The sequence below is a fragment of the Pseudorasbora parva genome, chromosome 2 (assembly GCF_024679245.1).
Source record: "Pseudorasbora parva isolate DD20220531a chromosome 2, ASM2467924v1, whole genome shotgun sequence".
Classification (NCBI taxonomy): domain Eukaryota; kingdom Metazoa; phylum Chordata; class Actinopteri; order Cypriniformes; family Gobionidae; genus Pseudorasbora; species Pseudorasbora parva.
The window spans coordinates 4,940,037-5,000,984 of record NC_090173.1 but is presented as its reverse complement, the minus strand read 5'-3'; the positions used below and the strand labels follow the sequence as shown (position 1 = coordinate 5,000,984).

At 40.7% G+C, this 60,948-nt stretch overlaps 2 protein-coding genes and 1 pseudogene across 2 annotated transcripts; 1 reads left to right on the top strand and 2 right to left on the bottom strand.

Moving 5' to 3' along the window:
• Nucleotides 1-4,734: 4,734 nt before the first annotated feature.
• LOC137048177 (zinc-alpha-2-glycoprotein-like) lies at nucleotides 4,735-9,281 on the bottom strand. Its single transcript, XM_067426215.1, has 7 exons — nucleotides 8,981-9,281; nucleotides 8,598-8,885; nucleotides 8,228-8,512; nucleotides 7,978-8,091; nucleotides 5,496-5,552; nucleotides 5,325-5,391; nucleotides 4,735-4,774 (listed from the first exon to the last, which is right to left on the bottom strand). The coding sequence occupies exons 1-7, from the start codon at nucleotides 9,279-9,281 to the stop codon at nucleotides 4,735-4,737; spliced, it is 1,152 nt and encodes a 383-aa protein (XP_067282316.1).
• Nucleotides 9,282-12,108: 2,827 nt separating this feature from the next.
• Nucleotides 12,109-16,551, top strand: LOC137048170 (alpha-1-inhibitor 3-like; annotated as a pseudogene).
• Nucleotides 16,552-55,688: 39,137 nt separating this feature from the next.
• On the bottom strand, nucleotides 55,689-56,949 carry LOC137049850 (endonuclease domain-containing 1 protein-like). Its single transcript, XM_067428574.1, has 2 exons — nucleotides 56,588-56,949; nucleotides 55,689-56,431 (listed from the first exon to the last, which is right to left on the bottom strand). Exons 1-2 carry the CDS (start codon nucleotides 56,894-56,896, stop codon nucleotides 55,910-55,912), a joined length of 831 nt encoding a protein of 276 aa, XP_067284675.1. The 5' UTR covers nucleotides 56,897-56,949; the 3' UTR covers nucleotides 55,689-55,909.
• Between the last annotated feature and the right edge of the window lie 3,999 nt (nucleotides 56,950-60,948).

Sequence of the window (60,948 nt, the reverse complement as noted above, 5' to 3'; positions counted from 1 at the left end):
AGGAACAATGAGATGTGCTGCGCTGGTGGAAACAACACGAGACCATAATAGCTAACGCACAGTGTTCAGAGCATAGGGTCAGAGTCCGCAGCAGCAGCAGCAGCAGCGCGCGTTTCTTCAGCAGCTGCTAGAGTTATGACCTTTTTACAACTGGTTCCTTCATTCGTTTTCTCAGACCAGGTATTTATCTGATTGCGAAATGACCAGTAGTAGTCCCGAGATTCTTTCGAGACGTAGCCTATTTAATTCCGATCACTAAACAAACCAATTCAGAAGGATGAAAGCATTTTAGATGAAACCGGACAAATGTAAATGTAGCCTATCTGGTTGTTTAAACCACATGTGTAAATTTTACTCCTGGCAAACGGTTAAAAAATAAACGTGAGAGCGTGTGATGGGCTATATTTTGTAGTGAGATACTATAGATGTGAAGGTGCTGCAACACGTATAGCCACCAATGAGTAAAGCAAGCCAACGCAAATGGCTGTAAATGAAACTTAAAATAAGTCTTAGATGCTCAAAAACACAATCATCTTCAATAAAAATGAATGAGACTAAATGATCTTACCAGTGCTTAGGTCTCGCTCTCATATTGTGGTCTTTGAATTTGAAATGAGCTGCTGAATAAAATACATCTAATCTTATGCTTTCGTTGCTGTAAACTCTGTTAAATGAGCATTGTAATAAAAATGACTATGAGTTTAATGTCTCGGGGAATAATTAACTCAAAAGGGATTTATTATTCAATATTCATGAATTTATGAATATAATTTGCTAGTCGTTCATTACGTATTAAAATTTTCCGATAGGGAAAAATGTTTAATTAAATACAAGTAACCCTTTACGGAATTGCTTGAAATTATCCTACTAAGTTTGTCCTGCAAATTAGTTATAGACTTTTCAAATCAATTCTCAATAAAGGGATTACTGCTTTACGAGCGCATAAGAAACATTAACTTTACTGATCAGGATAAGTTCAATATTTCAAATGGTCATACAGTTTACTTTACTAAAATAGTAGCATAAGCAGTTAGGTAACGTTAGATCGCAAGTTTCATTGACTTTGTGTATGTGGCAGAATAACAGATTCAACTCATTAAATGTCTTTTGGAGGTTTAATAAACACAGACTAAAAATAACACTACAATTCACACAGAAAGTACACACTAAATATGCATCAAGAGAGTAGAAATATAGATAGTAAACGAAAGAATATGGTACATAAACGAAAAGAATGAATAGACCAAAATAGAGGGAGAGAGGGAGAGAGGGAGAGAGAGAGAGAGAGAGAGAGAGAGAGAGAGAGAGAGAGAGAGAGAGAGAGAGAGAGAGACAGCGTCGAGCGACGCCCATTTCCTAGATGGTCCAATCAATCAGAGAGTTTTTGGTGCGAAACAAAGTTCTTTGTTCAGCTTGGTCCCTCCTTTTGGTCCTTATCCGGTGGAGATATGCTTAATGCGTTTTTCTTTCCAACGCTGGTAATTTTGTAATAATGCATGATCTGTAAATTCTTTTACAAGATTCGGTACAATCGCATTTTTCTGATTACGAGGATACCAGGGATCATAAGTCTGAGATCTGGGACTACACAAATACAGGCTTTCCACTGTCTGGTGGTCTACACAGCTTGAGTTATTCATATAATTTCTCCTAATTATTTCAGACACATATAAAAACACTTTAAGCAGAAAAGCATACATTTAATACGTTTTTGGGGTGACTTTTAATCATAAATTCCTTTGATACTTGGTGGACCCTCTATGTGTGTGTGTGTGTGTGTGTGTGTGAGGTGTCGGGTATCGTGCAGGCAATAAAAGTCACTACATGGCCTGCTTGTTATCTCCCAAGGGAGATCAAAGGGTGGTCTCCAGACATCGTGGTGCCTTTGTCCGGCCATCAATCGTATTCACATGATCTGATAAGCACCTCAGGAGAAGCGAGAGGCATCGGGCTGTTTGCCAAATGCACAGACAGGTATTGTGGCTACAGCATATACCACGGGAATTGAAGATCGGATTTATATTCATTTGCGTAGGTGTAAGGTAGAAGACAACCTGCATGTTCTTTTTATTTTTTATTTGTTTTTAGATTGTTTAGCTCCGTTTGTGAGAGCCGCGAGCAGAATCCGCCTGCCTCAGCTCGTCAAAAATGCCTTTTACTGTGGTGGTAATATTAGGCGAAATTAACTAACATTGTGATGCTTGAAGTGTTTTATATCTGTGGATTTTATTATAGGCAAGACAAGTCAAGAGTTGATTTGAGAGGCTAAATCGATTAAATATGCGGTTAACTCACTGTAATGTCATTAAAATAGTTCAGCTTTGTTTCTAATGTCCAAGTAGTTATATTTCGTTTAGTTTCTTTATTAAAGTTAATTTAGAAAAATGTTTGGATAATTTGTTTGTTTGTTAATTTTTTTTAAAGTGACAACCAAGCAGTCGGCGGCCGACAGTGGGTATGAGGTTAGGGGTGTAATAAAGCGTCGACCCAATCTGGCAACACTGATCACACGTCGCCTACATTTACATTCCAATAAAGGTTATTGATAGCATTACTTATAGGCAACTAGTCATCATATCTTCCGCTTCAGGAAACATGTTAATGCTCAGCAGTACACATAATGGTATATTTCCATTGTACTAAAATGCATTAATTTTCAATGGGTATATATGCGACTGAAACAGGTAGTCAGTGCCTCCCAAATTTTTCAACATTAACATTTTAATATAACATTATAGTCAGTATGGTCTTTATAAAAGTGTTTTTCTTGAGGAGGTGGGGTAGTGCACTATAGGCCCCTGTGGTGTGGCCTAAGCTTTTGTCTTTAATGGCATTTTTTTCCTTACATTACTGGTTTCAAAACTACTTAAAGTATAAAAGTAAAAGTACTTTTACACTTTTACTTAAGTAAAAAGCTTGAGTTGATACTTCAACTTCTACAGAAGTATCTTTAAACCCTAGTATCTATACTTCCACTTGAGTAATGAATGCGAGTACTTTTGACACCTCTGGTTACGACAGAAGTTAAACGAGCGACAGAAACATTCAGTTTGCAAAGACTGTATCAACCAAAGCTCAGCTTTGAGAAGGAGAAGATGATGGAGATGAGAAGAAGCTATTGTGATATTTAACACAGATGTACACTACCGTCAAAAGTTGGAGAACGGGAAGATTTGTAAAATGTTTTTGTAAGAAGTATCTTCTGCTCACCAAGGCTGCATTTATTTGATCCAAAATACAGCAAAAACAGTATTAATGTGTCATATTTTCATGATGTAAAATATAAAGCTTTTGCAACATTATAAATGTATATGCTGTCACTTGAACAATTTAATGCATCCTTGCTGAATAAATTATGTTTTACTTTAAGAAATAAAATAAATTAAAATAAAACTTTCTATTCATCAAAGAATCCTAAAAGAATTTTTACACAACTGCTTTCAACATTGATAATAATCATGAATGCTTCTTGAGCAGTGAATCCTCATATGTGAATGATTAGTGAAGGATCATGTGACTCTGAAGACTGATGATAAATTCAGCTTTGATCACAGGAATAAATCACACTTTACTATATATTCACATAGAGAAGTTATTTTACATTTTAATAATATTTCACAATATTACAGCTTTTTGTATTTTGATAACATAAATGCAGCATTGGTGAGCAGAAGAGACTTCTTTAAAAACATTTAAAAAATCATCCCATTGTCAAACCGTTGTTAGAGTAGTGTATTTATAATTCAATGGCTGACAATGATTTTGGATCGCTATAGGTTGGCCTGTATGTCTGGTACGATAGTAATGGCTAGCGACGGCCCTGCCAGGGATAATGCCATGATAACCACAATATTATATTACCAACAACACCAAAATAAGAGTGCACGGCTTATTCTTCTATCAGAAATATCTTCATTTGTATTCTTTAGAGGAATGACGGTCTTCCAGGTTTAGAATGACATGAGGGAAAGGAATTATTGACAGAAATTTCATTTTTGGGTGAACTAACCCTTTAAAGTCACCCTGTTCATTGAGCATTCATTAGAATTGGCCTATTGAAACTATGGCCTATGGGTTTTTTTCTCCTGTGAAAATAATTTCTTTATTCCTTAAAATAGGCCTTCATTAAAATGACTCCATTCACTCACATCAGTTCGGCCAGTGGAGAAAGCCCCGCCCACAAGGCGACAGGATTGGTTCCATGTTTGTGACACGAGGAAATGGGCGGGTTTTTGAGATGAGCTTTGGTTCACTGCAGTTTAAATGGTGTTGACTTGTGCATTTGCACATGGTTTGTCTTAAAGCACACTGTTGTAAGTGTAAATCACTGACATCTGGAGGAAAACCAGGGTTATTACACATTGGGGTATACAATTTGCCTTCAACAAAGTTAAGGAAGAGGGCACTAAGTTGGCCCTTTCTAATATCTGTTGTCCCCTCATAAAATAATTCAACCATCTGTTTAAGTCTAGTTTCTGCAAGAAAATATCTGAATTATAATCTTTTCAAAAGAGCAACGCACGCCAAGAGACGGGAGGAGTATTCAATTATAGATGAAGTTTAATACAATTAAAAAGAGGAGTAAACTTAACACATTATAATTGATCAACTGTTTCATAAAGTAGGATGATGATAATTTCATGCAATAGTTCATTGATTAACACGACCATTTGTCAAAGCTTCCATCTTGGATCCAAATACTGATAGTGTCGATATTGACCAATATCTCCACTCTCAGGGCTTGAACTGTTGTTTTAATACTAGTCTGGGACTCCTGAAAAACAGACATAAACAGTGACGTTATTTAAATCATGTTCTCAATGAAATCACGTAAAACAAGACCACTGACATTATTCCCCAGGTGAGTAATGCATGTAAAACTTGGGCCTGAGTATTTGAACTTTGTTACACCATCCCCACTGAAATCAATGCACCCTTAGCAAAATAACTACCGACTTTCCCATACGACAATACGTTTCTGTGCACTTGATATATGTGATATCACACTATTTAATTTAATAGTAAATAACACATGCTTCAGATTTAGAATCAAGCATTCAACAGACTTGTGGTATAAAATATTTAAACTAATATAACCAATGGTCAAGAGTCCAACTAAAGCAAACTAAAAGCACACTGATCACCATAATGGCGACTCTTTCCTTCACTGATTCTGCTTGTTAACATCAGGTGTCACCACTAATGCTCACTCATCATTAATTAATCACTTAATTATCTCAACTTTAACACTGCTACAGAGTTACTTTAACAATATTAAGTATGAAGGCAAATAAACGTTATTGCTGTGTATAAAATATAGTTACCTCATCAGTTCATAATTTGTAATCATCAAACTTTCTTTCTGGTCCATATTTGGTGGGTTTTTGAGAACTATAAAATAAGAATGCACAAAAAAAATTAACACATATGCATTTACGATGAAGCTATGCACGTTCTTGCTGTGTGTTGTGAGATTCACAATGAGAGACAGTTACCATTCTCTATCTCTTGATCCAGAGAGTCAGTCGCACTGCTGCCTCTAGAAGGTGGACCTGTTGGAGAAACAGTGAAATGTTCATTTACAGTGCTGTGGTTATAAGTGTACTTAATATTTGCCTGCCTAAAAAACAAAACAATTCCCTGAGAAAGCATTTAGTAGTTTGATTTAGCTGTTGGTGTAATAAATATCGCCCCTTTTTCACCAAGAGCCAGAGATTCAAATCGGTTCTGTCTTTCCGAAGCCAAGGCACCAGCTCCGAGCAAGGAAAAGTGGTTCTTAAGAAGCACCAATCATTGCTGATCTAGAAGTAAGAACCGCTTGTGTCAGGGGTTGGGTTACTGTGACCAACAAGATGAACACAAACTTAAGATAGAAATTTACGATTTTTGAAATAGCAGCTAATCGAGCTAACAGCTACGTACTGGACGGTGGATTGTTATGGCAATGTCATTCATACCGATCTCTGATTAATTTATAATACGTATGCACTAGTCTTAATGTATGATCATTATTGTATATGCACTAGTGATAGATGTAGGGGTTACAAAGGCAAACCGGTTCTTCAGTCGAACCAACTCAGAACTGGCACTAGCACTGGCTCTGAACTTGAACTGGTTCATTCTGGTGGAAAGGGGTATTAGACTGCAGTCACACCTTTACCAGTAAGGGACAATATTTGCCCCCTTAAATCTTGTCATCTTGTCATTCAGCTCCTTGCACTAGTGATAAATGAGATATGACTCCTGCTGATCTGTGCTGTGACTCATTCGGCTCATGCTGTATTGAGCAGACATGTCCAGGTTTTAATTGTAGTGTCTGTTCTCTAACTGAGCTAAATTATTTTGTCACTATAAAGAGAAATTAAAATCATGCTGGGGCAGTGTTTCGAGTTTCAAATTCAGTGAAGGCATTTATGAACTGGGAGTGTTCAAAATTCGGATTAAAATCAAAATCGTAATATTGGTCAAAGAAATCGTGAGAAGCTTTTATTAGTTAATATCGCACAGCTCTAAAAGCAAGTGGCTGTAGTTATGAACAGGTCATTGAATCATTGACTTACACAATGACTGGGTTTAGATGTGCACCAATAATGCAACTATTACTAATCAGAGTAAGGTCTTAATCACCATATGATGTTTACATGACATGAGAAGAACTCTTCAATCCAATTTACATGCAATTTTCATTATTCGGATTCACTAATAAATATGGTTATACCACACTCAGAACGGCATACAGTATGCATTTTACGACCCATTGTTTTAATCAACTTGCATCAAATTCATTTTTCTGGACGTAGCTTAATGGATATTATTTGGAGCCATGATGAACATCGCAAAGGAGGGTTTGCCAGCTGCCGTTATGTTTTCCGCACTGTCTGATGAAGATACGGAGCGTAACGTTCATGAAGTTCATTAATGAAGTTGTGTGAACAACACACGGCATCCGTGTACATGCTCACTTTGGTCAGAATGGTTATGGTGTTAAGGTGCCTGTTTATTGTGATTAAAATCAGCCTATGTCACCTAGTTTAATGCCACTTTAGTGACCACGATTATGAGCGTAATCGCATTAGTTTGATCTAAATATTGTGTTTACATGAGGTAAAGTTTAATCAAAATATTTCCAAAATCCTATTATAATCACATTATGAGGGAGCATGTAGTCAACGTGTTCAAGTTCTACTGTGGCGTTCGTTGATCAAACTGTTATTTCAGTGAAAAACTATCCGACAAAAACATTATGACCACCGACAAGTGACGTGAATAACACAGATGATCTCTTCAGCACCTGTTAGTGGGTGGGATATATTAGGCAGCAAGTGAACATCGTGTCCACAAATTGTAGCACAATTTGCACTCAATCTGTCATATGTGTAGTTGCATTCAGTTCTGACAGTGAAAGATGAAGTGATTTGATAGGATGTCATATATTTACGGCATTTCACATTTTGCTAGAAATATGTGCTTGGTTTTAATGTAATTTTAAAGTGGGTAAGATTAAATGAACGGCGAAACTTGTATGTGTACCCCAGTTTGATACCCACTATAGCAAAGCAATCTTGTCGATATTAGGTTTTGGTGGGTTTGTGCAAAAGAAAGATAAACAGAATGACAGATAAAGTCTTTTTTAATATATTCTTTGCACTCTTTCGCACTAATAAGTTATCGAAATTGATTCCATATCTTTTGTCCAACCTCATTTTAGTTAAATATTATGAAATGCCCATGAGAAGGACACAACACTATAGACATTTCAGAATTAAAGCATGACTATCAGAGAATTAAATGCTTATTTGGTCAACAGGGTCACGTTAGTTTTAATATTTCTGAGTCGCATCCTTCTCATGGGCATTTCATAATTTTGACTTTTCAGTGTCAGTTAAATCTATTTTACCTGAAGAAAAGAAACTGAATTATTATTCCTTTTCAAAACACAAAATCAAAAACAAGAATGTGTGGATCATCACTACTCACCAATAAAATTTTTCTTCACTAAGATGTAAACCACTAAAGCATCAAGAGCCAGTATAAGCACAACTCCAATCACTAATCCAATCATAAATGCATCCCAGTCCCAGTATTGTCCATCTAATAAAATCCAAAAAGATGAAAAATAGCATGGATTAATTAAGCATAACATAAACAAAAAAGGGGAAAAATTAACGTTTACTCTTTTTTTATTCCAATAGTTATGTTTGTGTTTCTGTGTAACTGCTTTAATTACCCAATTTGGTGATAATTGTTTCTTTGAAGGTTCTGTGGGTCATTAAACAATTATATTCATCTTTTCCATCCTCCTTGATCTCCACACTCTTCCTCATCTGGAAGGATCCATCATGGTTTGGTCTGATTCCTGAGAATTCAATCTCATCTTCAGGTAGAGATGTGCCATATTTCCTAATGGTCATTATCACGTCTTTGGGGAAGAAGCCAGTGGCCAGACAGGTGAAGTTCAGCTTGGATTTGTTCCTGATAGACTTCTTTGCAAACACATGAACATCTGGAGGAGCTGAAACACAGGAATCAGTTGATCAATCAGTTTCTATCTCTATAACAGCTGCAGATCCTCTACAAATACACACACATTTACTCACAGCCGTTTCTGAGCTCCTTGTCTGCATATTCTCTGAATTTGTTGAGCCAGTCCACACACTCTTTCTCCAGGTAGCCTTTGGTGTATTGGTTTAGGATCGGCACATTGTCCCATTTAATTTTGGTTGGTCGAGCTGCTTCAACTGGAGCAACCCATAGAGACTCTTTATCATCAAAAGACAAGAAGTTTTCTCCATCATATCCATACTCAGAAACGCCTTTGAGAAACGTCACTTTATCTCCCCATTGCTCAACTTGACAACCGACTCTCCACTGAAGAACATGAAGATCTGACACGGACACAGGTTGAAATATTTGTTGTGAGATGATAACACTAATAAAATGACAATGTATATGCAGGATAAACTGTATGAATGTTCCTCACCTGAATTATCTTGTCCCATGCGGTTCATCAGATTTTTGAGACTGTGGTGAAACCACTGTTCTTTGCTCTTTCTCAACTGAGTGCCTTTTTCCCAGTAATCTTCCTGCATTTTCTCTTTCATCCAGGTCTGTTTGGGAATATTTATCTTGTCCTTGCTGTTGTAATAGTCGATCTGTCTGTCGTCTAGCAGACCCATAGCAGTGAATTCATAGATGCCCGGCAGATCCACAGGTTTAGACAAGGCCGTGTAAATGTAATACAGCGAGTGTTTCTCTGCAATCAAGAGGAATAAAACATGCATGAAATAACCTTTCACTGAAATGTTAATGTTCTAAACGTGGTACATTTCAAAGAAGTAATAAGTTAAAGAAGTAAAAACATCAAAACAATACTCTCAAAATTTTTTTAGTTATAGAAGTCACAAATAGAATAAATATATTCTATTGCTTTTTTATGCATTCTGAGCTTTTTACACGGTTAAATACTGGGAACTGACTTGCTTTAAGACTTGCTAAACATGGCCAAAGTTTAAAAAGTTTTAATGTTTAAAAAATAAAAAAACTTTCCGAAACTTGGGAGAAACCGGAAGGAGTATTTTTGGCACAGGTTTTTTTTTTTTTTTTTAATATGGTTCTATGTGACATCAACAAAGGCGGAATGTACTTGTAAGGGCACTTCTCAAAGAAGGCCCTTCCAGCATCCTGCTTGAGCGCACTGGACCGACTAGTATGGTACGGAAGTCAGGGCACCAAGCAGGGAGGTCAGTCACTGCTGTTTCTGCGAGACCCACTCAGAGTGACTACTGAACGCTGTGAAAGCTTGCCAGTCTCGGGAGAAGGTAAGCTGCGGGACCACATCCTTCAGAGAAGGCCTGGTGGCGGAATACACATAAGGACTAACCTGGCAGGGTAGTGCAACATATGGCAGTCTCTGGGGTGGTTCCAACCTGATTGTAGGGGGGAAAGAACACGCCCAGAGACGACAGAGTGGGAAAGACATGGAGCTAGCCGTTAGAGTAGCTGGTACTGTGGAGAATACACATATGGGGTTGCCGTGAGGGAACCACTGCATATGGAACCCAGCCTACAGCCACGTTTCACAAGCATACGGGTGCCGGCCTAGCGTCAGACAGTCCGCAACGTCTGACACCGCAGGGGGTGACGGAGGAACTCGACAATGTTAGCAGGCTTCCCGGGGAACACAACTGGAGACAATAGACGCACATATCCGGCCCAGAGGGCGGGAGTGGCGTTGCAAGCCGACACTTAGAACTGGCACTTAGCGGAACCTTGGGCGCGTATCCGGGCCGGGGTCTCAGGATAACGTGAGAGTTACCAGGCACGAATTCTAGGCACGATTCGTTGACCGAAAGTGCATGCTGTACAAAACGGCCCTCAATGAATCATGTATAAAGATACTTTGGAAGCATTACTTATAATGTCCAGTAGATGGCAGCCTACCTTCACTCAAGCTCAATACAAGTATTGCATCAGCGGTAGCGCCAGTTGCGTTAAGAGAGATTGCCGGAAGCTTCGTTCAGGTGTGGACGGTTAGTGCAGCGTTCCTGAGACATTTAGCCTGTTCTAATGATTCCTGAGTGGTTTTAGTTGGTGTGCGTCAATGACGATATGTAAGTCCACTGTTCACTATTGAAGTCACTTTGAGATCGTTTCTAGACACTGCTTAATATCGTGATATGTGAATATTCAACCAGATGCTAAGCTAATTATGGCTTGCAGTGGAAGACATCATATGTATAACGTTTGTCTGGTGACTATTAATGCTTTAATCAGTTAATTATTGCAGCTGATTACTTTATAAAGAGAATTGTTGTTCTATTTCTAATATATTATACTAATGTTATAATATCCTAGGGTGTGAGCATAATGCTGTACTATTTGTGATAATATTGCAGTTTAGTAATTATTTCCTCTCTGTTTATTGTAGAACCACACACACATACCCACACATCTTGTACCCAATGCAAACTGTGTAGATTAGAACCAAAGAAAGGAATGTATGCCATACCGTGCTGTTGCTGATTCTGAATCTTAATCATTCAAGTAAACTATATCAACCTGATTATGTCTTCCTGAGTCGTGACTGACATCCTGTAGTGAATGCAACATATTATCAGCTAACAGAGTCATTCCTACCTCTTCATACCACATGCAGGTCCCCTACCCTCTTGATAGAGGCCAATGCAGTCAGGAGCACCGTCTTCATTGACAAAATTTTAAGCTCAATTGACTCCAAAGGCTCGAAGGGAGGGCTATGAAGTGCTTTGAGCACTAGAGCTAAGTCCCAAGAGGGTATCGAGTTCGGGCGAGGAGGATTTAGTCTTCTTGCACCTCTGAGGAACCTGACAATTAGGTCGTGCTTCCCTACGGACTTACCTTTAACTGCGTCGTGGTACGCCGCTATTGCGGCGACGTACACTTTGAGGGTGGAGGGAGACAGCCTTCGCTCCAACCCATCTTGCAGGAAGGAAAGCACAACACTAATCGAACACCTTCGGGGGTCTTCCCGGCGGGAAGCACATCACTCAACGAACAGGTCCCACTTCGGAAATAGAGGTCTCGTAGAGGGGGCTCTAGCTGAAGAGATGGTATCTACGACTGCTTGTGGTAGTCCATCTAGAACCTCCACGTCCCGTCCAGGGACCAGACATGAAGATTTCAGAGGTCTGGACGCGGGTGCCATAGAGTGCCCCGTCCCTGAGAAAGAAGGTCCTTCCTCAGGGGAATGGGCCAAGGAGGGGCTGTCGCGAGGAGAGTTAGTTCTGGGAACCAGGTCTGGTTGGGCCAGTAAGGCGCAACTAACAAGACCTGCTCCTCGTCCTCCCTGACTTTGCACAAAGTCTGTGCAAGAAGGCTCACTGGGGGAAACGCATACTTGCGTAGGCCCTGGGGCCAGCTGTGCGCCAGTGCATCTGTGCCGAGGGTACGCCCGGTCAGGGAATAGTACCACTGGCAATGGGTCGATTCCAGAGAGGCAAACAGGTCTACCTGTGCGGCCCTGAACTGGTCCCATATCAGCTGGACCGCCTGGGGGTGGAGTCACCACTCTCCCGAAGGTGCTGGCTGCCGAGAGAGCTCGTCAGCTGTCTGGTTGAGCGCACCTGGGACATGAATGGCCCGAAGCGACCTCAGCTGCTTCGGACTCCACAGGAGCAGGTGGCGGGCGAGTTGGAACATGCAACGGGAGCGTAGACCACCCTGACGGTTGATGTTGAGACCACCCAGAGGTGAAGCATCGATTGACCGATAGACAACTACACTGTAAGTGTTTGTAACTTTTCTAATTTGATTGTTTGTTCATTTGTTGTTGGATAAGTGTGTCTGTGTAGTGCAGCGGTGTGGTGTGTATTATTAGTTTTGGTGTATTCTCGTGGTGTGTGTGTGGAGGAGTTAGCATTTGTTTGGTCATTAGACAGTTTTTGCCCCCTTTCATCCAGACCATCTCGCCCCACCCCATCTGCCCCCTGGCTGTCTGATGTTCTCCGTGAACATCGCTCTGGACTCAGGGCGGCAGAGAGGAAATGGCAGAAATCTAAAAACTATTCTGACCTTACCTTGTATCAGTCTCTTCTTTCTCTACAAATGTCTCCACTGTTAAAACAACATACTACTACAACAAAATCAACAATTGCTCTGGCTCTCGCACACTCTTTAAAACATTCTCCTCTCTCCTTTGTCCTCCTCCTCCCCCTCCTTCATCAACTCTTACAGCTGATGACTTTGCATCATTTTTCACAAACAAAACATCTCTCATCAGCAACCAGTTCTCCTCACCACAAAGTGACATGCACATCTCAACAGCTAACACGAACACGCTTCCATCCTTCTCTCCGCTCTCCGAGGCAGATATTTCAAAACTCATCCTTTCCAATCACCCTTCTACCTGTCCACTTGATCCTATACCCACTTACCTCGTTTAGGCCATTTCTTCTTCAATCACTCCTGCACTCACTCACATTGTCAACACTTCTCTTCACATGGGAACCTTCCCAACAGCATTTAAGCAGGCTCGGGTAACCCCAATGCTTAAGAAACCCTCTCTGATTCCAGCACTTTTAGAAAACTAAAGACCGGTATTCCTTCTGCCTTTCATTGCAAAAACACTTGAGCGAGTTGTGTTCAATCAACTCTCTGTGTTTCTTGAACAGAACAACCCCCTGGACAACAACCAATCCGGCTTCAAAAGCGGCCATTTGACTGAGACTGCCTTGCTCTCGGTAACTGAGGCACTAAGACTGGCAAAAGCAGCTCCCAAATCCTCAGTGCTCATCCTGCTGGATCTGTCTGTTGCTTTTGACACAGTTAACCACCAGATCCTCCTGTCAACACTTAAGAGGACGGTGATCTCAGGATCTGCTCTCCAGTGGTTCAGGTCTTACCTCTCTGGTAGGTCCTACAGGGTGTCATGGAGAGGTGAAGTGCCTAAGTCACATCATCTAGCTACTGGGGTTCCCCAGGGCTCAGTGCTTGGACCACTTCTCTTCTCCATCTACATGTCATCATTAGGCTCTGTCATTCAGAAACACGGCTTCTCCTATCACTGCTATGCTGATGAAACTCAACTCTACTTCTCATTTCAACCAGATGATCCTACAGTCAGTGTTCGTATCGCTGCCTGTCTGACAGACATTTCTGCCTGGTTGAAGGAGCATCACCTTCAACTCAATCTTGCAAAGACAGAATTACTTGTTTTCTCAACCAACCCAGCACTTCATCAAAATTTCTCCATTCAGCTTTGTTCATCAACCATAACTCCATCCAGGACAGCCAGGAACCTTGGAGTTGTGATTGATGACCAGTTAAACTTCACTGACCACATTACTGCAACAGATCAGGATACCAACGAGAACTGAACTACAGACACAGGGATGGTTCATACAGCACCTTTGGTTATGATGAATCCAATACATGGTGAGTTTCATGCTGTGTATGCTGTGTATGTCAACAGCAGGTTGTAAGTGCAGTTTGACTCCACATGTTATCTCCATTGCCAGGTTGACTTCCTTTGTTCTGAGGTCTTTTGGTCTAGTGAGGGAATTCATTTTCATTGATCCAAATGTCCTGCAGACTGCAAAGGATTGGTTGATCCGCCAGCAGTGTTCAGATGGCTGTTTCATGCAGCAGGGAACTCTGCACCACAATGACATGAAGGTACATCACAAGTTTCTTAATGTGTTCTAACTAGAGCTGCACGATTGAACATTAAAAGATCTCAATTTAAACACCTGTGCAATCTCATTTCTAAGTGACACATTTTGGTGTTTCAGGTCACAAGCGTCAGAAGCCTTAATGGCGTGTATTGTCAAGGCCCATGTTAAAGAATGAGTCAGTGGTCACACTCCTAATGTGAATGCTCTCATTCATTGATAAGGGCACCAAAAAAACAGGCTGCTCATGCTCCGCTGACACTTGTGACGCAAAATTGGCTTTAAACTGAAGACTTTAAAGTCCGATCACCAGACTGCAACATTCTAATCTGCATTCGCTCTGCCGCTGATCCAGAGAGAGCAGCTGCCATGTGAATGTACAGAAAGTAGTTTCAACCACATTTGTTACTTGGACGTTTGCTGGGATAACTAAAAAGTGATTATCAGTTTATCCAGAGTCGTGCAGCTCAAACCAATAGACTTGGTGTGAGACTGTTCTTCTAAATCAAATGTGCTGCTGTTTTAGGGTGGAGTTGGTGATGATGTGACCACGACTGCCTACATTGTTGCATCGCTGCTTGAACTAGGCGTCCCTGTCACAGTAAAAACATCTCCAGTGTTGCAAAGGACTCCTTGCAAATGATCTTGCTGTTCTGGTTGTTGTCTGATATCTGCTTCACTTTCAGGATGCCGTCATTACCAAAGCACTGTCCTGCTTGAGGCCTGTCATTGGGAACCTGGGAAACACTTATGCCACGGCTCTGCTGGCCTACACCTTCAGTCTCGCTGGAGAGAATACCACTCGAGCTCAGCTTTTAAGTGCCTTGGACAACCTTGCCATTTCTGAAGGTGAAATTTACACCAGCCTCTTGATATTGTTTATTTTCTTTTGGCATCAACTTTCTCCCCTCCATCATCCTTAGGCACTAAGCTCCACTGGTCTCAGATGCCATCTGGTGATACTCTGGCGGTGGAGATTAGCGCTTACGTGCTGCTAGCAGTTCTCACTGTTCAGCCTCTCACGACAGCTAATTTGGGCTACCCTAACCACATTGTCAACTGGCTGGTGATCCAGCAGAATCCCTATGGAGGCTTCTCCTCCACCCAGGTGCCTCTGACTACCAATATGAGCACAATCATTGAGTGGAGTGTTTAATCTGGGGCTTGTTTTCAAGACACGGTGGTGGCTCTTCATGCTCTGTCTGTGTACGCTGCTCAAGTCTTCAGCTTGGACGGCTCCAGCACCGTTGCCATACAGTCCTCAATGGAAGGAGGAGACTCTTATAGCTTCACTGTGAATTGGGACAACAGGCTGCTGTATCAGGAGAAGCAGCTGAAGAACTTTCCTGGCAAATATATTGTTAAAGCTTAAGGAGCCGCTTGTGTGTCTGTGCAGGTCAGTGTTTTATCCCCTCTCTTTGTTGTGCACAAATTACTTTGCTTTTTGTTTTACTCTGCACTCATTGTAAGTTGCATGTTTCTACATCCCAACACCCATTGAAGATACCAAAACACTGAGCGTGAGGCTCTGAGGATGAGGTTTTAGGCTGCGCTGCCCCCTTCGGGTGTGACAGCGTTGCCCGAGTCGGACCCAGAGCTTACGGCTATGCTTTCTCGTGCTACGTGGGAATCCCCCCAGTCAAGCGGTCGGTGGCAATGCACCTGTGTCCCAAGACCACTGCGGACTTGGGGGATGCCCCGCGTCTCCCCTCCCGGGCGTGTAAGTTCTCGTCCGGGCTAACCAGCAAGGCTTACACAGGCTGTGGAGAAGCCTCATTGGCATTGCATGCCATGGCGCTTCTGCAGGTCTACCAGGCCAAGGCGCTCATGGAATTGCATGAGGACAGTTCCGACCAGGGCGTTATGCAGGAACTACTGGCGAAGGAAGGCCCGATAGCTTCTTGCAACAGGCCTCTGAACAAACATGTTTATCCAGTTCATAATGCATTACAAATTTCATATTTAATAAAAATTAACATTTAAAATTCAGCTGTTGCTCTCAGGCAACATTGTACCATCATGGAACACAAGTATTACCGAACCATTACATCAATTTATCACATCAAATCATCATATCCATCTTTGATCTCATCCTCACTCTCCCTGCCGGACTGTCACTATGACCTCTGCTAGCAACTCGAGGCAATTGATATGCCAATGCAGTTGGGGTTCCGTCCACAGATCCGCAACTGCATGCCCGTTGTACGTGGCCCCCCAGCCCGTGGTAGAGGCATCCGTGAATAGCACAGCATGCCTGTACAGTTGCTCTAAGTGCACCCCGGCCCAGAGAAACGTCGTGTCTGACCAAGGACTGAAAGTTTGGCGGCAGTACGGAGTCACTGGGACCTGGTACTGGCCGCTCTGCCACGCCCACCTCGGGACTCGGCCATGGAGCCAGTGTTGAAGCGGTCTCATATGAAGCAATCGGAGCGGCGTTACCGCGGCTACAGATGCCATATGCCCCAGGAGCCTCTGAAAAAGTTTCAGTGGGACCGCTGTCCTGCCCTTGAATTAAGGAAGGCCCGAAGGCCCAACAGGCTGATGTGACTGAGCACCATGTCCCTGTGTTCGCACAACTGCTCCCGAGACTGGGCGAGAATGAGCCAATTGTCGAGATAGCTGAGGATGCGAACGCCACATTCTCGGAGTGGAACAATGGCTGCCTCCGCGATCTTCGTGAAGACGCGAGGCGACGGACAGCCCGAAGGCAGGGCCTTGTACTGGTATGCCTTTCCCTCGAACGCAAAGAGTAGGAACGGTCTGTGTTGAGGAATGATAGAGACATGAAAGTACGCGTCCTTCAGGTTGATCGCTGTGAACCAATCCTGGGGACGGATGCATTGAAAAATGCATTTCTGCGTCAACATCCCGAACGGGAGCTTGTGCAGGGCCCGATTCAGGACACGCAGGTCCAAGATTGGTCGTAGCCCACCCCCTTTCTTGGGCACGATGAAGTAGGGGCTGTAGAACCCTGTCTTCATCTCGGCTGGAGGAACCGGCTCGAACGCGTCCTTCGCCAGTAGGACCTCGATCTCTGACGGCAAGACTTGGGCGTCGCTGCTTCGCACCGAGGTGAAGAGGACGCCTTTGTACTTGGGTGGCCGGCGGGCGAACTGAATCGCATAGCAGAGTCTGATGGTACGGATGAGCCAACGGGACGGTCAAGGGAGCTGTAGCCACGCTCCCAGGGACCGTACCAGCGTACCGCCCGGTGCAGGCTGCTGCTTTGGCTTGGCAGGGGCGGAGGCGGACGCCGGGGGACGCCCTCGGCGACGAGCAGGCGGCAGAGCTGCGGCTGGTGACTGGATGGAGGCTGCTGGGCAAAGTCCTCGATGGCGTCGCCGAAGAGGCCGGCCTGGCAGATTGGGGCGTTAAGGAATCGCACCTTGTCCGCATCACGCATATCTGCCAGGTTCAGCCACAGGTGGCGTTCCTGGACCACCAGCGTGGCCATTGCCCGACCCAGGGAGTGTGTAGTGACTTTCGTCGCTCTACGAGCGAGGTCTGTCGCCGCACGCAGTTCCTGCATAACGCCCTGGTCGGAACTGCCCTTGTGCAATTCCATGAGCGCCTTGGCCTGGTAGACCTGCAGAAGCGCCATGGCATGCAATACCAATTGCCGGTTAGCCCGGACGAGAAATTACACGCCTGGGAGGGGAGACGCGGGACATCTTCCAAGTCTGCAGCCGTCTTGGGACACAGGTGCATTGCCACCGACCATTTGACTGGGGGGATTCCCACGTAGCACGAGAAAGCATAGCCGTAAGCTCTGGGTCCGACTCGGGCAACGCTGTCACACCCGAAGGGGGCAGCGCAGCCGAATCCTCATCCTCAGAGCCCATTAGCTCGTCCCCCGATGCTGCGACTGACATCCTGTCTTCCGCCGGAGCCCAGAAAGAGACGGCTGGCACTCCGCGCGAAAGGTCAGCACGCCCTTCCGGGAACTCCACCGGCACAGTGGAGGGGGGAGGGGCCCGAGGAGCCATCTGACCCGTCGGGTTAGCCCTGACCGTCACCCTCAGGTCCCCACCCAAGTCATCAGCCAGAGTAGCAGCCCTCTGCTTAGGCGCAGAAGGACCGCTAGATCGGGGGATGCGTGAGGATGCTCCACCTGCCTGGAGGTATTGGAGTCTGGACCTCAACAATGCGATGGTCATGTTCCCGCAGTGGGAACATGACTCATTCACGAATGCAGCCTCAGCGTACTGAACGCCCAACTGTCGATCACTCGCTGAAGCGCCGTTTCACCCGCACTGGCAGTTCTCCTTCTCTCACGAGACTCAATTTACACACTCTTCGTAGACACAGTATAGTACTGCTCGGCTCCAAAGTAGAAAGCATTGATCTGCCATGCCACTTCCTATTTATACCTGCGCCGCGGGGCGGAGCGTGGAATGTGCGGATCACATGCCAATCTCCGATTGGCTTGTTTTTATACACTCAAAGTGGATAGGTCTCTGAGGTCAGATCCCAATTCGTCGGTCTAAGTCCGACGTAGGTCGAGCGTGACCGACTGAAAGGGAACTATATTAATTATATAACACACATCTGAATACCTCTTAAGCAAACTAACCCTGTATCATGAGCTGCTCTGGGTCAGGTTATGTTTAGAGAGTGAGTTGCTATGGTTATCTACATACCCTGAAAGTTACCTCTGTTTTTGAAAGCGAAGGTTGAGGTTATCAGCTTACTCTTAAAGATTCCCGGGTATGTCACATAACCGGCTTTTTGGAATACACGCCTGGTGACATAGCTTTTATCATCCTAAATCTGTGGATGTGGCAAGGGCTGCGAGAGAACAGGGCGATCTCACAGATGAGCCTCAGGGGCATAAAAAGAGAAGCGACGACGGTAAAGGACGAGAGAGGACAAGGGGCCGGCGGGAAGGCGGGGATTGCAGCCTAGAAATCTAGACGCACCCTAGCGGCAGCAAATCTAATCTGCCGCGAGTATCGTCTAGCAACTCTCAATACAGTTCTGAGCTGTAAAAAACAAACTCTGGTCGGGCCAATCACATCGTGTATAGAGTCAGTGGGCGGGGCTTAACATAGTCACGGCAGAGTTGCGCTTGCGTGCCACTAGTAAACACAGAAGCTAGCGAACGGCGGTCTTTTGAATCAGCTTTGACCGCATCTTTCTGGAAGACTTGGAGTTAAGCTTTTCTCTGAGAAAAGAACAAAGAACGGCACTGAAGTCATTCTTAAAAAGGGAAGATGTGTTCGGAGTTTTGCCGCCCGGATACAGTGAATGTTTAATATATCAACGAGCCCCGCTTCACGTTGCTCTGGTTGGTGTAGCGCTATCCTATTGCGTGCAGGGGGAGTTTGAAAGACAGCTGTTTATCCGCCCCTCAGATTGAGCCCTGTCAATGGTGAGTTTCCAGACCAAACATCTTGATGTGGGTCTGGCTTGTCAGGCTACGGGTATTGCTCTCTGAATGAAAAACACCTCAAAGCCAGTCTTTTTGTGCTGCTTGCAGATTACCGTAGATATCATAATAATTGTGCAGACTATTTTGTCGTGACTGGCTTGATGGGAGTAAATCACTCGTCTCAGCGTCGTGTTTTCAATGTGTCGTTAAAAGCGTTATTTTGAAAGTGCTTGTCTCAAAATGCAACAGTCTTTCTTGCGCTCTCTAGAGTCCGGTATCTGTGTGTGTGTGTGTGTGTGTGTGTGTGTGTGTGTGTGTGTGTGTGTGTGTGTGTTTTGTGATTCCTCGCTAGTTCTAGTTTGAGTGAGCACATCATATACGCATAAATTATCTATCCATGTCACTTCAGAGTACTCATCCATATTCATGGTAATACTATTAGTAATATACAGTGAAATTATTCAGACCCCCTTAAAATTTTCACTCTTTGTTATATTACAGCCATTTGCTAAAATAATATACGTTTTTTTTCTCTTTAAATGTACACACAGCACCCCATATTGACAGAAAAACACAGAATTGTTGGCATTTATGCAGATTTATTAAAAAAAGTAAAATTTAAATATCACAATGGTCCTAAGTATTCAGACCCTTTGCTGTGACACTCATATATTTAACTCAGCTGCTGTCCATTTCTTCTGATGTTACTTCCTGCTTCGCTACTGTTCGGACGCTCTTGCTTACTGCTCCGCGCTTTGCTCTATCGCTTCTATATTTTATCTCATAATTTTAACTTCAGCAAATCAACACAGCGCTCAAACAACAAAGCTTGACTTCAACGATAAAACTAGAAACTCTGTTGACTGGATTACTACAAAAAAGTGGAACATTTCATCTGACCAGCCTCTCGCTGCCATCAGCTTACATTCCGGAAGGGAAAACACAGCTGCCTACTATCGAAAGGATAAGAAAATGCCTCCTCTAGCTAAGGAATCTTCTTGCTGCACAAACTGCCACAGACTTTTACAAAGGATTGCAGTTCTTGAAACAAAGTTATTTGCGGAACCACCGAACCGGACGAATCACACAGCAGAGCTTCATCACGAACGTCCTCTGCACACAGCTGGTGAGTCCCATAAATTTAGTGCTACTCAACAGATAGAGAAACAAGAAACTGATCGACACACTAATCGATGGCACAAACAGGGGGCAAGACCCAAACGCACTCGAGACATCAGATTGTCACGAGCTTCATATATTGCTGCCGTTGCATGCTCTACCCCAGACACAAGGATTGCAAACTCTAGTTTCCGACCACCATCGATACATCTCGAAAACAGATTTGAAGTATTAATGAATGTGGGTGAGGAATCCCCAAACGTGATGAATATGAACGAACACAGATTGCATCAGCCCGCAGCTAACACTAATGCTAACAGGCACTCAAGGTCGAGCAGACAGCGGCCCTCAGCTCAGAGCACAGCCGAGCCAAGGACTCTGATAGTGGGTGACTCTACAGTCAGAAACATTAGCAGCAGAGATACAACTACATGCTGCCTTCCACAAGCAACCATTTCTGATGTAAACAGGGAAATTGAGAACATTTTGATGAAACATAAGACTGCAAATCAACTAATCATTCATGTGGGGAAGAACGATATTCAGAGAGAGCAGTCAGAACTCATGAAGTCGGACTTCAATGAACTTTTTGAAACACTTAGAAAACTGAAAGTTCAGCCGTTCATCAGTGGACCACTGCCAGCACGAGGAACAAATAGATTCTCACGGTTGCTTGGGCTTAATACATGGCTGCAAAAAACCTGTAACATGAATGGAGTGAATTTCATTGATAACTTCAATCTCTTCTGGAGTCAGAGACAACTGTTTACATCAAATGGCCACCACCCAAACAATCTTGGTGCAAGAGTGCTAAAGGACAATATTTATTTTTCCCTTCATCATCCTTCAGCTGTGTGTTTTAACCCACTCAACCTGATACAGAGTATGGATGACCACAGGAATTCATTTCAGCTCCTGAATGGACACTCGGCTGACACATCCCACAAGGACAATGAGAACTCCACACAGCCACAACAATTGCTCATGGACACACTCCCAGCTGAGCCCTGCCCACAGAGCTCACCACAGACTGACTGTGAAGGATTAGAACTGCTCCAAGATTCAGCACCCAAAGATGACTTTCTTGAAAATGGACAGCAAAGCCAGGACAACATACTTCAACTTCCGATAACACCAGAGCAACAGCCCCTCTCACCAGACATGTCATTCCTCTCTCCAGCATCCCCGCATCTGGGCTTCTCAGAGAAAATGGAGGAACTGATTTTTGTTGGAACTAGACTATCACACTCGATTGCTGCGAGCCCCCAGATATCAACCAAAAAGCGTCGAGCCCCACAACCACCAAAGCCTGTGGGCCCAGCTCCCCCTCCTCCTGTGAGATTTCTTCGGTCACAACGTCAGGGCCCACACCCTCCTCCATCTGTTGTAGGTGAACCAAAAACAACTGATTCCAGCTCTCAGTGATGTGTTTTGGGTCCCCGCTATGATAACAGTACCTTTATCAAATGTTTACAAAACAAGTGGGAACCCAGTGTGCCTGTCTCTTTCTCTATCTCTGTTCTGTTACGTGAAAGAAAGTCTAAGGCCTTGTCAGGCCGTTTAACAAACCAATATAATCTGCTGCCTGTTACCTGTCAAACTAAGACTAATGTGGGTGAAAAAATTAATACTGTTAAGTTAGCACTTTTAAACATCTGTTCACTTAAGAACAAATCATTCCTAGTCAGCGACTTAATAACCACAAACAATCTAGATTTTTTGCTTCTAAATGAAACGTGGTTAGAAGAAAACTGTAGTGCAACAGTCCTCAATGAAGCAGCCCCTCCTAACTTTACTTTTATGAGTGTTTGCAGAGCTGTTAGGAGAGGTGGGGGTGTTGCTGCTCTTTTTAAAGATGTCTTTCAATGTAAGCAAGTATCATTTGGTGACTATTTGTCTCTAGAATATCTGGGTATTGTGTTAAAAGGTTCTCCGCGCATCCTGCTTATCATTGTTTACAGGCCTCCAAAGTACTCTCCAGCCTTTATTGAGGAATTTACAGAACTGTTATCAATAATTTCCTCAGAGTTTGACTGTTTTGCTATTGCTGGGGATTTTAACATTCACATAGATAATATTGAATCCAGTACAACAAAAGAGCTCATGACTGTTCTTAACACTTTTGATTTGACACAGCATGTAAATGGACCCACACACAATCGTGGACACACCCTAGATTTACTTATCAGTAAGGGTCTAAACATTTCATCGATTGTTATTAAGGATGTGGCACTGTCTGATCATTTCTGTATTTTCTTTGACATATCAATCACTCCTGCCATTGAAGCTAGATCTGTCTCTGTCAAAAAGAGATGCTTAAATGAGAACACTAATGTGCTGTTTATGAAGGCTTTATCTCTAAAACCAAGCATATCTGCAGACTCTGTTGATTTTCTCCTTGACTCCCTTAACTCAAAAGTTAAGAGTGTAATGGATGATATTGCCCCTCTGAAAGTCAGGAAAAAGAGTGGCAAACAAAAGGCACCATGGAGAAACTCAACAGCAGTTCAAATAATGAAAAGACAATGCAGAAAATCTGAACGAAAGTGGCGGAAGACAAAACTTGTAGTCCATTATAACATCTATAAAGACAGCCTTCATGCTTTCAATGTTGAACTAGGCAAAGCTAGGCAGACCTTCTTCTCAAATATTATAAACAAACACATAAACAACACGCGCACTCTTTTTGCTACTGTAGACAGACTAACAAACCCCCCGAGTCACATTCCCAGAGAAATGCTCTCAGACAGCAAATGCAGTGAGTTTGCTTCCTTCTTCTCGGAGAAAATCAAAAATATCAGAAAGGCGATCAGCACATCCTCTAGTTGCTCTGGGGTCAGTCAGATCAGACCAAACCCTCGGAAAATTACTATGTCTGATTTCAAAACAATTGACGGTAAAATTTTAGAAGACACAGTACAGCATCTTAAAACATCAAACTGTGCCCTAGACACACTCCCCACTTCTTTTTTCAAAAGTGTGTTTAACTGTTTGGAAGCAGATCTCCTAGAAGTGGTGAACTCCTCACTTCTCTACGGGACTTTTCCAACCGCCCTTAAAACTGCAATAGTTAAGCCTCTTCTGAAAAAGAGAAATCTAGATAACTCAATACTGAGCAACTACAGACCAATCTCAAATCTCCCCTTCATAGGCAAAATCATCGAAAAAGTTGTTTTAAATCAACTAAACAAATTCTTAAACTCAAACGGATTCTTTGACAATTTTCAATCTGGTTTCCGACCGCATCACAGCACAGAGACAGCGCTTGTAAAGATTATAAATGATATTCGCTTGAATACTGATACAGGCAAAACATCAATTCTGGTTCTACTCGATCTCAGTGCTGCATTCGACACTGTTGACCACACCATACTTCTAGACAGGCTGGAAAACTGGGTCGGGCTTTCTGGGATGGTCCTCAGATGGTTCAGATCATACTTAGAAGGGAGAGGTTATTATGTGAGTATAGGAGACCATAAGTCTGAGTGGACGTCCATGACATGCGGAGTCCCACAAGGGTCAATTCTAGCACCTCTCCTGTTTAACCTGTATATGCTGCCACTGAGCCAAATAATGAAAAAGAACAATATTGCTTACCACAGCTATGCTGACGACACCCAGCTCTACTTAGCACTATCACCTAATGACTACAGCCCCATTGACTCGCTGTGCAAATGCATTGATGAAGTTAACGACTGGATGTGCCAAAACTATCTTCAGTTAAACAAAGACAAAACCGAAATCATTACATTTGGAAACAAAGATGAAATTCTCAAGGTGAACGCGTATCTTGAGGCTAAAGGTCTGATAACAAAAAATCAAGTCAGGAATCTTGGTGTGATTTTGGAGTCAGACCTGAGTTTCAGTAGTCATGTCAAAGCAATAACTAAATCAGCATACTATCATCTGAAAAATATTGCAAGGATTAGATGCTTTGTCTCCAGGCAAGACTTAGAGAAACTGGTTCACGCTTTCATCACCAGTAGGGTGGACTATTGTAATGGACTTCTCACTGGCCTTCCCAAAAAGACCATTAGACAGCTGCAGCTCATACAGAACGCTGCTGCCAGGATTCTGAGCAGAACCAGAAAATATGACCATATCACACCAGTCCTCAGGTCTTTACACTGGCTTCCAGTTACATCTAGGATCGATTTTAAAGTACTATTACTTGTTTATAAATCACTCAATGAGCTAGGACCTCAATACATCGCAGATATGCTGATTAAATACAAACCCAACAGATCACTCAGATCAGCAGGATCAAGTCAGTTAGAAATACCAAGAGTTCACTCAAAGCAAGGAGAGTCTGCCTTTAGCTATTATGCCAGCCGTAGTTGGAACCGGCTTCCTGAACAGATCAGATGTGCTCCAACAGTAGCCACATTCAAATCCAGACTCAAAACACATCTTTTTAGCTGTGCATTTACTGAATGAGCTCTGAGCACTGTACGTCCGACTGATTGCACCTTATCTATGCATCATTTTTTAAATAATTTTTTCTGGTAAGAGACAAACTTAAAATTTGTGTTTAAAACTGTTTTAAATGGGGATTTTAATTTTGGAAAACGTGGGTTTGTGAAGTTTGGTTAAACTTTTGAGACAAATGTACAACCATAGTGAGAGCCTGACTCTGTGATCATTGTGATATTCTGAGAAAACTGAGGTTGTGGAACGCAATCAAGAAGTTTGGGATTAAGAATTTCGGGAGTAAATTCTAGTGGTTAAGAAATTTCTATGAGGGTTGAGACTATTCTAGTAGGGGAGGACTGATATTTGAAGATTAAACTTGGAATGAGTTTTTGAGAAATCAAGTCCGAGGAAGATACTAGGGGGTTAAGATATCCAAAAGAAATTGAAATCACATAGAGGGCGTTTGGAAAAGCGTCCGACCCTTCTGTCCTGGGTGAAGGATTAGATCTGTGAGAAGACGTTCTACAGATTAATAGCGTGCACGCGAAGGATCACACAGACAGACTGTCAATATGGGGAAATCACAAAGCAAGATACGCCGGTATTCAAAACAAATGTACAACCATAGTGAGAGCCTGACTCTGTGATCATTGTGATATTCTGAGAAAACTGAGGTTGTGGAACGCAATCAAGAAGTTTGGGATTAAGAATTTCGGGAGTAAATTCTAGTGGTTAAGAAATTTCTATGAGGGTTGAGACTATTCTAGTAGGGGAGGACTGATATTTGAAGATTAAACTTGGAATGAGTTTTTGAGAAATCAAGTCCGAGGAAGATACTAGGGGGTTAAGACATCCAAAAGAAATTGAAATCATATAGAGGGCGCTTGGAAAAGCGTCCGACCCTTCTGTCCTGGGTGAAGGATTAGATCTGTGAGAAGACTTTCTACAGATTAATAGCGTGCACGCGAAGGATCACACAGACAGATAACTGTTTTAGTTTACCTGTTCTTTTTATCATCATTTTATTACTTTTAATTCTCTTTACATTGTATTCTTTTTCTTATGCATTTTTTAGCCCTATTTTAATTCCTTTCTATGTAAAGCACTTTGAATTGCCATTGTGTATGAAATGTGCTATATAAATAAACTTGCCTTGCCTTGCCTTGCCTTGCCTTGATCATCCTTGAGATGGTTCTACACCTTCATTTGAGTCCAGTTGTGTTTGATTATATCGATTGGACCTGATTAGGAAAGCCACACACCTGTCTATATAAGACCTTACAGCTCACAGTGCATGTCAGAGCAAATGAGAATCATGAGGTCAAAGGAACTGCCTGAAAAGCTCAGAGACAGAATTGTGGCAAAGCACAGATCTGGCCATGGTTACAAAAAAATCTGCTGCACTTAAGGTTCCTACGAGCACTGTGGCCTCCATAATCCTTAAATGGAAGACCTTTGGGACGACCAGAACCCTTCCTAAAGCTTGCTCTCCGGGCAAACTGAGCTATCAGGGAAGAAAAGCCTTGGTGAGAGAGGTAAAGAAGAACCCAAAGATCACTGTGGCTGAGCTCCAGAGATGCAGAGATGGGAGAAAGTTGTAGAAAGTCAACAATCACTGCAGCCCTCCACCAGTCTGGGCTTTATGGCAGAGTAGCCCAACGGAAGCCTCTCTTCACTGCAAGACACATGAAAGCCTGCATGGAGTTTGCTAAAAAAAACCACCTGAATGACTCCAAGATGGTGAGAAATAAGATTCTATGGTCTGATGAGACCAAGATAGAACTTTTTGGCCTTAATTCTAAGTGGTATGTGTGGAGAACACCAGGCACAGGTCATCACCTGTCCAATAAAATCCCAACCGTGACAGGACGACTGGCTGCAATCGAGGGAAAGATGAATGCGGCCAAGTACAGGGATATCCTGGACAAAAACCTTCTCCAGTGTGCTCAAGACCTCACCTTCCAACAAGACAATGACCCTAAGCACACAGATACAATAATGAAGGAGTGGCTTCACAACAACTCTGTGACTGTTCTTGAATGGCCCAGCCAGAGCCCTGACTTTAACCCAATTGAGTATCTCTGGACCTGAAAATGGCTGTCCACCAACGTTTACCATCCATCCTGATAGAACTGGAGAGGATCTGCAAGGAGGAATGGCGGAGGATCCCAAATCCAGGTGTAAAAAACTTTTTGCATCTTTCCCAAAAAGACTCATGGCTGTATTAGATCAAAAGTGCTTCTACTAAATACTGAGCAAAGGGTCTTAATACTTATTACAAAGTGATATTTCGGTTTTTCTATTTTAATAAATCTGCAAAATGTCAACAATTCGTTTTTTTTCTGTAAATATGGGGTGCTGTTTGTACATTAATGAGAAAAAAAAGAAGATTTTAGCAAATGGTAGCAATATAACAGAGTGAGAAATTTAAAGGGGGTCTAAAATACTTTCCGTACCAACTGTATTTTCTATTTAGCTAGCTACTGTTATGTTGTAATGTTAAGAAGAATTTTATTCTTAAGAATGTTTCATGGACCCGGCCCCTGGGGTCCATTCTTCATACCTCGCTTAATACATTGAGATTATTTGAAATATCCCAGATCTTCTATTAGTGATAACTGATCTCTGGATAATTTGGTTCTTCAAACTAAGTTGCGGATTGGATTCAAATATCTGGATTAAATTGTCTAAGATTACTGCACGTTTTCCCTGAAGAGGGAAGATGATCGATACTCGAAACCACGATCAGTAAAGCAGCAATTGGCTGGCTTCAAGACAATGTAATGACATCATATAAATAAAAAAGACACCTAACGAAAAACTTGACACATTTCTGAGCCAAGCTAACAAAATTACATAAATGTTATAATAGATAAATGAAATTTGCAAAAAAAAAAGAAATTCACATGATTCCCAATGATTTACATGAACGATTTCTAGTATTTGTAGAGTGATACTAATTGTGTTCAGGGCCCATATTTATCAAGCCTCTGAGAATTACTCACAAGAACACTGCTGATTTGACTTTAAAGTTAAACAAATTCTTGGCTCAAAGCTGTGCTTAAAAGTTAGTTATTAAGCATCTCAGTCATAATTTAAAGGGATCCCCTGGTGTTAAGACTTGTATGGCTTAATATAACATAAATTATGTCTCTTACTGAAATATGTAGTAGAAAACCCATGAAAGATCTATGTTATTTAAAAAATTGATTTTATATTTGGACCATGGGTGGCGCCATTTTGTTTGCGTTCTAGGTTGATGACGTAGAATGGTTGCACTCGGCAATCAGCTGGCGTTACCCGTAGCTATTTTTACCACAACGCAACTTGAAAATTGTTTCAGGGGTAAACAAAACCAATGAATTGCTTTGTATTATACTTAAAAACACACTCAAACATACATGTGCACACAAACTCACCTACACAAAGTCACAAACAGATCGGTGGGCGCGCACACACACCTGAGAGACTGCGCTGTCTCAATCGAGATGTTGGGCTGCTCAGTCTCCACGACAGGGGCTGAATCCGAAATTGACCCCCTATACCCTGAAATAGGGCATTATTTGAAGGGACGGCAATTTGTAGTGGTGTCTGAAACCATAGTGGACATGTTCAAGTGCAGTCATTCAGTCTCAAGTTGCACCGCAATAACGAGTGTACAGCCAATGTACACACAACAGCTGTCCGACTTCACGCACTCGTTTTCATTCACTCCTTCAAGTTGTATTAGTGAACTAAAGTAGGGAATGTTATTCGTGTCTTAAAGATAAAAGTTTAAAGACCAAGGTTTTAATTCACTGAGCTTGTGCTCAAACTTTATTGCACGAACCAACATCCCATGCATCATCACCAAAACATCCTGCCTCTCTTCCTCATGCCCCCTATCTCATGGTCCTATACCTAGATAGCTCCCTCTGCTGGTCACACTAGGTATTACAGGTAATCTACTGCATATCAATCGTCTATCTATGATATCAATACAGGAAATAGTGAATGAGGGTGATGTATGCATGCACGCAGTGCGATTATGTGTATCCCCGCCGATCTGTTTGGGTGTGTGTGAGTCTGTGAGAGAGAGAGTTTGTGTGCACATGTATGTTTGAGTGTGTTTAAGTACAATTACAAAGCAATTCATTGGTTTTGTTTAACTCTGAAACAATTTTCGAGTTGCGTTGTGGTAAAAATAGCTACGGGTAACGCCAGCTGATTGCCGAGTGCAACCACTCTACGTCATCAACCTAGAACGCAAACAAAATGGCGCCGCCCGTAGTCCAAATATAAAATCGATTTTTTAAATAATGTAGATCTTTCATGGGTTTTCTACTACATATTTAAGAAAGAGACATCATTAATGTTATATTAATCCATACAAGTCTCAACACCAGGGGATCCCTTTAAGTGAAGTGTAGGACTAAATCTCAAATAGCTAGTCTTAGCGGTGCCACAAACTGTTTTTTGGATAACGGCATACAGTGGAAAAAAAAAATTAGTCAGCCACCAAGTGTGCAAGTTCTACCACTTAAAAAGATGAGAGAGACCTGTAATTTTCACAATAGGTACACTTCAACTATGAGAGATAGAATGAGAGAAAAAAATCCCAAAAATCATATTGTCTGATTTAAAAAATATATATTTTCAAATTATGGTGGAAAATAAGTATTTGGTCAATAACAAAAGTTCATCTCAATACTTTGTTATACACCCTTTCTTGGCACTGACAGCGGTCAAACATTTTCTGTAAATCGCCACAAGGTTTTTATACACTCTTGCTGGTAGTTTGGCCCATTCCTCCATGCAGATCTCCTCTAGAGCATTGATGTTTTGGGGCTGTTGCTGGGCAACACAAATTTTCAATTCCCTCCAAAGATTTTCTGTGGGGTTGAGATCTGGAGACTCCAGGACCTTGAAATGCTTCTTACGAAGCCCCTCCTTTGTTGCCCGGGCGGTGTGTTTGGGATGATTGTCATGCTGAAAGACCCACATTTCATCCTCAATGCCCTTGCTGATGAAAGGAGGTTTTTACTCAAAATCACACAATACATGGCCCCATTCATTCTTTCCTTTACACGGATGCGTCATCCTGGTCCCTTTGCAGAAAAACAGCCCCAAAGCATGATGTTTGCACCCCCATGCTTCACAGTAGGCATGGTGCTATTCAGCATTCTTTCTCCTCCAAACATGACAAGTTGAGTTTTTACCAAAAAGCTCTATTTTTATCTGACCATATGATATTGTCCCAATTCTCATCTGGATCATCCAAATGCTCTCTAGCAAACTTCAGATGGGCCCGGACATGTACTGGCTTAAGCAGGGGGGCATGTCTGGCACTGCAGGATTTGAGCGCTGGTGGTGTAGTGTGTTACTGATGGTAGCCTTTGTTACTTTGTTACCAGCTCTCTGCAGGTCATTCACTAGGTCCCCCCATGTGGTTCTGGGATTTTTGATCACCGTTTTTGTGATCATTTTGACCCCACAGGGTGAGATCTTGCATGGAGCCCCAGCTCAAGGGAAATTATCAGTGGTCTTGTATGTCTTTCATTTTCTAATAATTGCTCCCACAGTTGATTTCTTCACACCAAGCTGCTTACCTATTGCAGATTCAGCCTTCCCAGCCTGGTGCAGGTCTACAATTTTGTTTCTGGTGTCCTTTGACAGCTCTTCGGTCTTGGCCATAGTGGAGTTTGGAGTCTGACTGTTTGAGGTTGTGGACTAGGGGTGTCCATGGTTAACCGATTGACCGATTAACCGTTAAAAATGGCGTTACCGAGTGAAACATTTTACTCGGTTAAGTGGCGTCAATGACGTGCTTTGAATTTAGTTGTAATATATGTTTGCACCCCTAGAGACCGCAAGAGCGCTGCCAGACATTTGTAATATCCACAAGAAGAAGTCATGACCAGCTTTCTAAGCGGGCAAAGAAAGCGTGGGAGCACTTTAAAAATGAGAGTGACGGGGCAAAATGCAAGTATTGCAAAGCAGTGCTTACCGCATTTTTCAGGCTATAAGTTGCTCCGGAGTATGAGTCGCATCAGTCAAAATATGCGTCATGAAGAGGAAAATAACAAACATCGCACTGGACTATAAGTCGCATTAGGGCAGAAGCAGAGCGCGAGCTGCGCGCGCTGTGCATAACGGAGCAGAAGAAAGAAAGTTTGAAGTGAGAAACTTGTGAATGACTAGAGAAAAGCAGACGTTACTTTAACTGTAATGAAGAAAACAAAAAAGCTAATCGCGGACTGAAAGCAAGATGGCCAGAGCTGAAGGGACGAGTCCACAGATGCTTGAACTCTCTGCCGGGAGAGGCTGAGCAGCCGCGCGAGTCAAACGCTGTCTGTGTGAATCATTCTCGGCCCTAATCATGCAGGCGCCCTCACCTCGCGGCCACTTGCATTGCTCGTGAACTGGAGCGCATCTCATCCTAATTTAACGAAACTCAGCGTACGCCTCGCAGACATGAAATAGATCTTAAGAAACTTGAAATGTCTTTTAACAATTTAAAACGAAAAGAAATAGGCTACTCTCTGATTATGTAATCCATGATGAGCATTTCTCTCTATAGGCGCGTTCACTACGGAGATGGCGGTCGTCAAATTAATAAGCTAAAAATAACCCTGACGCACACTATGGTTAACAGAGTATTAACCGCTAAGGGCCTCGGTTAACGGTTAATGAAAAACTTGAAAACGTGCAGCCCTATTGTGGACCGGTGTCTTTTATACTGATAACGAGGTCAAACAGGTGCCATGATTAATACAGGTAATGAGTGGAGGAGAGAGGAGCCTCTTAAAGAAGTTACAGGTCTGTGAAAGCCAGAAATCTTGCCTTTTTGTAGGTGACCAAATACTTATTTTCCACCATAATTTGCACATAAGTTCTTTAAAAATCAGACAATGTGATTTTTCTCACTCTGTCACTCATAGTTGAAGAGTACCTAATGTGAAAATGACATGCCTCTCTCATCTTTTTAAGTGGGAGAACTTGCACAATTGGTGGCTGTTGCCCCACTGTAGGCATGGACCAATAACTGAATAGTTTAGATTTCTCTGATAAATTCACACTGAATTGTGAAATTCCTGAAAGAATTTTCAAGAGAATACATGATGATATACACATTGAAAATAAAAGATAAACATGCTTTCCAGCCACCATGTCTTAATTACATTCAATTGTACAATTACATACAATTGTAAACCTGTGTGCTGTTAACTGACCTGCCTATACAGATTTTATGATATAATCAGCCACCATGGATTAAAAAAAAAACCCGAACTGGCAGGAAGAAGAAGCGAGCGCTACTGGCAAAAAGCCAGTAAAAAAAATCCAGATCACTAAAAGGCAAGTTTAGCCCAACATTAGTGCTGACAAAGTTTATTCTATGAAAGTAAATTGATGCCATAAAGAATTGCATGTGCAGGGTAAAATTTGTGAAAGTGTACATAAGATTGCAAGTGTAAATTAAATTTGCATGCACCAGATACGTTTTGTAAAGGTGTAAATCGTCTTTCAAGTGTAAGAAATGTATTCTTGAGTGTAATTCATGCATTGAAACTGCGGCTTCATACTAATGCAAATAAATATGATCTGTATTCTTCTGACTTCCAGTTTTCTGTGCTTAAACTTTTGACAAGTTTCTTTCGCCAAAAAAGGCCAAAATCATTGCACACCTGTGAACATGAACGCGCATGTGAAGACAACAGAGTCCGGAACTGCCAAACTGATTGACCATGTAAAACCAACCTTTGTGTAAAAAAATAAACTGTCTAAATGACTTGTTGTGCAAAATAAGTTACCGAAATTTACCAATTTGTAAAGTTCTGTCTTTCTTTTAGCTGTGCTTACAGTTTTTGCACGATTCTCTCACACAGTGAGTTTTGCGAGCACAAAATTAATTTGAAATGAAATTGAAAAGTGGTCTGAAAAGTATTAATCAGTGTGGTATTATTACATGGGTATTCAAGAATGGGTTTAAATGTTTTTATTGTAAAGTTTAACATCAGCTCAGTGGTGTAAGCAGATTATATAATATATAACATTTCAATGCAATTCCAAACCAATTGCGACACTAGCTCAAAATTTAGAATAAACACATAGCCTAGTGGAGCACGGCTTAAGCAATCGTGATTTATTTATTTATTTGTGACTTATTTATTTATTAACATTTATGAAGATAAAGATGTGTTCTGGCGTCCAGGGTGTTTATTGAACCAATCAGATAAGAGTAAATCGAGAGTCAGCAGCAGCTCATTTGATTGGCTACAGAAGAAGGTGGTCCCGCCTTCCTCCTCGCGCTTGCAGAACTCACTGCATGAGAGAATCGTGCCAAAACTGTAAGTACAGCTAAAACTCTTAGCGCAGCTAAAAGCAAGACAGAACTGTACAAATCGGTTTATTTTTGATAACTTATTTTGCACAACAAGTTATTTAGACATTTGCAACAGTTTATTTTTATTTTTTCAACACAAAGGTGTGTTTTACGTGGTCAATCAGTTTTGCAGTTCCTGACTGTTGTTTTCACATGTGCATTCATGTTCACAGTTATGGAAGCCCGTTTCCGCCACTAAATAAAAAATTAAAAAAATATGACTTTTTATCTCACAATTCTGACTTTTTTTCTCACAATTGCGTGATATTAAGTCAGAATTCTGAGAGATAAAGTCGCAATTGCGTAATATAAAGTGATTGATCTGCCGCGTCCCGACACATGAGTTGTGTCGTGAACACATTATAATAAGTATTTTAACTGTAGTTTTAGCTGATACTGATGGAATGATTGTCTTATTACCTGAGTGGCATTAATATCTCTGAGCAAACGCGCTCTTGAGGGGATTTTAAATGCAAGCTTTGGCACTGAAACAGAGCGGATGTGAGGTGATAACGTTCATATTCTGATGTGTTATTATGGAAATATAATCCCCAGAACATCACCACCCTCAGAATGTGCTGTAATTCACCATTTCCTTAGAGAACGAGTGTTGACACGTCCAGTTGGGCCTATGACATGTCGCTATACATACAGTCACCTGAGCGTGGCGCTGCTGGGATCATATTTCATAAATAACGAATCATTAATAGCATATTTCATTAATAACGCATCAGAATATGCTGTAAGGCAGGATTTCGTTTGAGAATGAATTTTATTGACCTCCATATGCTCGGTTTTGATCATATTTGAAATAATCAATTAATTGTAAAAGGCTCTGTTACCAATTCAGTTCAAACCTCAATGTCAAGGTTATTGGTGCATGCGCGCGCACGCACGCACACACACACACACACACACACACACACACACACACACACACACACACACACACACACACACACACACACACACACACGCGCGCGCGCGCGCTGTTGAACCTGACAGAGAAACAGTGAGTTCTGCTGCCGAACAGTTGCAACAGAAATATGAGGTTGAGATGGAGCAGTTTTCATTAAAAGCCTACTCCTGTAAATAATGATCTTATATGTTTTAATAAAAGGCCCACGTGACAAATTCAACCAGAGTACCCCTTTGCATTTAAACTCTATTCTCAAAATCCTGCATTACAGCATATGATGCGTTATTAATGAAATATGATCCCAGAATAGCGCTCCCCTCAGGTGACTGTATGTACTGACAGAGCACTGACCTGTTGTGATCGGGCAGCAGTTTTTATTAAACGTTAAAAAGATAAAATGATACTGTTTCAATAAAAGGCGCATGTGACACCAGAAATCTGTCTTAGTGACAGAAGTTTCCAGTATACACCAGTAGCTAGAGAGTAAAAATAAATGAATGAGTGAGATACACATATGCATAATACACACAAAGAGACAAATGTGTATGTACATGTGTGCTATGGAACAGAATAGGCTATAATATAGAATTAACAGTCAGGGAATGGAGAAAGAGGTTCTTGTCCAATAAATATAGTAAGCTAAGTGCTAGTGTACATATTTATCATTTGAGGCATTTAACATGTCTTACATATTTAAAGCTCATAGAAAGATGACATTATATAATGTTTGCAGCTGAGATTTAATGATATGCGATTATATTACTTTATTAGAATTTGTAACAGATTAGCCAAAGATCGATTAATTGATCATTTCAAATATGATAAAAACCGAGCACATATGGAGTTCAATACAATTCATTCTCAAACGAAATCCTGCCTTACAGCATATTCTGATGCGTTATTAATGAAATATGCTATTAATGATTCGTTATTTATGAAATATGATCCCAGCAGCGCCACGCTCAGGTGACTGTATGTATAGCGACATGTCATAGGCCCAACTGGACGTGTCATTACTGAACACACTCGTTCTCTAAGGAAATGGTGAATTACAGCATATTCTGAGGGTGGTGATGTTCTTAGAATTTAAAAAGTTAGAATTGTGAGATAAAAAGTCGCAATTTCTTTTTTCTTTTTTTACAGGGTATATACAGCAATCCTTACGTTAAATTTACTACTTTTTAATACCTTTTTTACTACCTTCAGAATATTTTTTAAAACCATCACGACACTGAATTGCAGCGACCTTTCTATTATTCACACATATTTTGACATTCAAAAAAGAATAGATTTAGAATCGACAGCAGGAGGAAATCTGTCAGTTGTAAGTTATCATTCAGACACAGTAAAACACATCTCAACATTCACAACGGTTGGTGAAGGAGAAGCATTACTGCACACACATTTCAATTAATAATCGGTAATTCAGCAATTCAATTATTTAGTGTTTTTTTTCCAACAACAAAACCTGAGCCAAATATGACATTTCTATAACTGTGATAAGTTGTTGAATTTAACAAAATACTAAAAACTAGTGCCGTCAATCGATTCAAAACTTTAACTAGATTAAATCACATATTTTTTCTGTGATTAATCGCAATAAAAAAATAAATGTTTTGTACGTTTTTAATTTATTTTTTAATATAATAATTTCACAGTTAATCAAATTAATGTAGAAACAACATAAAAAATTTTTTAAATGGCATCTTTTTATGAATGAAGGCCAGTATTACTGATATTAATACAACTACTGATTTTTATTTTATTTTTTTACATTTATTATTTATTATTAGACTTTAAGTAAACTTAAAACAATGCTAAAATAAACCCATAATAAAGGTCATGTTTACTCCAGCCCTTCCTGTCTTAACAGTTAGGAAATATACAGAAATTCAATAAAGTTATCAAAGTTATATGCAGTCTGCACTGCATAAACTATTAATTAAATAGTTAATCGTTATTAAAACTACAAAATTTATTTAGTCCAGAGCAGCGAGTCTCTGTTCCCTTTGTTCTTTAACTTTACTGACAGGAAGCTTTATTGGCTGCTGTGCCTTTAAGAGCAGACAGACACGCGGATCTCACTGTTTATATACTGTCAATGAATCGCGCCTCATTCTCTCACAACTCTTTTTTGTTCATTTTAGACTTTATATTACTTATGAGGATAGTCGTTGAAGATATGCCTTGAAGTCTAAAATAAAACGTAAGCCAGCCCCTTCTGTTGAGCGCGCAGTGCTCTGAGATGATGCCGGACCGATGAATATGACGTCAGCATCAAACATACGCCGAGACGGAGACGAAAGATCTTTGATTATGTGCCCAGATATGCTAAAGCCCATATCTAAACGAACTAATGCGAACGCAGATAGAATTTCAATCAGAATAGGACACCTGATCTGAAAAAATAATACCTAATTTAAAAAAAAAAAAAAAAAAAAAAAAAACACTCTGAGACCACATTTAACACTTTTAATGGCCTTAAATTTGACAATTTTGATTTATCACTTTTTAAATAATTTTTAAAACCCCGCGGACACCCTGTTTTAAGTGGCGGAAACGGGCTTCCATACACAGGCGTGCAATGAAACATGTCAAAAGTTTAAAGCAGCACTAGGTAACTTTTCAACCTTCATAATATATTTTTTAAGACTCTTGTGATGATAAATCGACTTACAATAGGTTGAATGACACGTCTGCTATAGCCTGATGGGGTCTGTATCGTTTTTAATTGTACTTTTAAACTTCGGGTTTCGGGTAGTAACCCGAGAAAAAGAAAAGAACTACAAAATTCGACTGCTTTACGGCACATACGTCACTTCCACCAACACACACACTTCCTTACATTCGGACGTGCGAGCCCAACTTTGTTCGTCGGATAATATAGTCATGTCCGAAGCAGCAGAGACAAATAAGAAAGAAAAGGTTTTGTTGGAGGAAAGCAATAAGAGGAAATGATAAAATGATGGGATTAAAGGCAGGAGGAGGATCAACATGTGACCAGCGTTTGCTCGTCGGCGTGAGCTGAAGGAGGCGAGCCCGACCGATGCTGTCCTGCTTGTTATGGTGATTACCGACCACTCAAACATTGAACTGAAGTATCATATAGATCCTGTAAAACGGTAACCAATAGACTACTAAAATGACGCTGGCTTGTAAACGTGAGCATCGTGATTATTTGGCGTTTGAAAAAAACAAAACCCATGAAATTATATTCATATGACATGCTGAAACATAAGCCACTAACTGTAACGTTACCTGGGATGAAGACATTTCACACGTGCCGCCAGAAGTGCTGCACCGACCCGCGGGACGCTTTTATGAAGTTATTTGGCCCGCACCGCACCACTGTATATATTTTTACAACACGCCGCGCACCCGCGACCATTAAATAGACATACGGGGTCCGCGGGTTATGAGACGACCCGCGCATCACTAGTTCAGGGCTATCAGGGTTGTCATGTCAACAAATGCACGCGCGATGGCATCCCCTGATGTAGGATTACAGAGCTTACGACAGTAGTTGAGGACATTATTTTTTCCAAACTGTAGGGGGACCCCGAGAGCAAAAGTAGCCAAGTGGGGCTTTAAGTCAGAAGAATGCAGATCATATTTATTTGCGTTGACGTGAAGCTGCATATTCACAATACATGAATTACACTTAAGAATAACAGTAAAATGATGCAAATATTTTTTCTTAGACTTGAAAGACGATTTACACCTTTACAAAACTTATCTGGCGCATGGAAATTTAATTTACACTTGCAATCATGGGCGTCGGAACCATATGTGTGTGGGTGGTAATTTTGTCTGGCCCAATTAATCGTTTAGTAAACGACACTTTTTCTGTCTGGATACGGAGCATAAAAACATGCAACTTATTCATTATCATTATCTGTGAAACTGTTGATTTCTATGGCAGTTAAATGAATATAGCCTTTTTATTAGACTATTGGTATTGACTGGTTTGAGTTCTTTTTTGCTATAGGAAAGGGATATGGCCTCAAACGCACCATAATGCAGGAAATCACATCTATGAAATCATTTTTTTTCTGGGGTGGGGGGGGGGGGAGACCCCAGACCCCAGACCGCCCGCAAAACAATTTCCCCACCGATCATATTTTATACTGACCCATATTATGATATTGGCATCAATTTACTGCTCTGACTAAACGATACCGTTTGATTAACTGCGCATTGTCAAACATTTTAAAACCATTTTTCTCCCTCTCCTGATAGATTCACACACATCTCTGTCTCCTCAGTGCCATCACAAGCCCCTACTGGCAACTCCTAACCACTTGAGAGACCTCTCGAGCTGTCTTAAATAACTGCGAGAGGAAGAGGGATTCTCAGCTTTAAGAAATGTGATAACTTGCTTGATACATAGTTTGAAAGTAGGAGTACATTTCATGAACTCTCAGCACTTAAGACTAAAATGGCACTTTGAGAAGCTTGATAAATACGGGCCCTGAGCAGTGCTGATTTATCACTGGTGGTTTTACTGCGTATCAAATTTAAGTTCTGTCGTTATGAAGTCTGAGATATTAGAGTAAATATTTTACTTTCACTTTCGTTCTCGGATAAACAGAGCAAAAGATAATAATTTACCTGCTTGAAGTGAAGCCGAAGTCCCACAAAAGAAGAAAAACACAAAGCAGACAGAAGATTTTCGTGAAAATAGTTGAAAATCCATCCCTTAGATTTAAAACAGTTTACATCCTTCTTTCCTTGTCCTGAATGCCAAAACTACCAAAGTACACCAGAATAAAGTTTTAAGCATTTAGAAGGAGGCATTAATGATCTCTTGAGGCTTTTTTGAAGAGCAACATAGAACAACTGTATTCAGTTATTTACATCTAGAACATTATTTAATAACACATCATGAGACGGTGACTCTGAGCCTTGTCCATCGCTTTAACTCACACAACAACACTGCCCAGACATGAGCAATCAACAGATGATCAGTCCAACACATAAGTCAACTTAATCAAACACAGAGTGTCAAACCAAACCCACCACATCTTCCCCTAGTGGGCTGGTTAGTGAAACACATCTCTAAGGTAATACGCAATACCAATACGTACGTACGTAATACGACATCTCCCCCTTTACGTCAAATACTTAAGGTTTCTATTTACATTATGATTATAACATCATTTCCCCCATTACTTTAACCCCACAACAAAGACTATGTATTTAACCATCTAGAACTCACTTGTTTTTAATTTTATTTTTTTATTTTTATTTTTCAAATCAAACACAACATTACTCTTCCATTGCTGTCACACATCAAATTTCAGGATATTCATCATAATTATATTTAAAGGGGGGGTGAAACACTCAGTTTCAGTCAGTGTCATGTCAATCTTGAGTACCTATAGAGTAGCATTGCATCCTGCATATCTCCGAAAAGTCTTTATTTTTTTAATAATTATATAAGAAAGATGCGCTGTTCCGAGTCTTTCCGAAAAAAGCCGAGCGGGTGGGGGCGTATCGTGTGAGCGGAGCTAAATAATGACGTGTGCGCGCTGCTGCTATTGTGTTGAGTGCGTCGTAAAGCTGTGTCATCCCTAACAGCGGGAAAAAACTTTATTCAAAATAAAAATATGGCTTTTAATCAGATACAGCCATACATCTATGATCCGGAATCAGACCCAGAGGCTGCAGTTGAACAGGAGCAGCAGCAAAAACGACTAGAGCAGGACGTCTCTATGTGGTACAAGTTATACACTAACTATATAATATGCTTAGCGACTTGTGTTATTTACATATTTATACTTGAATTATATCGTCGTATTTTTGTCTTTGAAGGTGTACATGTGGGAAGTGCAGTTGTGCACGTGTGTGTGTGTGTGTTTACACGTGGTTTGTGTAGACAATTGTAGTAAGCGGACTGGTTTTGCACGGCAGGCTAAGTTAGTGTTTACATAGAAAGACACGGAATAGTAGCGCATTTGAATGAAGAAGCGCGCTTATTTAGTTCAACATATTTCCCCACTCTTTGTGTATTGTTGTTTGGAGTGCTTTTACAATACACAAACATAAAGTTACACATATAGTGGCCAGCTAAACAAATGTACACGCACTACACATCGCATGCTCCATTGATCAATTAACTATACGTGATCATGTTTGGGCTACTTGATGAGCATAGGCAAAAACACAGACATTTGAAGCAGTCTCACTCACCGCCTGCGGTTCTAACGTTGGGACCTTTATCGTTGGGACTGCTCCATCCTTCAGCATTAGGCGATCGGAAAATCCGGCGTCGAGCTGGGCCTTGTTTATGAAACAGTCGGCACCGAAATGCAGCGAACAGACATAAACCTTTGCGCAACTCAGTTGCTGATCCGGAAAAGCAAATTCCATCCACTGTTGCCTTACCGCGGGGGTTTTTGGCGATCTGTACAGGACTGTCTTGGTCTGGCAACCAAAAACGCACTTTTTTGGTGACATTGTTAATTTCTTGAAGTCACATCACCTGTGCAGCGCAGCCTACGAGCCAGCGCTTTGATGGGCGTAGCCTGTTACTTTCGCTCTCCCTCTCTCTCTCTCTCTCACGCTCTTCCGGTAGAATTGTCCGTACGGCCCATACAAGGAAATTCCGCCCCCATTAACGTCAAGTGGACCCATGATCGCAAAAAACTTGCCGAAACTTATGACTAACCAGAAGTAGTATTTTTGACAAAGAAATACTCCCATCAAACGTCCACCTTAACTTTTGAAACTTTGTCTATGTTTAGGATGGGAATCCAAGTCTTTAACAGTGTAAAAAGATCAGTATGCATGAAACAGCATTTCACCCCCCCCCCCCCTTTAATATTGGGGCGATCAGCTGCAGGCTACACCACCTAAAGCTTTCTGACTGTCTCAGCTCGTGTAAATCCACTTGAAGTTCAGAGTATTCATTTTTTTTCCCACATTACTTTCACATGTCTAGTGCATTTATGTGGTTGTGTTTTATTAATACTTTATACCTTGGTCTGTTTAAATACTAGATTATGATTGGCTGTGTGCAGTAAAACCGTTTAATGCACAGGTAGTTCCAGTCAGTTTGATTACAGTTCAAAATTAATCCGCCACTATAAACACTGGTAACCATAGTAACACAGTTCCTACGCTTGCAAACCGAGTGAGAGACATATATTACAGTATTAAAACGTTTATTTAGGTAGGCTAAATGGATGAATTTTGTGTATCATTTAATTTGGATGGTAAATGTGGCAATTTTGAGAAACAGGCCCAGGCACAAGACAAAATCGAAGACTTGGAGAAGACGCTGAATGACAAAAAGAGGCACAAAAAATGAGGCTCAACAAACTTTTAGTTGGACTTTTAGTTATTGAAATATGTTCTCAGGGCAGCATTGCTTCGTATTGGTTCTCTCAGACATCCAGTCAGCCACAGCAGGAGGCGGGACATGGATTATTCAAGTTTTTCTCTCAGGACACGAAGAGTGGAGACATTGCAGTAAAGAGATTGTTGCAGTAAAGGTAATGTTGGGGGTTTTTTTTAGCTAAATTTGATTATTTCATTAAAATGTTGAAGTATTTGGGTTTTAATTAAAGCTTATTTTTCTCTAGAGCTTTTATTTAACTAGCTAACGTTAGCTAACTAATGTAAGTAAGCTAACTTGAAACATTAGCTAGCTAGCTCTAAGAAAGGATAATAGCTAATGTTAGCTTATATTCTATTATAACTTTTAATGGCTATTATAGCCAGTTACGCTGCTGTTATTGCACACTTCTGCTGTGGTATTGTTGCTGCTCCCAGGGCATTTGGTCATAAATAAACACAACAAAATGCTTGGTTGCTCTAAGGACATTTTTGCAGCCTAAATTCGAATGCTCTCTGAGGGTACCTTACCGTATCTCCATATTCTAATGCTGCTCTGAGGGCACCTTATGACTTTAGATCACAATTATAGATCATAGAGATCTACAATTATTAGATCAACACTTCTGTGTAGTACTGAAATTTGCAAACATACAACTAGTTTTCTTCTAATCCGGTAACATTCAGGTATGCTGTGTCTTCTTAGCCTAGAAATTTAGACGCACCCTAGCGGCAGCAAATCTAGTTTGCCGTGAATGTCATCTAGCAACTCTCAATACCCTTCTGAGCTGTAATCGCCTAACTCTTGCTGGACCAATCACATCGTGTATAGAGTCGGTGGGCGGGGCCATAATGACGGCCGAGTTGCGTTTGCGTGCTTCTAGTAAACACAGAAACTGGCGAACAGCGATCTTTCGAATCAGCTTTAAAGGCGACTCTGGAAGACTTGGAGTTAAGCTTTTCTCTGAGAAAAGAACAAAGAACGGCCCTGAAGTCATTCTTAAAAAGGGAAGATGTGTTCGGAGTTTAGCCGACCGGATACGGCGAATGTTTACTCTATCAACAAGCTCTGCTTCACCTTCGTTGCTCTGGTTGGTGTTAGCGATATCCTATCGCGTGCAGAGGGAGTTTGAAACACAACCGTTTATCCCGCCCCTCGGATTGAGCTGTCAATGGTGAGTTTCCAGACCAAACATCTAGATGTGGGTCTGGCTTGTCAGGCTAGTGTCTGTTTGTGCCAACAAATGTCAACAGATTTTCTGGAGTGGAGCAAATCAGAAAAAAACATGTATAGTAGTGACCTGTACAATACAGTGTAGAGGGCACACACAGTTTAGGCATTGTGTCAAGAAAATGGAAAATACACGCCAAAATTATGGCTAGCGGATAGAGCGAGCCAAACGAGAGCTTTACAAAAAGCACAAAACAAGAAGATACAAGTTTTAAATAATATTAATAACAGATTTAACCCCAAAATATTGTTTAATTGCATTTTTTGCAGTAATTTAACAGTGAACAGTTTTCAGCACATAGTGTATTTGTGTCAGAAATAGTGTCAAAATTCCATTTTCTAGAAGCTTTGATTTTGCAACAAGGCACTCTCTGATGATCTGAAACACAACTTGGCATACATGGGGTCCAAGTGTGTGTGACCTTTGAATACAAGTCCATGTTGTCACCCAACACTTGTTCGTTTATGTCGAGTTCCGGACTGTAAACAAACAAAAGAAATCTCTGAGACAAGTTACATTATAAGTACAATTACGAATAGAGTGAAAGCACTGGCATAGCAATATTATGCCAATTCAGAAGGAGAAAGACTTAAAAGGTGGACGGAAAAATATATATGCCCCATCCGTAGCTCAATCTGAGGGTCCGGACTCTGCATATCCTGCCTGAAGACAAAGGCAGAGGCGCAGCCGACCCCCCTGTGAGGTATGGAAGGGATCATCCTGGAGGTGGTGGGGAGGATGGCAGTGAATTGGACCGTCAGCATCTGCGAACTCAAACATGAGTAAGTACCGATCTTTTATACCCATGTATTAGAACGAGATTGGATAGATAAAATGTTGAAGTGATGTAACAATTAGGTCTTCCCGGAGGAACTTATGGTAAAACTTTCATTTACAGACAAATACAGCTAGAATTAAGGAGCTATCATATCACACGATTTACCGCTGGCTTTACACACATAAACTGATAAGTGCAATAGAGGGCACACCCAACAAAGAGAAACCAGCCAGCCAATAGGAAGCCCTGTTAATCCCTGTTTGATCCAATCATCTTTCATTGTGATTATTTAACAAAGCATCTTTAGCAAGTGGAGACACACATACGTACGCGTATATATAAAACTCTTTACAAGTTACACTGGCCTATGATCTGACGTGGTCATACTCAATTCTAGTCAGAATCAGAGTCTGATTCTGCTCCATTGGGCTGTAGTTATGGGGCGTGTTTGAACTGAACCAGGAAAGACCTCAATTGGGCAGACCTACAACTAGGCATGTGCCGATATCAATTTTTCATGCTGCGATTAATTGATTGAGCTTTTATCACGATATACGATATTATCACAATATTTTAATTGCACAAGAAAAACAGGTTAAAAATATACATAAACTTCAGTGCTGTCCACTTAGTAACTTAAATAACTTTTTTAAATAAAAAGTATCTCAAATATTTAAATAAATATAAATAAAACAATGCAAATGTATAAAGTGAGTAATTGTATCAAACAACAAGTGCAAACTGCACAATAACTACTTTTGTTAGTTGTTTTTAAATAGATTTAGGAGCAAAAGAACAACTGTTAAGAATCAACAATAAACATTTTCAACCAATTCCTGGTATCTCATCTGGGCTGGCATGTTTTAGTCCTTAAGATTAAAGTGCAAAAATGTGAGCATGTTCACTTTTTCTGGCTTGAGCTTTGAACGCTGAGGTGAGAGGATGTGTCCACTGACACTGAATACCCTCTCTGAAGGAACACTTGTTGCAGGAATGCAGAGAAACTTCTCAGCCACGGTGGCAAGATGAGGTAGTTCATTAGCATGCAAACTCCACCACTGCAATGGATCTGCCTCTGATTTTATTAGTGGCCCAGAAAGATAAATTTTTATCTCAGCTTCAGTCTTTGACTTAATGCTCAGAGTGCCTTCACGCTCCTGCTCCTCTGCCCTCTGCTGCCTTGTAGAGGTGATTTTGTTGAGCAAGGTGGCCAAGCTTTGTCGCTGTTTTTCAGGGGTTGGTGGGTGGGTTGTGCTGGTTTGCTCAGTCTGGGAAGCTCCCTCACTCTGTGTTGTCATCTCTGCCAGTTTTGAGGCTTCCTCAATGCAGCAGTTGGCCGTGGCATTAAGGTCATCAGAAAAGCTTCCCTTGAACCGGGGATCAACAAAGCTTGTCAAGTCCATCAACTTTTTTGCATCAGCTGTGTACCTGGACTCAAGATCTGACTTCATTATCCTCTTCAGGTCTTTGGTGAGGAGACTGTCTTCATTTTTTACATCAAGAATGTCTGAGATTATGTGATTTAGCAAAAGCACTGAGTGGTTGAAATAGTTGCAAGACTTGCTCAATGACTGCAATATCTGCATCCTTTTGCATTAAATAATAATAATAATAATAATAATAATAATAATAATAATAATAATAATAATAATAATAATAGATTTAATTTATAATTTAATTTATAATAATTTAATTTATACAAAGAATCTCAAAGTGCAACAATGGAAAAAGGGAAAAAATAACAAAAAATGAATACAAAGTAAAAATAAAGAAAAATACAAACAATCAACACATAAAAGCCTTTCTGAAAAGAAAAGTCTTCAGTTCAGCTTTAAACTGGTCCAAGCTCTGTACTGCTCTCAGCTCACTGGGGAGAAGGTTCCAAAGCCACGGTGCAGCCAAGCAGGAAGCTTGATCTCCCATGGTACGAAGCCTGATGGTGGGAGCTTGAAGAAGCAGGTGGCCTGAAGATCTGAGGGTGCAGGTGGAGGATTTCAGACTGATGAGTTCCTGTAGATATGAAGGTTCATGTCCGGTGATGCATTTATGTGTGAGCAGGAGTATTTTGTAGTCGATTTGGGATGAAACAGGAAGCCAGAGCAATAAGTGTAGGATGGGAGTTATGTGATCATAGTTACGGACTCTCATAAGGACTCTGGCAGCACTGTTCTGGATGTACTGAAGCATCTGGATATTTCTGCCAGAAATCCCACTGAAGAGTCCATTGCAGTAATCCAGCCTGGTGGAGACAAAGGCATGGACGAGTTTCTCTGCATCTGGAAAGGTTAAAAGGGGATGGAGTTTGGAGATGTTTCGAAGGTGGTGGAAGGAAGTTTTACAAATGTGCTTAAAAATAAGACTGAAACCACTGCGGTGCTGCTCCAGATAGTCCAACTGTATTGTGGAGGCAGTCCAGGAGGATGGTATGGTCCACGGTGTCAAATGCCACTGATAGGTCGAGGAGAATGAGCAGTGAGGGTGATCTTGAATCGGCTGTCATAAGAAGGTAATTTGTCACCCTAAGCAGAGCAGTTTCGGTGCTGTGGGCCGAGCGAAAGCCTGATTGAAATATCTCAAATAATTTGTTGTTTTTTAGATGGTTGTGGAGATGAGAGGCAATTTCCTTCTCTAGAACCTTTGACAGAAAGGTGAGGTTGGAGATCGGCCTATAATTAGCAAGGACCTCCGGGTCTAGGGTTGGTTTCTTAAGTATAGGACGGATGACAGCAGTTTTAAGGACAAGAGGGACGTGACCAGTTTTAAGAGAGAGATTAACAAACTGGGTGATGATTGGGCTGACAATGGGAATGAATGACTTGAGCACAACAGTCGGGATGGGAGCCAAGGTACAGGTGGACGACTTCATTTTTTTGATGGTTTCCTCAACGTGGCTCTGCTGAACCTCAGTAAAGTAAAGGGATTGCTATCTCCTAGGCGAGTGGTTGGAGGACGGTGGAGACAGGGAGGAAGAGCAAGATATTGAAGAGCGAATGTTATTGACTTTAGATCTAAAGAAGTCAATAAAGTTGTTTCATCGCTCCACTGTGGTTTCAATGGATGAAGATGACTTCGGCTTCAGGAGATAGTTTACTGTGGAAAAAAGCTGTTTAGAGTTTCCAGTATTTTTATTGATGAGGTTGGAATAGAATTGCAAGCGCACACTCTTCAAGGACTTAATATGAGTTTTTTGATGGTCACAGAAGGCAAGCTTGTGGACAGTTAGACCAGACTGTTCCAGCAGCGTTCCAGGATACAGCCCTCAGTTTTCCTTTTCCGCAGTTCTTGTGTGAACAAGGGAGCAGAGAGTTCAAAGTTGACTACCCGTGTCCTGATAGGAGCATGGAGGTCAAAAACACTGCTCAGAGATGTATTATAGTGATCCACCAGTCCGTCCACTGTTGCAGATACTGGGCAGTTGATGTTTTGTTGAAGGTCTACAGTGATGGAGATTGGGTCAATTTGTTTCCAGTTCCGGAAAGATATTTGGCGCTTGGGTCTTATCAGAGGTGGAAAGTAACGAATTACATTTACTCGCGTTACTGTAATTGAGTAGTTTTTCTGTGTACTTCTACTTTTTTAAGTAGTTTTAAAAATCTGTAATTTTACTTTTACTTAAGTACATTTTGATTAAAGTATTGTACTTCGCTACATTTTAAACCACATCCGTTACTGAGTAAAAATAAATCATTAATGCAAAGAGAGGAGGAAAAACACCGCGATCCGGAAATGACTAATATTGAATAGACGGCGCGGGGCGCGGGAGAGAACATGCGCGCAAATATCAGATGGAGACGAACAAGACAGACGTCAGTGACGCAGACCCAGGTGAAAGCAAAACGCCGTCGTGAACTCCTGGCTAGTATGGAAATACTTTGGATATAGAAAAAAATAATGTGGTGTTGTCCTGGAGGATTTCAAATGTGCACAAAATGTGGATGCAAATGAAGAAACACATAGAACATGTTCGGGCACACATCCCTCTGTGCAAATAAAGATATGTTTATAACTTAGGCCGATTGATTTCTGTGACGCAGAGGGAATCCCGGAATCCAGTCATGAACATTAACTTTACATTATAACGTAGATTTGGTGTAATACACGCAAACTGGTGGATGAACGAAAAACTCAAATGTAGAGCTGTAGGCCTTAGAAATAAATCAAATCGCGACATGGTCTGTGAACATTAAAGCACAACATTTGTAACGCTTGTGTCCGGGTGAAAAATGCGGATAGCTCACTTAATATATCTGGAGTGGATGCAAACACGGAGGCGATTGACGTCAAACAGATCGCGCTTTATTTCCCGCTGAACTCTCATCACAAACTCCATTTCCGTCCACAGCATTACTCAATAAAACAAAATAACTGACTGTTAGCAACAGAAAAACAGAGAATAATCCTCACACATGGGAGCTCAAAACTCAGTGCGCACATACACAAGATGCAGAACTCGTTTTCAGGGAGCGCGCGCAGCTCTTAAAGGGGCCACACTATATTTCTACTCGTTACACATTGAATGCTATATGAATGATCTGCTTGTTCTCTCTCTGTGAATGAGCTGCTCCGTCTACTACATATGGACTCTATTATTCTTAAACATTTTTACGAATTAATGATAAAAATAAGTTGTTAATCTAATTCATAATAATTTATTGAATTTAGTTTATTAGACGTATAATACGTTTTATTGAAATTTTGAAAAAACAAAATAAACAAATGGTTTTAAGTTTGTTATAATAAAGCATTTGTTCAACCAAATAAAAAAAAGACCAATCTTCTTCATTCATTTAACATCATTTTAACTAGTGATAATAACCATCATTTAATAATAGGTACAGTAAATGTTTAATTGATGTTTTCTGAGACAGTTGTCATATCGTGAAAATCTCATTCTATCACAACCCTACAGGGGAGAGTCCACCCCCCACCCCCACTGTTAAAAAAGTAACTAAGTAACTTTTACCCTGAGTACATTTTAAATGAGCTACTTTTTACTTTTACTTGAGTAAATTTTTAGACCAGTAATTTTACTTGTACTTAAGTAAAATTTCATTGAAGTAACAGTACTTTTACTTGAGTAGAATATTTTTTTACACTTTTCACCTCTGGGTCTTATTATAGGCGCCGGAAATGTAATGGCCATAGAGACCAACTTGTGGTCAGACACACCCAGATTGTTTACCTCCAGGCTGTTTATGGGGGACGCGTCAGTGGTGGCCCTTGATGTGCATGGGAGCCTTCACATGTTGCTGTAGACCAAGACAGTCAATCAAACTCAGGAAATCAGTTGACAAGATGACAGGAGGGTTTGTCAATATGGATGTTAAAATCACCAAGAATAACAAGTCTGGTTGACATGGTCCCCATTCACTGAATTGGCTCTATCACCCTCTCTCCTCTCCACCTATCATTGGTGTGTGGTGAGCACACTGACGCCGTTGTACTGTGGCTGCCGTCGCATCATCCAAGTGGATGCTGCACACTGGTGGTGGTTGAGGAGAGACCCCTGACATGAGTGTAAAGCACTTTGGGTGTACAGTAGTACATATGAAAGCGCTATATAAATGCCTCATTCATTCATTCATTCATTCATGGAACAGCGTGATGTGCGAAGATCATGAATTTCAGGGAGAAATGAGGAGCTTGGTTTGGGGGGAAGGTATATGAAAAGAACTGTCATGGAGTATGGGTGTTTACATTTGAAGGCTAAACATTCCATAGAGGTAAGATCAGGCAGTGGCAGAAGAGAAGGTTTCATGAAAAACGCTCCGCGTCCACACTATCATTTTCAATCGTTTTCCGAAAAATGTTCATCTACACTGAAACGCTTGAAAGCGCTTACATCCCCGTACTGCGCATGAGCAAATCCAAGATGCTTCAACTTGCATCATTTCCGCTACTCGTTTATTTACTCTTTGAAAATGCGGTAATTTCAAAGAGTAAATAAACTGAACCGAATGTCGAGAAAAGGCACGAAAAGGAGGCGAGAAAAGGAGTTTTTTAACAGTATGTACAAACTGAGATTAATATTTAACAAGGCTGTCAAAACAGAAAGCATGTAAAACAGCTGCTGTACAATGTCGTTCACCATCTTGGCTGAATTGGTCATATGAATGCATCACATGGCTAAAAATGCGTCATCGTATTAAAAAGCCTCCGTTTTCCGTCTCCGTCTGCCCGTTTATTCAAACTAAGTGGTCCTATAATTGTATTTCTGTATGACTGACAAATATGTTCATACAGTATTATGTTTCTAAATGGGAAATTTGTTTTATTAAATCCATATTTTTTTGTTTGTTTAAAACAAATAATTTCTTTTAACTTGTATTTTAAAAAATGAGAAACAATTGTTTCATTAAAACTATTTGATTGGATGAAGCAAATAATTTATATACATATAATTTTTTTAAATGAGAATTTTTGTTTTGATTAAATCGATATATTTTTGTTAGATCGAAAATAGAATTTATATTAATTTACAATCTTCAACAAGAAAAATGTACTTTATGTCTTTATGTTTTAATAAAATAGTTTTCATAAACATAGAAAATATTGTTTATTTTGCATTGGCTCAAGTTATACAATATACATGTGAACCATTACCCTACTTTTTTTTTTTAATTGAATGCAAATTACTGCAGCAAAATGTTTCTAATTAGAGTTGGAATCTGCACTGCATATATTGTCCAATCGAGTGTGATCACCAGCGATGCTGACTCCGCCCACTTTGAGACGCAGACGAGACTCCCATAGAGGGAGAAGAACAAACAGAGAAACGCGTGTGAACAAAGCATAAGAATTTAGAGATAAAAACGATCTAATTTTGAGAGATAACTAGTAAACAACTACTAAACAAAGCATTAGTGATGGGCAGACCGAGGCTTCGTGAAGCACTGAAACAGTTGAAGCAAATGTGCCGAAGCTTCGAAACAACACCCGACACTCGTCTCCATGACGCCATCTAGTGGACACCAGCGTGTATTGATCTGAAATAACCTTGACTGTGATCTACTATGTAAAAAAAAACAAAAACGTTTTTAACATCTGGCTCACAACTACTTGGTTTTGTAACCTGTAGCCTCCTCATTGTAAATAACTTTAGTTTTTTGTTTTGTTTTTTTTGAAAAATTAAGATTATTAAAAGAAATAAAGCCACAATGTGTCATTTGTTCCATAACATTTTTATTAAAAAATATGAATTATGACATACAAATGAGTGAAATTACTGAAAATTAAGTTAATGGATCCTGCATTCTGGGTCAATACAATACAATACACACATCTCACTTTATGTGGTGTTTCCAAATGGAAATGCTCCCACACCAGATGTAGTACGAGATTTCGTTTTTGATTAAAAAAAAGCATTGTAATTTCATCATTGCGATATTTTAGAGAAGCATACATTTTTAAGCTTTGATAATTTTAGGCGTTTAAGTACACTTGTTTAGTATACAAAATGTGACATAATCTTGCTCCCACTCCACTGCATGGCTTTTTTCCAAAGACTTGACAGTAGAGGTGGTACACGGGCCTGTGTCAAAGGAGACTGCGTGATACCATTTAGGCTCACCACTTTTGGGCAAAATGTTTTGTCAGTAATAGGTGGTAAACTCTGGAATAGCTTGCCCCTTTCAATAAGAGAAAGTCCTACATTCAACACCTTTAAAACTCACTTAAAACAGTGGCTTCTTGAAAACCAGAGGTGTACTCATATTTAACTGTCATACATTTATCAATAGTGCATGTACACTTACACAGTAAATCTGAATGTAGTATAGAGGTGAATGAACAATGTCTTGCCATTTGTGTAATTTTTTGTTTAGTTTTTTTGTGAATGATGTTGTATGATTGTTGGCTGTCTTTGTTATTTTTGTTATCTGCCTATAGGGACTGCAGATGAAAAGTAGTTGTTTTTACTAATTCTGGCATATTTACATGGTGTATTTTTATACAACAATGTTCATGAATATGCTTGGTCCCTATTAAATAAACAAATGAAATAAAACAAAAATATATATCACCTATGAATATCTTATCTATCTATCTATCTATCTATCTATCTATCTATCTATCTATCTATCTATCTATCTATCTATATAATTCTATATATTCTATATATATAATTCTAACTTAGCCTATATGAATGTGTTACTAGCCTATATCTATCCTATCGGTCACTGATCAGTCAATATAGCCTATCTCATTTAAATCTAGCCTACATATAACTAACCATAGCGCACAATAAATCTCACTTATCTCACAAAATCTCTCTCCTCTCACAAAAACCCACGAGGTGAAGATGGATTAACTTCCCTTTTAAACTGTGGGGAATGAGGTTCATTGAGATGTGTTACTGTGTAGTTTGTTCCCGCCCCTTTTAATCAAAGCAGTTTCGACAGGCGCACCTGATGAAACACTTCGGTGCTTCGTTTAGCGGCAGTCACGTGACATGGGTGTGTCGAATCACAGCTCGGAGCAGGGTTTCGAAACATCCGCGCTTCGGGATCTCGACACAGCGTCAGGTTCGCGTCAGCCATCCCTACAAAGCATCTAAAAATTAACTTAAGTTTGATTACTGGTCGAATTTAAAAGTTTTGTGAAATAACTTACTTGTTACGGCCTTGTTGGAGCTTCGAAGTTAGTTGAGTCATCACCATAGTTTGTGGTGTAATCTGGAGGAAACATTAACAAACAGTGTTAATTCAAAGGAATCGGTGAGTTGTGGATTTGTTTTCATATGTTATGAATTACAAAAGTGTGTTGTATTCCTATGTGTGTTGCAATGAAGTGATATGTTCATTGTTTATGAACTATGGCCTATGTTGTAAAAGGATGTTAAATGCTGGTGTGAAGAGTGAATACTGTTAAATGCTGTTATCCTGTTTGTACAGGCCAGTTTTTGTTGTATATGTTGAAGTTTGGATTTTCTACTGTGATATGTGTGTGCATGGTGTGGATTCATCAAGCCGCGCTGAGAGAAGAGAAAGATGGCGAGAGCCCCCCAGACTGAATTTGGATCTTCTATTTTCCTATCTTCTTATCCACTTGGTGGTAACGTTTTTTCCCTTCTGAACTCTGATGGACTGAGCTATGTTTTTCTGAACTGAACACATTAAATGGACTGAGGTTAACATAACTCCTATTTTTGCAGTTCTGTGACTTTTTGTTTATGTATATTTCTTGAACAAAGTGTTATCTGGTTACGTATAAATTGTACATATTGAGGGAAATTCGTGTGAATGGTTACTCTGATTTGAGTTTGCATTTGAAGCAAGTGAGTTATATACAGTTAAGACAAGAAAATTAGAACCTTAAATCAAGCTAAACTAATTAAATAAAAGCAAATAGGCACATTTAAATTAGAGAAGGTTTTGCTGAATTTATTTTACCTGTTTTTTTGGGTTATTAATTCATTTCAAATACGAACTTGATTATAGTTGAATATATTGTATTTTTATTTTTTCCATTTTGTTAAAGTTTGATATTTACTTTGGTTTATCATTTGTCATTTACTGTTCATCCTAACAACACTTCAAAATCAGAAAAAAACTACATAACCAATAGAACGAAATCTAAAACGTGTGTTGTTGTGATTTGCCTCCTGCAGGCTTTGATTCTTCTGATTGGCCCATTGATCTGACTCAGTGAATTGAAGAAAAAAATATTAGCTACTGCCTGTTGGCATTGATCTTAAATTACTTATTTTTACCACCTAACGAGCGGGTGTTACATAAACCTTTTTTGATGAATGAAAAAAAAAATTCAGTGATGCAAGTCCACCTTTGATGTTGTGTAAAGCAAGCAGGTTTTCTGTAGCCTAGAACAGAGTCCTGCAACGGGTCGGGTACCCGCGGGTATCCGCGGGTACCCGCATAAAAGTGGCTAAAACGGGTGGATTATGACATTTATAAAATTCACGGGCGGGGATGCGGGCGGATAATTAACTCTGTGCGGGCGGGTAGTAGCGCGGATGGGCGGATGAAAAATATGTGCAATATTTCTGTGGCAAAGTGAACGCGAGAGCGAGAGAGAGAGAGACCAGGGCGTGATTGTGAATGAGCGTCACCTGCGAGCCACACCGGTCTCGAGTCCTCTGAGGGAGCTCGGAAGCATATAAGGACGAGAGATCACCAGACCTGGATTTGACGTTGAGTTGTGTTTACGTTTTATTATGCGTGTGCGCATGGGAGATGTCCATGAAGGGCTACACGTTACTTTCGTTTTGTTTGGTTAAGTCTTTTAAATGTTCGCTGGTTCCCAGCTCCTTCTTCCCCCATCCAACATTTTGTTGGCTATTACAATTTCTATGTCCAAATTACCATTACACATACACGCAACAATGATATACCATTTGACCCATCACGTCACCACCACTGCGACATTGAAACTTTAGTTGATGCCTCTCGTAGCGCAGAAGGAGCGAGCGTTGCAGGAGTAGCAATGGATGAAGTAAAAGTAAAGCTGGTGAGTGGAGTAGCTATATGAAATTGTTGACAATGAGTCTTTAAAGGCACTTTTGCCTGTTTCATTAGCCCATTCATGACGCTGTTGATGTTGAGAGAGGTGTAGGATAAAAAAATAAAGCATTTTAATTTGAATGTTTTGGCGTGTGTGATTTATCGCGGGCACGGGTCGGGTAACGGGCCAAATATTAACGGGTCTGGGCGGGTACGGATTTAATTTTGAAATTTTCACGGGTCACGGGTCGGATCTGGTGCTAAACCTTGCGGGTACGGGCGGGGGCGGGTCTCCAAAAATGGACCCGTGCAGGACTCTGGCCTAGAAATCTAGACGCACCCTAGTGGCAGCAAATTTAATCTGCCCTGCAAGTGTCGTCTAGGAACTCTCAATACCCTTCTGAGCTGTATTCCTCAGAATCTGGACAGGCCAATCACATCATGTATAGAGTCGGTGGGTGGGGCCATAATGACGACGGCTGAGTTGCGTTTGCGTGCTTCTAGTAAACACAGAAACTGGCGAACGGCGGTCTTTCGAATCAGCTTTGACTGCGATTCTGGAAGACTTGAGTTAAGCTTTTCTCTGAGAAAAGAACAAAGAACGGCACTGAAGTCATTCTTAAAAAGGGAAGATGTGTTCGGAGTTTAGCCGACCGGATACGGTGAATGTTTAATCTATCAACAATCTATCTCTGTCACCTTCGTTGCTCTGGTTGGTGTAGCGCTATCCTATCGCGTGCAGAGGGAGTTTGAAAGACAACCGTTTATCCGCCCCTCAGATTGAGCTGTCTATGGTGAGTTTCCAGACCAAACATCTTGATGTGGGTCTGGCTTGTCAGGCTAGGTTTTCTGTACTCCTCTGTGCTTCGTGGAGTGTTTTACTTATGAATGGGAGAAAGTGCAACGCCCAATTTGGCGAATAAGCCCTGCCTTCTAAATGAAAGAGTCATCGCGTCACTGCAGCTGCAGTTAGAAGCTCCGGTTCCGGCTCCAGGCAGTGTTCTGAGAGCGTTCTGGACCGCATGCGCACTAGCTTCCTCCAGGCTGAACAATGAAGTTTTTTTTTCATGATTCGAGTGTTTAGAAACACAGTTTATGAGACAGTTGTTGTCATATTTTATTGGTAATTTCAAATATGAAATTTAATCGTACGTTTGGCAAACAGTTTTGGGGAATTTGACATCTCCTCATTCAAGGAGATGGGAGCTTCACTTGCATTGCAGAGAAGCGTTTTAAAGATGGCCGCCGAGTGAAATGACTTGTCTGTAGAGGACTTTCAGATTTATAGATGTTTTATGGATATTGTTTCTTATTTAAAAAAAAAAACTCAAAACTTATTCTTGTGTCCCTGAATTTTTTAGTCAATCAAATACTGTAATATTTGATAATGATAATGACTGTAAATTTAATAGATTCTATTGTATGTTGCTTTAACATCCCATTTAGATTTTGTTGTTGTTGAAAATGATGCTGTTGTGACAGCCAAAATAAATGACATTAATGTGCTTGTGTCATGTTCAATAGATAAATAACACTCGGACTCATTTTGCACTGAGATTATAAGCATTTATTTGTTTTGCATTACATGGTGGTCAAAGAAATAACAGAAATATGTTATCATTATTCTTTCACACCACCTTTACATTTAGACAAGCTGAGCATGATTTTAGAGCTGCATAACCAAGAAAAAAATAATGCTGGGAATTATTAACTTAAAGACCATCAATTTTTATGTTTGTCGTCTTCAGGACTGGCTTGGCTGATCTTTTACATCTACAAAGCGTAGCAGTCATCACTGAGGAGTGAGGATTTTTTAAATTTCTTCCACAGAAAATCCTCTAATTCCTCCACTGTTTTTGCATCGATTGGCTTTGGGTCTTTCTCCTTTTTGTTTTCAGCCCAGTAAGCCTTGGATTCCCATGCTTTAAGTTTAGCATTATAGCAGCAGAAAACAGTCCACATGTATGAGGGGATGTTAACTCTGTTATTTAAACGTGTGTTGCCAGGCACAGCTCCTGTCAGCACATAAGCCAAGATTTTATTGTTTTGGTCACGGCAGTTCGAATTCATTAACTCTCTAACACTTTGCTCCGTAAGTTTCCAACTACCACTATTAAAGCTGCTCTCTTGTGGCACACTGTTGGTCTGTGTGTATGTGGATTCAGCATTGATTTCATCAGCTGCGTGGCTGTTGGGAAACAAGTGTCCACGATCCAGTGTCTTCTGGTTCCAGTAGTCTCCTGGTACAGCCTGATTGGCACCTGGTTCAGACATTTCACCGTCTAATGGTTCGAGCTACAGAAGAGATAATGAAGAGAGATTCAATTTTATAATCCATATAGTATCCAAACTATTATGAGAAGAAAGTAAAATCAGATACACAAAGCTCAGACAATTGTGAATAATGAGGTTTCGATTACAACTGTAAGAATCCAGTATGAGGAACATTACCTGCGGCTCGATCATCCAAGGAATATGTGGGTTTTTTTTATAAATCGCAGTAAATTTGTAAGCTGAGAAAACCGGGATCTTCTCTCTTATGTCATACAGAGTGGCAAATCTGTATTGTCCATCATACTTTTGACAGATTAGTTTGTAGCGGTCCTCATCCTGAGAGACTGATTTCTTCAGAACACCTTCAATCTCTGGAGGCTCGTTTTTAATAAAGAAATCACTGCACTTGCTGAATGAATCAACAACTTCAGCCATGATGGACGGAAAGCCCAACACCAGCAACGCAAAGATGACCAAAAGACGCATCTTCACCTGAACAGAATCACAAACCAAAAATGAAGCTGAAGTGTTGGTAGAAGTCCTACTGAAATGCACAAAATGTTTCCTCATACACGTTTAAATATTGTCCTAATAGAGACCACACCTACACATGCTCATCACTGTGAACTCAACTCCCACCAAGTTTATAAGACAGAAACTCTGATACCACAAGCAGTGCAGTATTTGGCATAAAACAGAAACTCTGAAAAAATGAAAAAAAACAAACATTTTACATGGCAACAACAACAGAACAAATATTACATGGCAAATGCTAGCTTTTTACAATCCCTTTGGCACTATTTTCAGAAACTTGACGTAATTTTTCGAAACTAGACACAAAACTCACAACCAATGATCAAAATACACATTTTTCAAAACTCTTAACACTTTTTTCAAGTGCTTGGATACAATACACATAAAACTAAGATCATTTGTAAATTTAACAAAAATCACCTGTTCAATATGACACAACTTAACATCAAAGTACTACTATTTCAAAAGGCATTTCACAAATTACATTTCAGATGAGTGTCTTTTCCATAGACCGTAAAGAAATATGGACAATGCTACTTAAGGCGACGTGACGACTTCCTCATTGTACAACATCATTACTAGTGTTTATGAACGACAGCAGAATCTTTCTGACATTACTTGTAATGTTATTTAAAGGTCCCGTTCTTCGCGATTCCATCTTTCAAACTTTAGTTAGTGGGTAATGTTGCTGTTAGAGCATAAATAATACCTGTACAATTACAAAGCTCGAAATTCAATGTCAAGCGAGATATTTTATTTAACAGAAGTTCCCTTTCAAAGCCGACAGCGAGCGGCCGGTTTGGACTACACCGCTGCACTTCCTGCTTTAATGACGTCACTAAAACCTTTATTGACGAACCCTCCGCCCACAAGAACACGCAAATTCAGGGGGTTGTCCTTTTGCTCTCGCAGGTCGAGAATAGGAAGCGTTGTTTTTGTAGAGTGTGTTTGTCGTCATGCCATTAAAAAGCTGTTATTTTCATCCTGGAGTCAAATCACCTTTGTCTGGCCTTCCCACGGACGATGTACGTAGAGATCAATGGCTATAGTTTATGGTTAACCCGGTTCGGGAAAATTATAATCACAATTTAAAACTATGTGCAGCACATTTTGCTGAGGACTGCTTCGTCAATCTCAATCAGTTTAATGCCGGATTCGCAGAAAGATTATTCTTAAAAGATGACGCAGTTCCCTCTTTGTCTGGAGAAGGCGTTGTTTATGGACCACAACCGGTAAGTGTATTTTATTATTTAAGTCGGTCTGTTTAACAGTTTATGTAACTCATGACACAAAGTGCAACGCTGTTTAGCTTTGTTAACTAACGTTAGATGGTAATTGAAACTAATCCGAAAAACTTAGCATATAAAAGTGTTGTAATTCATTCAGACACCATCGATTGTTGGTGTTTGTAATGATCAGTTTAAACTACTGAATAGACAGCTTACCATTTTGAAACATCCAGCAAAAGTCTTTCCTGAGCAGGTTGTAATAGATCCTCTTCGATATTCTCCGGGTCTGATTCCGGCTCAAATTGGTAAGGAAATATAGACATTTTTGCAATAACATTGAGCGCGCGTATCGTATCTACCCGTTATGATAAGAGGCGGGACCTTTCCGGGCAACGTGCTAAGCTGCTGTCCAATCACAGTTCGGGAAGCGCTGGCCTAATCAGAACTCGTTACGTGTTTCTGAAGGAGGGACTTCATAGAACAAGGAAATCATCAGGCCGTTTTTAGGACAGAGGAAACACCGGTATACAGATAAGTAAATTGTGTGAAAAATACTGGGGTTTTTTACACATGAAACATGAACTCATGTTATATTGCACACGAAAACACACGAAGAATGGGACTTTTAAAGTTCATTATGATACATACTTTGCTTATTACATATACGTTTAATAACATTTCAGCTGTGAATGCATTATAAACGTTAGCTAGATTGTGTTTATTACCTTTCTAATGCTGTATGTTTATCCTGAAATGTAATAAAATAATGGTTTCTGTTTTTAAAAACATGTATCACGTTGTTAGCTGTCATTATGTGTACAGTTGGCTCATGTGATTTGAGTTTTGTGATTCAGAATTTCCGTTAAGGGAGCATAGTGACCATCAATGCCACCTGGGTTTTGCGGTGCATGTGGGACTTTTTAGGGAGCGAACATTTTTAGTGCACTGGAAGGAATCTGCTATTGAGACAGCCCTTAAAGGGTTACTTCAGTGCTTTAGCATTAAGCTTTGTGTTTAAACTGGGTCATTAATGTAGTAGAAATGTGAAATTATTTTTGAATTTGGTGCCTTTTAGACTGAGAAAAGACAGAAAATGTGTTTTTGTCTCATGAGGATAAAAGACTACAACTCCCAAAACGCTTCGCTGCCCTATTAGGCCACTCCCAAAGCCACCGCTACTGGATCACTGACTAGTGTTCGCGGCATACATTCACAGTGCGTGTGTAACGAGTTAAAGTGAAATAAAAGTATGTAATACTTTGCTTTTCACTTAAATCCCTTCTATTGTTTTATTCATGTTTTTCCTTGAGCATTATTTGCTTATTTTGCTGTAAACTTTATGGGGACTCTTATTTTGACGCTTTCATTTGGTGCTCTATCGACGCCATTTTCGAGTGAGTGCGCTCCTCTCGCCAGTTCGCATTGCATACACTGGAGAGAGGTAAGCGGTTTTCTGAGCTCTTCGAATTATGGACAAATTAAGTCTTTAAAGTGTATAAATTGGTCCTATATCTTGTTGTGGACTATTTTGAGACTATTAGCAGTGTTCTGGTGTATGTTTTGTATCCGTGTGAATTGAGAATATGTAGTTATATCGAGTGGATGGAATGATGTTGGCATGGTTCTGAGTATTAACAGTTATGTTATATAGGATATCTTGTGAATCTTCCATGAAGAGATATCTTTGTGCATATTAATCCACAGGTATTTCACTTTTATTTCCTTTTCATGCTCTTAAACAGTGAATAATGCTATGTCTCAATTTTAGTATTATTTCTTTCAAATTGTAAACATAAGAGTTCGCATTGCACACACTGGAGAGAGGATATCTTGTGAATCCTCCATGAAGAGATATCTTTGTGCATATTAATCCACAGACAACCTCCATTTCTGAGCCAGTTTGATGTCAATAAAGATCCCCATTGATGAGCAGCAGTGAGAGTGTCCTGGTCTTTTCTTAAACACAACACAGAGAGAGAGAGAGAGCGTAACGGTGGTCAGCAGAGGACCGGTTAGTCTGGCGTGATTTCAGTACATGCCTTTGGAAGCTTAACTTTCACAGGAATTCGTTTGAGAATTTGAAACACTCACTTTGCTCCATATAGCTCCGTTTACATGAATGCCTGAGCCGAGCTAAGCTGTGAGTGCGATCACACTCCGCTTGGAAAACATGCAGAAATAGCTCTCTACTGGCTGTAATCTTTAGCTTCTGGACAAAAAATCCTCTGATGATGCAAAATGATGATATATATATATATATATATATATATATATATATATATATATATATATATATATACGATCATTTGAATATACTCCAGGGTTTCTACTGATGCAAAGCCATATGCTAATCGCTGAAGTAACCCTTTAAAATGTCAGACTCCCTGATCAGTACCTACTGAACTAGGGAGCTGATTGAGACACACCCAATGACTGACCGCCTGCAATACGATACAACCAAACCTCAGAAGGTCAACTGGGGCCTCAATAATGTGACCTGGTAAGTCGTCAGCATGCACTAAAAATTGTTAAATGACCACATACCAGTGTGTATCAGAGTGGGTGATGTGACCAAGTGTCTTCTTACATTTTCATTTATGCATTTAGCAGACGCTTTTATCCAAAGCGACTTACAACTTAGGAGAACAGAAAAGCGATCCGTCAAGAAGAGGCAAAGAAACACAAAAAGAGCCCCAAATACCAAGATTTGTATACCGCTCAGAGTAGCAAAAACCAGAAAAGGGAAGAAGAAAGGAGAAATAGAGGAGGAAAGAT

Bases quoted from the DNA above. Each gene is read 5' to 3' on its own strand.
- LOC137049850 (XM_067428574.1), bottom strand. From the start codon at position 56,896: ATGCGTCTTTTGGTCATCTTTGCGTTGCTGGTGTTGGGCTTTCCGTCC. The intron at 56,432-56,587 runs GTAATGTTCCTC...TCTCTTCTGTAG, and splicing joins CTTGGATGATCGAGCCGCAG to CTCGAACCATTAGACGGTGA.
- LOC137048177 (XM_067426215.1), bottom strand. From the start codon at position 9,281: ATGCATGTTTTATTCCTCTTGATTGCAGAGAAACACTCGCTGTATTAC. The intron at 8,886-8,980 runs GTGAGGAACATT...TGTCCGTGTCAG, and splicing joins CATGGGACAAGATAATTCAG to ATCTTCATGTTCTTCAGTGG. The intron at 8,092-8,227 runs GTAATTAAAGCA...GGATTTTATTAG, and splicing joins AACAATTATCACCAAATTGG to ATGGACAATACTGGGACTGG.